At 46.6% G+C, this 51,808-nt stretch overlaps 1 protein-coding gene across 1 annotated transcript; it reads left to right on the forward strand.

The window, feature by feature from the left end:
* Window positions 1–7,860: 7,860 nt before the first annotated feature.
* On the forward strand, window positions 7,861–38,077 carry mrpl23 (mitochondrial ribosomal protein L23). Its single transcript, XM_071895146.2, has 5 exons — window positions 7,861–7,972; window positions 9,803–9,925; window positions 16,543–16,625; window positions 19,514–19,587; window positions 36,936–38,077. The coding sequence occupies exons 1-5, from the start codon at window positions 7,953–7,955 to the stop codon at window positions 37,098–37,100; spliced, it is 465 nt and encodes a 154-aa protein (XP_071751247.1). The 5' UTR covers window positions 7,861–7,952; the 3' UTR covers window positions 37,101–38,077.
* The last annotated feature ends 13,731 nt before the right edge of the window (window positions 38,078–51,808 follow it).

Raw genomic sequence — 51,808 nt, forward strand, 5'->3', positions numbered from 1 at the left:
GAGGAAAGGTAGAGAGAGGAGAGAGGGGGATCGGGAGGGTTTGGCAGAGTCCCGGAGCTGCCCGCCGGGGCGACGAGGCCACGGACAGCGTGGAGGGAGTGACCCCATGCCCGCTAACTCTCCGTGCGCCCTCCGTGCGTAAAGACCGTGGAGACTTGTCGTCCGCTTGTTTGGTAAACGGTAATGGGCGTCAGTTGGGTATAACAAGGTAGGGGCACTCGCCATGCCTCAGTCTAAGCGAGTCCGAAACTGGATCTTGTCGTTTTTATCATTAGAATGGAGAGCGAAGATCAAGCAATATTCCCTGGAATCGATTTGGAAGCCAAATGTACAAAATCACATCAGTGGAGTATCCAGGACAGTGTTCCCTTTAAGCTGCGTGCGTCAGTCTGTGCAAGATAGTTTGATTGGCTACGTCAAATAATTTATGACATTGGCCAAATAATACAAATATCTTATCCGTCATCAGTCATTACTGTATGTGTCCCCAGAAATCAAACAGGCTTTGAAGTGGCAATTGATAGATGCAGGGACTTTGCAATATCTTATAGGGTTTAGTGTATAGATGCTCAAACTGTCTTTGACAACTTCTTACATGAGCGGTCACTTACATATTACTATTTCTTTATTATTGCTCAACCGGACACCAGGTTCAAGCCCCCTGGGTCAAACAGTCCCCCTGCTGAAGTGTCCTTGAGCAAGACACTGAATTCCTACTCTGCAGCTGAGCCTGACCTCTGACCTCCCTGTGGAAGTGGGCAACAGAAAAGAGAGTTTCAATAAAGTATCACTTAGGACTAATTTCAAAAATAATCGTATTACTTTATTACTTACTGGAAACATTTACATTACATCTCCATTACAACTCAAAAATTGACGGCTGCATCCTCTCTTCCCACCAAATATCAGGGAAACTCAGTCCCGTCTCCTGTGGACGATCATGGGAATCAAATTACGTTGATGTCCAATGTTCTTGTCATTGTTTGGCTCGATTAAATCAAAGTAGTGGGAATGCTTCCACACAGAGGAAGTAGCCTAAACCCTTCTGCCATTTCTCATTCAAACTAGATGAATGGAGTTATGATGAAAACTAATTGGGGCACTAGTTTTTGGACAATGCAACATCAACCTGATATTTTGGGGGTGATAACAAAAGAAGTGATTGATTACTTTTTTGTTGGTAACTGTAATACAATAACTGAAAATTAAATAGTGTTATACTAATCATTAACGAAAAGGTCCCACTTGGCCTCACACCAAACATCAACTTATTTCAATAATTTTCTTGGATGAAATGTCATTGTCTTGGTATTAGTGGAGTGATTTGCCTTATTCTGCCTTGTTTCAAGATATTATTGTTTCTAGAATATTCTTGAAACAAGGGAGACTGCATTGGAAACAAATGGAAATATCTCACAACATTGACAGAAAGTTTCACTTATTTTAAGAAAAAAAAAAAAGACTTTACGACTAAGTCACTTTGTTGCAGGGTAACCATTATTTTGGGCTGTTTTAACATGGGAATCATTAGGGTCTGTTCTGCGCATAAAATAAAAAAGAAAACATTTCAACACATTAGAAGTGAAATACTACTTTCAAGAAACACTTCCAAATATGGAATATGGCCTTGATGTGCAGAGATGCATGGGTCTAGCCAAAGGACAAACCCACATAGTTGAAACTTAATGACAAACAGAGATTTTTTTCTGGCTTGTGTCATCTATTTTGGGTGTATTGTAATGGTATAGGGCCCATAAATTTGTTCCACTGATAGACAATTTTTGGGAATGGCTAAGTGCATGTGGTTTAGGAATATCACTGTCATAGACCTGTGCAAAATGCGCATGTGTGTAATAAGCATGGGATGGAAAAATATCAGAATCTACGGTGGATTATGGACGTCTTGCATTTGATACGCGACCCCAAAAATACATTGTAGATCGTGTGCAAGGGTTAATGCGCGGCGTGGCTCATGAGGTATGGAGGAGAGACATTGGAGGGTAGGAATGTTGTTTATGAGCGCTTCAAGGGTAGCGGGTGGCGGTGTGATTGGTGGAAGGTGGCATTGGCACGCATTTGGACTGTCAACATCCATTGTGTCTGGAACCACAAAGTCACCATATAGCTGATGTCACTCTGTTTGACACATACCGGCTCTGGTGACAATCGACTTGTATGCAAAGTCAATGTACGCGCCCTTTTCAGCAGCAGCCGTGCAATATAGTGCACAGACGAAGCCATAATCAAATACCTGATGCTCGACTCTTAGCTACCTCAGAAGAATATCCTTTGTCAGGAGGATTCTACTGTCTGACTGCAACAAGCTTATGCCTCCATCGGTCAGGGAAATCTCTCCAACAACAGCTTCATCCGACCTAAAAATCGGAGGAGAGGTATATTGTGGCTCGGACAGTGTTGTTATGTTTGTAGGTTAAGGCCTGCCCCGGTGCAGTGCACCAGATATCCCGAGAGTGTCGGCTGACATACCTTCAAGATCAGTTGCCCCTGTCCCCGTTTGTGCATGTCAGGCCCCCCTGATGCATCACATAACTCTGGCAGGGGGAGAGACACTGGATAAGGCTGTGGGAACCTGTGTGAGCTCTCCACCTAATCACCCCAACTTCAACTGCAGCCGATTTCAAAATCTATGGAAATCAGTATATGTCTTTCCTCTCCATTTTACACAAACTTTGTAATCCTTTAGACCCACGTTTTCAGGTTAGGATGAGACACAGAGTCTGTAGAGTGAACAGTGTTTCCATGTGCACACCAGCTAGTCAATGTAAAAGAGAAAGAAGCCCTACAGTCTACTTTTTAGTGTCAGTTGTTTTTAGGGCATGGCAAAGTCACTACACTACTTTACCTTACAGTGCAAGGAGTGTCTTTGAATCAGTGAACAAAATTCGATGCATCTTCACCAATATATTTATACAGCTCTTTGCTATGAACAGTTTCACACAGTACATTTTGTTAGTGCGTGTGTGTGCATGCTTATATGTATGTAGTGTACTGTATGTGTGTGTGCGCTCGCATGCGTGTGGCAGTGAACCCCTGAAATTCAAGTTCAACATGGGCCTTGTGGCAGCCAGGCTCCTGGGTCAGAGGTCAGGCTTATGACATCAACGGAACATCCAGGGGGGAGGGTCTAAATTTACACGCCATCCAGATTGCCCCCGACTCCATCCCTCAAGGCTATAAATAGGCAGAGGACTGCTGCGTGGCATGCACCCGCTCCCTCTGAGAGTGTGAACATGGAACATGAAAAAACAGAGGAATCTGACCTGAACTGGCCACTACCTCTGACACACACTTGGTGTTGGTGGCGAGGGGGCAAGGGTTTAATTGGGTGTGGGGTGGAGGGACTAACGGTTTTGTGCTTGGTGTGTCAAGTCAACTGACAGCTTCATTTAAACTGCAGAAGGTTCAAAGTTGCAATTAAGGCAACTAGCTGTGGAAAATTTGCCGGAGCTACTTGTAATCACTCATTTCGGTGATAGCAATGACTCAAGTGCTTCATATCTCTCATGGGCCAAATTTTGTGAAGTTGTTCTTGAACTCTTGTGATGCTTTTGCATTCCTCTTGAAAGTTAAAATACTTTAAAACAAAATTTGCCCACAGGTGTATCTCTTAATACAATTCTAGCACAATAAATATCTTATATTATCAAATATAAATAAAGATTATTATTATGACATCTGATAAATCTCTTGTCTAATAGAACAGGACAGACTCTCTTCATAAAACCACTGTTCTTCTTTTCAGCATCAGTGTGATTTCCATTAAGTCATTAGAGGTCGGATCCTTCGCTCTGTATTAATCAAGCCTCTCAGAGTGGGAGAGCTGGTTTTGGTTTGAACATCTGTCCCATTCACTACGATCTAAAGACATGATCCGAAGACAACTGACTGCAGATCAGCTCTCCTGTTCAGTGACCCTTGATAGATAGGAAGCCACTGAAGCCTACAATCCTCTCTGCCAATGAAACATCTGCTACAGATTGTCAACGGGGGGATTGAAAATGGTTTAATAAACAGCTGCTGCCAAAAATGATAATTGGCTCCCTGGACACATTTCTGCCTCATCCCTGACTGTGCTACATAGCACACATAACATCCCCACTGGGAGTGGAGCCCAAGCCCTACTGTACTGGCCTCGCCTGCGTTCCCAGCACACATCAGTGAACAAGCCACTGCTCAATCTGCCCTGGACCCAAAGTTTGGCTCTGCTGTTCCCGCCCTTATTGCTCTGTCTCTGTCTTTGGTCACGTCCCACCGTTTCTCTGTGTACCTGCTGCTCACCCACCTATCTATCTATCTATCTATCTATCTATCTATCTATCTATCTATCTATTTATCTATCTAGTTGTCATTAGCACATCTTAGTCTTTTAGCCAAGCAGCCATAGGGGGGAAACGATTCAAAGCAAAAGGATGACCCGTTCTTTGTGGAAGGGCGTAATGGCTTCAGACAAAAACACTAAAACACTGGGTCCCTTTACAAGCAAAAGTATTCACTTCAACTGACAAACTTTTCCATCTTCACGTCTGGATCTTCAATTTACCATTTCCCTTTTTTTCTCCTCTAGGATATTCAATACCGACAACTTCTCCCCGGCTGCCTGAGAGTCGGAGGGGGAAAGTTTCCATGCGGCCCCAGCGCCCGCTCTTGGCGGGACAATCCTGCTGTAGACCGAACTGTTTCCGTCTATCCACCTCTCCCATTAGAGCGCTCCCTCTCTCTCTCGCTCTCTCCCTTACTTTCTCCCCGTTTTGTACTGTCACACAAACAGCCACTTTCCACTACCCCAGACCTGACCCCTCATTCCATCTCTCTCTCTCTCTCTCTCTCTCTCTCTCTCTCTCTCTCTCTCTCTCTCTCTCTCTCTCTCTCTCCCTCTCTCTCTCTCTCTCACACACACACACACACACATTCAGAGTGGTGTGAGTAAAATCTATGGACATTTTGGTGTAAGTACACTGAGGGCTTTGTTGAGTTGTCTCACTACAAGAAATAATTCATTTATGATAGAACTTTGCTACTTGCTAAATTGACCTTTGCTGCATGTGCACTTGAGGTGGGTAGTGGTGTTAGTGTAATGTGCCAGTGTGTGCATGCATACGTGTGTGTGTGTGTGTGTCTGTGTGTGTGTCTGTGTGTGTGTGTGTGGTGCGAGCTGAGTTGCTAAAGAGGGCAAGCAAAGGCCAAGCCATTAACCAGAATATGACTTCTGTGAAAATGAACCATAAGCAAAAAAAAAAAGCAACATTTGCACAAGAGCAAATTTAAAAAGTAATGAGAGCAGCAGGGCTCCCTCAGGCTGTTGCCCCGGTCATGTGGAAGGCAACAAAACTTCATTAATCAGGTTCGCATTCACATATGACCCGTGTCACGACCAGTGAAATTAGATAATATGGTTAACTTTTATTTTCCGTCAAAGAGCCCAACTGTGTGCGCTAACAAACAGGCTTGTATCGCATCTATAAATGGCAGAGTTGGACAACAGTGTGAGACCAGACCTTTGGCTGAAGGTTGCTCCGGTTCATGTTGCGGCCCCCCTCCTCTCCCTCTAGACCTGGCCTGGTCTGCCCTGGCTGCAGCCTCACTAAACATTGGCACCTCGACTGAGGTAATCAGGGCTGCTACTGCTACTGCACCCACAGCAGGCTCCGGGTCCTAGGCCAAGGGACAGATGGGGGTCATAAGAATCTGGGAATCAAGCTTACACACATAACACACACACACACACACACACACATACACACAGACACTGCATTACTAACGTGTAAGCATGCACACATGCAAACGGCACACACACCACACCACACCACACACACGCACACACACACACACACACACACACACACACGCCTGTTTGTATCTTTGAACTCCAACGCCTACAGTCATCCCTGTAACTGTAAGCTGTTAATTAATCAGACTACAGATCATTTTGGAAAAGTCAGTATTTACTTAAATTTGGATTTTAGATTATTTTATTATTATAATTTTTTTATCCCAGGAAGGTTGACATAGTGCATCATCTTTTTCGGCCATGCCCTGCTTCACACCCACTCAAGTACGCACACTCACACTAGATATTGTGGGGACAGTAGTTGTTGAGGGAGGGGGGCGCAGTGTATTTTCCTCATCCAGATTTTCCCTGGTGGTCTGGAATTTGAACCGGTGACCTTCCAGTCACAAACCTCTAAGCCACTGCCAACCATGTGATAACACGATAACCCAATAATACAATAACACTATTCAAATTACAGTCTGTATTGCAATAAATTCTCCGTTTGATTTCATTTTTTTAATGGATTTTAGAGCCAACAGAATTGAATAATTTAACTGAATTATAAAGTGTTACTGAGTTTGCATAATGTAACGGTTTATGTTTTAAATAGATACTCAGTAATAAGTAATGGGCATTATACATTATACATTTTGAAAGGAAGCTTCCCAACTTTGCCCCGCCTCTGTATGAATCTCCAGTACACTCTCATATCAGCTGTCAGATGAATCAGATCCAAAGCAACAAACAAGTAAACAACCAATGAACTCGTGGCACCGTAAGGTTTTTCTCTCGAGGCAACAAAAAAAAATGACACAAGCGGTAGACTGTAAGACTGATAAGATATTCTGATATAGAGTGACAAGTACCCATGTCAACTTACAAACATAATGAAGACTCTATGGTAATTGTATCAATTGCCTAACTGCTGTACCCTCAAGCACCCTCCACACACACACACACACACACACACACAGCATGGCATCTTAACTGATGGAAACTTCCCTCCCTGGCATAGCGTGGGCTGTCAGTGTGGGCTGTAAGCTATCCCGCCCCTGCCAGCTCTGAACCAGCTGAGCCAGGGACTCATGTTCCACTCAGGGGGCCCGCAATCATTCTTACCCCCGTGGCAGGCACATCGTAGCGGGTGTGAGGTCAGACGCTGGGGCACGGGGTCTGAAGGAGGGACGGGACCAGTGGGACAAGGTCTCCCTCTGCTGATGTCTCATAATATGTGCCCAGAGAAATACTCGCAGCAGTGACATTCCCAGAAGGGAAATCCACCCTTAAAAAGAATACACCCTCTACTGTAATCTCGGGATGGGACAAGTCCTGCAGCTGCTCCCCTGACTCTGAATGGGTGACTGAGTTTATGGGCAAAATGACAGTATTTAACAGGGATACAGATACAGTCACATTTTCTGGTCCATAACTGCAAAGTGGGTATTGAATTGTGTGTGATAAGGCAGTAATATCTACATCAATCTACAGTACATCTACCTATATCGTTCTGTCTGTAATACACCTATATATAAACACCTATAATATGTATTCATTTATTTATTCTCTGAAATAAACAAGGAAACACACAAACAAACAGAAGGAAAATAGTGTTCTAAATGTATGTGTAAATGCATTTTTGCAGGATGGATACTGAGAGTGTAATCTTGTGAGATACATTGGATGAATATAATATATTGAAGTTAAAAAATCTTAAACAATGTAAACATGTTGTCCCCCATGAGTACTCCCCTCTGGGCCAATCACTGACAAATATATCACCTTTTTTTAGTGAGGGCCTTGGGCAAAACTGTGTAATTTTGAAAAAGTTTACAAACAGGTGGGTCAGTCTGTGAATGAAGCGCTGCACTTTAAACCTGCACAGCAATATGCTGATGTGTATGTTAGCTTTTTAAACTTGAGACTAACTAATTTAGTTGTACCACCTAGGACTGAGAGAGCTGTGCAGAAGAGGCAGAAGTCACACAGGGATGCTTCTGGTAACTTCACTTCAAGGGCATAACCTCTGTGGGTGAAACACGAACGCGCCTGCGCAGTGAGGTTGTTCCCGGAAGTACTCTACACGTGTAGCCTCTGACAGCTAGTCCTTGACAAGACTACAAAACAAGTATCAGCCTATGGTTCACAACAAACCACTACAGCGATGGCAACAAGAAGACTAATGTAAGTGCCATGTTTTGTCCGTACAGTGCTGGGTGTAAATACGTGCAAAAGCATCTCAGCTAGTCACCTATTACTGGCAATTTAGTAAGCTAGCAACCCCTGCTAATGTTACACTGTTAGCTTTGTGAGCCTTCCAGCTGTCCTATGTGTGTGTTTGGTAACATTAGCAATCATCATGTTCATGTCTTTCTGTTACACTGTCATAACGCGTTTAAGTCAATGTCCCGTCTGCTCACTGTGCATCACAAATAAGCACTCAAAAACAAAACATGCATAATGCTAATCAATAAACTTGAATTTTGCAGTTAGCTTTAGCCAGCTAATGCATGCTAAAAACATCCTCCCGTTAACTTACAGCCAACGTTGGTTGTCTGTTTTCAGAGAAGCTCCAACTCTGTGCCACAGACAGTGAACAGTTTAAGTGGTGCAGTAGGTTAACATAACACGGAGCTCACTGACTGTAGTGGTCTGTGGCTGGAAAAGTAACTTACCTGTGTCTATATTGGGTTAATGCATTGTGAATATTGTGTCATCTACGTCAGTCCGAGGACTCCCAGGGTTCCTTGAGGGAGTCTACCAGGGTCCACAGCAAATTCAGTAATAAATTAATTTAACTATTTATTAGATTTCCTAGAAGTTAGCCCAATGCGAGAATGAATGAATTAATGTCTATTTTAATCATTGGCTTCACTCTCTCCACTGTTGTATCCCATATATGTTTTTTACTTCACAGGTTCTATAGGGTCTATATTTATTCACCAATCAGTCCACTTCAGGCTGCTAAGACTTCATTGCTTCATTCATTGCATGTTGCATGTAGTATGAAACATGTTATAATAATAAAGGCTTTTTAAATAAAGGCTTGCGTTATGCAAGCTAGGGTTCAGATATTGGAGCACAATTATTAACAGCCAATAATTACATTTTTTTTTTTTAGATATATTGCATCATCTTTCAGCACAGATAGTGATCAGACAGCCTTCATTGTATAGTGATTCTCAGACAAGAATTGCCAGACCTGATGCCAATAGCCTAGAGGTCCCATTGGCATATTTATAGCAGCATAATGACTCAATTTTAAACTTTTCCATCAGGCCTTACATTAATGTGATGATAATCTGAAAGGAGATTTGAAACCATGACTTGATAATCAGGGTTCTTCATTTGACATAAAAAGTAGCCTGTCAACCCAAACTGTAGTAGTGATGTTTGATTAACTTAAGTTGTATTTCTCCAATGTCAAGTAGTGGCCCTCCAAGCCTGTAATACAGTGAGATGCACTGTGATTGTAGCTCTTTTTCACATGTTTTCCTTGTTAACCAAATGTGAGGAATACTTCTTAAAAATACATACAACCACCAACAAATTCTTAAGCATGCCATTTTTCTTTCAAGTGAGCTCAGTGCTTACATGGAGGGATGTAAAAAGATTTCCTTGATGCCTTGATGTTACAGCCGTAACATCAAGTATGTACTAAAAACAGTGGTCATATCCTGTGGTCTTGAATTACACATACATCTCTTAATAAATATGTGTTATTAATTATGAGTATTAGTCTTGATGATTTTGGCAAAGATTTTTTTTTGTTTGCATTTTTGGCATCTCAACATTTTGACAATCTTCTACTGTAGCAGACATTTTGATCGAAATGTTTTAATTTGCCAATATTCTATGATTATTGTGATAACTACAATGCAGTATGCAGTTATACATGATTAATTGTGCAGCCCCAACACCTACCAAGTTGTTGATGTGATGTAATGAAATGCAGCAGGACATCTAGGAAGGTCACTGTAGATGTTAACAATCTGCCTCCTTTCTTCCTCCCAGATACCCCATCTACCAGCTGGGCAACCCTCAGCTGAGAATCTTCAGGCCCAACTGGGCGCTGACGCTGGTGAGGCCGGGGAGGGAGCAGCCGAAAGACACTGTCCAGTTTCGCGTCCCCATGGAGTAAGTCTCTGGTTAGAGTGACTCTTCCCTGCCATGGTTTAGAGATGCTTTACAGGGAATCTGAAGATCTATTATACAGTGGTTCAAATCATTAAACTACTGATGCCGTAGTTAAAACTGTTCAGTAAGCAATACTTTGATTTGTTTGTACGTTTTAGTCTTTCTGCCAGTACCTTATGGTGTCAGTCAGACACAGTATTACATAGCCTCATGGTGTCCTTAAATACTTATCATTATTATTATCATTATTGCAAGAGTATTGTTTTCAGTAGTGCCATTGCAGTACTGTAATTTAACCCCACAATACTAGTTGTCAGGCCAAGTAGTATCTCAATACCAAGACAACTAGCCTACTTGCCTTCAAAGGTCAAAGTGCAGGCTTAGCTACAGAGCAGCATCCTTCCATAATCACCTCCTTTGGTCCCATATTTCACAATGTTTCTTTAAAGAAATCATATTTAACATCCTACCAACACGCAACAAGCTGATGGCATGTATGCTAAATGTTACTGCTTGTAATACTATGAGAGTACAGAATCTTTGGCATCAAAGTTATTTTACGTTTTTGCTCTTGTGAGACTATGGTAGTATTTTGGTGTAATGCAATCCTATTTTATAATGCACGTCTGTTTTTTTTTTTTTTTAAGGCTGCAATGACTTAATTGTCTTCACTGACACACTAGTAGTCTTGGCGGAGCAGCTGTAGTTGGGCATCATGGCCACCAGGTGGAGTGTCAACCTCAAGAAAAGAAATGAGAGGCACCAGTGCTCAGCGGCATAGACAGTTCTTATTACCCTATGGCTGTCTTTAGTAGGATCAGTGGGACTGATGACTTGTGAAAGGCTGACACATCAGTGGGGTGGGGGGTGAGGTCAAAAGTGTAGTTGTTTGGCGCTACAGTGGAGAGTTGGAGGATGGCATCGACCGCCAGACGTCAAACATTAGTTACTGTGAGGAGCCAGTATTAATATCTTTACAAAAAAAAAATGAAGGCAAAATGTTCTTGATACTTCTCCAAAACTTGAGTTCAAGGGAGTTTGCTACGCATAACACCACTTAACTGCCTGCTAACTTTGCACGGGAGCACTCCCCTGCTATATGTCTTGTTGTTCTTCTTACAACTAGTAGACCCGGCGGTTTTGGATGATATTTCTACTGTCATAAAACGCAACATTAAGCCCATACCAATCACCCCTTAGTAGTGATGAGCTGATTCTGACTCCCTCCTCCAGCCAAGGTCATTGAGGTTAGCAGTCCTCCAGAACCCACACTGGGGAGAAAAATTGAAGTTAGAGGCAGATCATCTATGTGTCTCTGGTGGGGTTTAGACCATAATCTATTCATCCAGGTGCCTGGCCTCCCACTCTGATTCTTGCGTCTCTGCCAAACTCCTAGGGTGCTTATGTAATTGTGTGTGTGCGCTTGTCAGTGTGGGTGAGTCAGTTTGTGAGAAGGGTGTGTGTCTGTGTGTATGCGTGCACGAAAGTGGGTAAGTGCAGGGTGCGTGTGTGTGTGTATATAAGGGTGTGTAAGGGTTTTTTCCTCGCAGCCTTTGATGCCTGGGCCTGGGAGAGGTGCATCGCTGATTGATATGCTGCTGAAGCCTCAGTGTGCGCTTGAGACACTTTGCTATTTTTACTTTTTATACACAGACGTAGTAAATTGACACACACACACACACAGACACAATGACACGCACAAGCAAATATCACTCCCACTCCCAGCTTATTGACGAGTCTGAGTCATTGCGCCAGTGAAAGCTGCCGTAGTCATGACTGGCGAGGGTATGCGGTGTTAGTGTGGGTAGGCGCTGTTGTAGTGCTGAGCAGCTGTTAATGAGAAGCGGTAATGGTGGCGTTCACAGGGGAATAACACAAGGTTCCCTTTGTCTCAGAGACACCTGGGAGCGAGCATGAAGATACGCAGGCCGCCTGTCCTTCTTGTTCTCCGTTGCGTTTTTCTAGTTTTCTCTCGCTTTCGCTCATTTCGCTCAGTATCGCTGCCCGTCTCTTTCTGTGTTGCTATCTCTCTACGCCTGTCTTCGTCTCCTTTTTCTCTCCCCTCTCCCTCTGTCCCACCCTGAGCTGCGCTGTGTATTGTGCTTCTCTTGAACGCTTTGCAACCCGTCCAAAACCGGTCCCTCTTTGGCACCGTCCCTTGTTGTTTAAGACACCTGGGCTGTGTTCCCTCGTAATTCTCTCTCTACCTGTTAGAGGGTAGTATTTGTTTGTCTTTTTTGATTGTTCCTGCGCTCTTTTGTGCTCTGTTGGTATTTCCTCTTCGCTCCAGAAGGAACATCATCAAATTTCTGGGTTTATACCCACACACTTGTGCCTCACCTGGCATGGCCAGAGGCCAGCGCTGACACACACACACACACTACACACACTCGCACACAAAGCAGGGAACACAAAACGCTGTGTTCAGTCTACTACTAACAGTGACATTCATGCTACTGTGCATGCCGAAACCTATGAAACCAGACCATGCACTCGTTTCTCACTGTAATCAGACTTGAACAAAGTGACCCTGTTACACATCAGCCCATCGTCTCTCCGCAGTTTGAAGACTGTTTTGTACCTGTTGGACCAAACAGCGTTACGATCGCCATGGCAATCACTCTGTTTCTGTTCGCCTGTTCCACTCCATAAACACACTGCTCAACTTGGAAACCGGGTCGTTTTTCACGCTAATTAACCTCAGTTTATGTCATAGGAAGTCATTTAGCGAGCCAGTAGTGGAGTGCAGCTAACTGTTGAGTCTTTACTGTTCTGTTTCTGTGTAAGGAGCTAAGCGACTCCTGGTGACCTGCTCTTTGATCTATTTCTGTTCTTTTGTCAGACCAAACCCCGAACAATAAATCTAATCCTTCACACGCTGCTCTTATACTCTCAACTTCTCAATTGTCTCTTCCCTTCCTAGGTCTCAGGTTCCTCAATGTCTTCCCCTCCATACAAAGTCTGTTATTATGATCTTGATATTTGGTGTGGAGCAACTTCTGTGCATGTATTGTCTGGGTAGATGGGAGGGTTAAGGTTGTGAGTGTGCGTATCTCAACCCGAACCTGACAAAAGGGGCAGTCTGACAATGAGGAGCGGCTTTCTTTCACCTTTCATCTGCGCAGAGAACAACTCTCCTGTTTCATTCTCACCGCTAAGCCCCTCCGACACAATGCACTTTGATGTTGTGTGTGTGTGTGTGCGTGTGCGCGTGTATGCGCTGTTCAGTGTGCGTTGGATGTTCACCTGATGCGTGTTGTTAAAGGTTACTGTACATTTAAAACGAGAGAGAGAGAGAGGGGATGACATGGCGCAAAGTCCGAGAGCCTCATTAGACCCCATAACGTTGCGAGCCACTGGGACGATTCAGTGTGTGTTTGAGGAATTTCCCCCTACCGTTAATGGGAAGCTGGATAGACGTCTCACCGGCGTTTGACTCCTATTTAGCTCCCAGTGGTCCGGAGAAAAATTTGTGAAAATATAAATGCATCCTGCAGCTTGTTAGCCTTCGAGATTTCCTGATACTACAAGATTTCTGGTTAATGTACTTTTGGTTTTTCATATCATCAGATATAAGGGGGGTGGCGACACGTAGAACCTCCAGTTAGCCACAAGTTGGTGCATATCAGGCTTTAGTGTGTCAGTGTGTTTGTGTAGCTGTGTATGTGCACCACCCATTCACCTGGCAGAAGGCCTTGAGCACCAGCACAGGGGCGGACAGGTGGCATGCAGTAGTCTTTGGGCTTTTAGAATACTTTCACTCTGCTTATTCTCAACCTCTGTCAAAGCAGCCTCTGTCCTTTCCCATGCACTTCTCTGACTTCAGTGCCCTTTCGCCTACTTCTCTCATGCGCTCTCTTCAACACAGGTGAAAACGGACCGCCTTAAACTGCTGGAACTGATACTCTCAATCCCCTTGGCGTAGTGCGGCGTAGCCCACATCTGAGAATAGGAAACACCTAGGAGCAAGTATTTTCGTTGCAGGGGAGGGGCTACACTTGAGACCATTTGATAGGGGCGTGCGCGTTAATCTGTAGATTGACAAATCTGCTACGTTATCGCACAGAAACGACTATGTCACAGAGGGGCAAGACAAAGGCGCAAAGTTCACCCTGTTCCTTCATCTTCATGTTCCTGCATCCCTCTCAGAGGCCTGTTTTCCTTTTGACCACCGTTTGATATCAGATTTAAGTCCTTGATCTCCCCTCTACTCCTCCCCTTGAACAATGCAGAACAATATAACTTTAATTTGTTTTCATCAGGGTTCAGTGACAAAGATGCCAGCCCGTCTCAAACCTGCTTGGCAACAACGGACCACATGTGAACCTAAACCATCCTCTGCGTCATCTGATGCCCTTCTCCATTTTGCCTTTGTGGAGCTCTTTCATCATCCCGGGCTTGTGTTACTGCGAGGAATGTGCGTAGCGTGTGTGTTTGCGTATAAATATACACCAGTTGCTGAGGGACGATGCCTTTTAGCCTTGGCAGTTGCCGAAGACAGGTTTTGATTCTTCCTGAGAGGCAGGGAGGCAGAATAACAGTGTGAAAGGTTAGCTTCTGGAGTCAGATGGGTGTTTATACTGGGATGATGATCAGATGTTGCCTGCATCACTACTGGAGTCACCACGCCCTTTGTCTAACTTTAGCCTTGTTTATGTACGCACTTAACTTGACATTTTCTCCTCAGCTTTCAGCCCAAGGCTTTCTCTCAGACTTGATGCCAGTTTGTAGTTTGGATGAGAATCGTGCAGCGAATGTAGTTGTTGCCGTTTGTACGTGTGTGGGCATCATGTGCAAAGTAACAAACATGACTGTGCTTGTGCATGTTTGATACATGCTGTGTCTGTGTGTGTGTGTGGTGGCTGGATAATTGGAGTGGCAAAGGCAGTAGGGATTTAGAAAATGTTCTCCTCATTAATCAGGATCAGTGTTCCCTCTCTTAATGATCCAGAAGAGACCTTGTGGTCCCCAAGCCACTTTCCTCTCTTCCTTTCCTCTTCTCCCCCCCTCCCTCTCTGCTTTCTAGGAATCCCCCTCTCTCTGCACAATTGCTCTCTCTTTCTTCTTCCCTTCATCTCAAGTACCCCGGTCACTGCTCTGCTTCACTGCCCCCTGGCACACACGCTGTGAGGCGGGGGTTATGGGGGGAGGAGGGTGCAAATGGAGCGGGGAGGCGCATCTGTGTGTCACGTCTCTTAGGAAACCCATCTCTCTCCTTTCGACCGGGTAAAAAGAGAGAAATAGCAGTGTTTCCTCTGTAATTTCATGCAGCTGTGGCGCTTGGGGGGATAATTCTAGTTTTGTCCCATATCTGCCGCTGCTTGGGTCTAAGTTTTGTTTCAAGCTGAGCTTGTAGTGCTACAAATGTGTTTTAATCATAATAAAATCATTACTTCTTTGGACTACACTTAGTTTTAGATGATAGTAAGACTAAATTACAATGCTGATTTTAATTTCACATTTTCTCTAGCAGTGGTGGTAGTTTCCTTGCTGTGGAGGCGCACCACTGCTAAATGAATACAGAGGAAACACTGAAATAGCCCTAAAGAGGCCTTAACCAGTGTGTTCACACTTTTCCTCACACAGTGGTTCAACCCCACCTCTAAGGCAAAACTCTGGTTAGTGATCGGTCCAATGGAGGTGTTGCAGGACCACATCAGTGCCAGCTTTGCCAAAACTTAGCCTATTATACAGGAAATGGCTATTGTTTGTCGGGCATGGAAACATATTACATCACTCTTACCTACAAAGAGTCTTTGTGTTCACAGATGGGATTTTCTCAAGGAAAATGTTTGCAGCACATGATATTGTTACAACGGATCAAGGTATAGTGCTGTTCCCTTTTGAAAAAGAGGGAATATTACATTATCCTGTAATATCAAAGGAACATATGAGGTGATAGAAGACTCCATATCCGAGGCACTCATGTCAGACCGCAGCGTCGCTATTAGGCACTTTGTCAGACGCATTTGGGAAGTGCTCTCTACTTGGCTAATCCAATTGGCTAGATTGATTAGCAGTTAAAAGCCTTTCTTCCTCTGGCCAGAGCAATCCATCCAAATGCTGCCCAGTGGGCTAGCTGGAGCTGGGCTGGCCCGCCCGATCGGTTGGTGCCAGGCCCACTTCCTGTGTAGGGTTTCACCGGGCGCGATCAATACATCCAGACAGCTAATTGGATGAACACTGACACTCACATTTCTCCTCTCTCCACTTTCTGGTTTGGAGAATAAAGGCTGAATATGGCTTTATAAGGGAGTGTCCTGTCAGTTACAGCGGGTAATATAACAGCAAAGTTTATGGGAATGTGTTGTTTGTCAGTTCGGCCATAGGCTGTATCATTCCTGTGTCAGTGTCAATGAATGTGAATGTGGAGGTATGTGCTGGATAGCGATCCACACCACCCCTCCCTCCACTACCACCACACACACACACACACATACACACAGACACACACACACACACACACACACAAACACACAGACACACGGACCCAAACACTGGATGCTGGATGCCTCCCATAACTCCTGTTTTCCTGTCTCTCTCTTTCGTCTCTCTCTTTCTCTCCCCCTGTCTTTTTGTTTTTCTTTTCTCTGTCTGCTCTGGACATGTCTGGACAGAATGACCAAGTGTGACGTGAGGAACTACCTGGAGAAGATCTACAACGTCCCTGTAGCAGCAGTCCGCACCAGGATACAGTTTGGTGAGTGTCTTGACTGCTGAAGCACATACAGACAGCTGCAGAACCTGCAGTAGCTGAGTCTTCCTTCGGAAAATATCTACCTTCCTCATAGATTTACTAATAGTAAAGATACTTATTGTACTGTGATTAGCTGTCTACTAGGCCTGCCGACTAATTCGGAAGGGTTGGATTAATGAGAGCATGCTGCTAGACTGTTCTGTTTTTGACATTGTTACACAATTCATAATAATCTGTGAGTACTCCATATTGAGACATACACACACAAGTTATCATGAGATTTAAATCCCGGCATTCTGTGAGGCCTACTATAGCCTTGGGCATATTAGCCTAAAGTCACCCCTGCCATAGCCATTTAATCTGCTGACAGTATGACAGTTCTGTTCATGTAATTTTGGTTTTAGCGTGCGGCATTCACAGAAAAGATGGAACAGATTTTCAAGAAGCACAAAGTCGAATTAATTTTGTTTCGGAGGCCGTCAGCGGTGGTTAGCGGCGATTAGCTAATTTAGCCCGCAAGCTAGCAGGTCTTCCCATTGACATGCAGCAGTGGGAGTGTTTTCCAGGGGCTAGCTGCGGTAGCGGTTAGCGTGCCTGGCTCCCCCCCCCCCCGCCCCCCCCAACACACACAGCTGCTTATCTGACAATCTGCTGCTGCAGCACTCCAGCCTCCAGCTGTCCCAGGACACCCCGTCCTCCCTCCACACAAACGCATACTATTCACTTAGAAACTTACAGCTTCAGGGCCTTAAGTGGGCCAAACAGGGTTACACAACGTACCCCCCCTCTCCCCAATCTCTCCCTCCATCTCTTAACAGTTAAGGATGATCATAGAGCCAAGGAGAGCGTTATATCATTGACTAAATGATCCTCTTGGCTTTTTATGGGGGGAGGAAACGGCTGGGGTTAGCGCGGACTGTTTTGGGGGATCTTTTACGAGGCTAAGAATTTGCAAGTTCATGGAAGAACAGAAGGAGAGGACGGACGGGGAACTCGAAGGAGGAAAAAGACTGAGGGATGAGCTGACGAGACGAGGCACAAGCCCCCTCTGCACTGGGCCTGAAGGGCCACCAGGAGCCCCCTCTACCTCTGGAGGAGAGACGGAGAGCGAGACACGGAGGAAGGGAGGAGAGAGGCGCCTAGCCCCGCTACAGTGTAGAGGACCCATTAAGGCTGTGTTTATTAGGGTTGTGCCATTAAAAGCTTGGGGAAAAGGAAAGCCCCTCGGGAGGGAGGGTGGGATGAAAGCAGTGAGCGACGGGGGGAGAGAGAGCGAGAGAAGAAAGCGAGGCTCCGGGCCCCTGGTGATCCCGAGGTGCGTCAGAGAAGGTATCCCTGCCTGCGTCAGGAGTTCCACTCCATTGGCAGCGTAAAGACGGGAACGGGGAGAAGAGAGGGAGAGAGAGAGGGGCGCAAACGACCCTTTCTTCCCTCCATGGGCGGCGGGGGTATTTTGGAAGGCGTTGCCATGGCTACCCCTCCGGCCTGGGATTTGTAACGTGATAGCTGGCTGCCAAACCGCAATCCCAAAGCGGGAGAATTTGTGCTTGCGTTTGCGAGTGTTGTATGAAAGTTCTGTGTGTGTGTGTGTGTGTGTGTGTGTGTGTGTGTGTGAAGGGCACAAGAGTTGGGAAGGGCTACATGAATTAAAAGCAACTGACATTTTACCTGCTTAAGGTGTGTGTGTGTGTGTGTGTGTGTGTGTGTCTCCTCTGTGTTTAGTATTTCTTTGTGGTGATGGGGGGTAATAACTTACCTGTTTACCTAGCTCTTACAAAGGTTGGAGCATTTCCCAGTGGATTTCCTCACCAACCTAGTCACACACACACACACGCACCCTGTTACCTCTGTCTCCCACCCACACAGGGGCCTCCAGTTAGGCAGGGGGGTGTGAGGGGGGCGTTTTACGACCCTGCTTAGGGCTTTCCCTGAGCAGTGGGCTGCCTGGCTGGTGATTATTACCTACACGTACCGCGCACGCACACACACACACACACAAATGACTCATTACAGCGGAATGTTTCCCTCGTTTTTCATGTCATAAACCGTTCCCATGGCAATGGCAGTTACCGAGAGGGCCTGTTGGCTCGACCACCAGGGTCTCGTTGAGATCTTGAGTTCTAAGGCGGAGATGAACCGTTTGATGCTCTGGTCATTTTCCATCATCGATAGTAGAATTCCTTTCCTGTTATTGCTTTAGATTTAGACAGCTGCGTGAAGTGATGCTTACTTTGGTGAAATCACCTTTTTATTGATTTGAACTTGTAGCTTTGATCAAGCCTAGCCTCCCCCCACACACACTCACACACACACACACACACACACACACACACACACACACACACACACACACAGCTCCCCGAATCCCCTCTCTCCCAGACAGTGGTGGAGAGGTCTGACAGGAGAGAGAATGATGTCATCATCGTCTCCAGCTGGGGGAGAGGTTAACCTGCATTCCCCAGTCAACAAGATCAGGCTGCTCTGCTTTACTGCACACACACACGCACGCACACACACACACACGCAGACTTTTCTTCTACGGCGAAATGAACCAAAACTCAAAGTTAGATGTCTGAGTGGAATGAAACGTAATGTGATAATTGCTGTACAAGTAAATGGCCAGGATATGATCTGTATCTTTATGTATTTATTATTTTGATGGTATTAATACTTTCACCATGGTATATTGTTAAAACTCATCACCATCACACTGTTTGCAGCTTTGCCACCTTCAGTATAATCTCTGTTTTTATCATGATTTGCTGTTGTTTTAGTTTTACACTAAACTCAAAACTCTTGTTTCTCTAATCTGTTATTGTTGTTTTGTCATTGCTGAATGCAAATGAATAGATTGCCAATGCAATACATGCCGATCTCTCTGTGTGTCTCAGGCTCCAACAAGAAGAGGAATCACCTGAACCAGAAGGTTAAGGAGCCTGATTATAAAGTGGCCTATGTTCAGCTGGTGAGAAGACACACACACACACACACACACACACACCCTCATCCTCCTACTCCCAGTCTGTTCTAGTTAGTGTGTTGTTTGAGTAGCATTTAGCTCATTGACTCCTGTCCAGTACACAGTGGGAGGTGGAGACCTCTCCACAATAACCTCCTCCTACACCTCTCTTTCTCTCTCTCTTCCTCTCCCTCTCTCCCTCTCTCTCTGTAACACCCGGCCCACTGTTTTTTCTTTTTTTTATTGTGGGGGCTGCATTATTAAACACAACACCCAGGAGGATAGGGCATTTTGGGGGCCCTGAGCCTTCAGCTTTTGTCTTGTGGGCTATTTTTGAAGGGGGGAGTTGACGGGCGAGGGAGGTGAGAGGGTAGTTTATGTCCCCCCATGGAGCCCTGAGGGGCAGGTAGCCTTTGAAGGTGAGCTCTCAAACTCCCTCACCTTATTGTGGCTCAGTCCCCTCGGTCCCCTGGCCTGCCTGTTTATCTTTGCTCTCTCTCTCTCTCTCTCTCTCTCTCTCGCTCTCTCTCTCTCTCTCTCTCCCTCTCTCTCACACACACACACACACACGCACACAAACAGACACATGCACGCACGCACAGCTTCTCCCAACACAGGCTTAGACTCGTTGCCCCTTTGAGGAAAAATGAAAAGCATACTGTAGTTATTTTACCTGCCGTTTCAAATGCTCTCCATGTTCTTCTTAGAGAGTCTGTCACACACACACACAACACACACACACACAGCCCTAACTTGCATCTCCCTCCTGTGTGGTTCACACACTCTGGCTGCCCTCTTGAGAAAGCAGCAGTCTAGGTTCTAGCCGGGCCTGAGGGCAAAAGGTCGTCTTTGGTTACATGCCAGACTTATTACAGGAAATATTGAGGTTTGGTTATCATCTGGTACAGCTCTGCCCTCTGTGTGTTTGTGTGTGTGTGTTGTGCCATTGGTGGAATGTGAGCAATCATGTGTGTCTTGTGCCCTGTGTCTGGTTGTATGTGTGTTTGTGTGTGTGTGTGTGTGTGTGTGGGTTCGAAGGGACACTCCCAACGGTGGCGTGTCAGCCAGACACCCTCGTTGCATCACGGCCGTCGCCTTCACACCTGTGTTTGAGGTGAGCTTTGGGTCAGGAAGGTCCGTTCCCTGCGTGTCCCGCCGCCGTTTGAAGTCTGCCCGTCTTTGAAATCAAACAAAACCCCCCCAAAATGTAAAAACAAACGTCACTGTTTTAATCTGCCTTTGATGCGGACGTGAAAAGCAAGGGGCCTTTGTTTTGTGCCTGCCGTTTTGATCTTGCCCAGATAAATCAACAGCGGTGTAGACGCTTGTTTACGCCGCGCCGCCCACCCGACTGGGAGCCATCAATCTTGAAACGGATGAATAATGAAAATTGTCTAAACATGACAATTTGAAAGAGGATACATAATTGAAGCAGCCATGAATCTTTTAAAGGAGAGACTTCCTCTTGTCTGACACCGAGGAAGTGGCCTGTGATTTTCTGCATGTGTGTGTGTGTGTCTGGAATTCCCAACTGACTCGGTAGTGATGCTTCTGTCTCACCAGTCGCACACAACAATGAGAGGTGTGAGGATGCAGAACGACGCACACACACACACACGCACTTATCTGTGACATGTGTGCATCGTTCACGCTGAGCCCTAGAGTGCTGATGTTTTTCCTGAGTGTCATTCGCTCTGTAGTCGCAATCACGCCGCGGTTTTCTGAAGTCATGCTCGTTTGATTGTGAACAGCGGGTAGGAATGCTGAGACGCAGGCTCTTTGTGCTTAAAACGGCTTGATATAAAACCGAATATCCGGCCTATTTCTCTGGCAGGTTTGCAGAAAAACATGCTCTCTCGCTCCCTTTTCTACCTCATTCTCTCTCTCTCACACTCACACACACACACACAGACACACACACACACACACAGAGCCCCAGAAAAACCCTCCTTTCTTTTGCAGCGGTGGGTAGAAAACAAGATTGTTCCTAATTGACTCCACATGTGGGTGAGTGTTCTGTGGGTTGATGCTCACAGCGCGGTCCCCCCACTCTGCCCTCCTCCTTCCCTCACCCCATCCCTCCTTCCCCCTGCTCCCTCCATCAGCTAATATTGCAGCAGCAATATGTTGGGTCTCTCTCCCTCCCTCTCTCTCTCTCTCTCATTCTGTTCTCCTGGTCTGTGGTTGAGGGGAGGCCTCACCGTTAGCGGGGTTCCGTGACGGCCATTTTCCTCGGGCTTAGGGGGACCCCGCTGTGGGGGGAAGAGATAGCGTCTGTGTGTGTGAAATATGCACTGTGTGTGGGAAAGTGTCTATGTGTGTGCGAGGGGCTGCGAGGGGTGAGCAGGGGAGGTGACTAAGGGCATGATGGAGTCATGCCAGAGCAGGGAGGTCCAGAGACGGGGCAAGGGGATCAGGGGGAGCGGGAGGAGGCGGGTGTGTGTGTGTGTGTGTGTGTGTGTGTGTGTGTGTGTGTTAGTTGGGGGGGGGGGGGGGGAAGAAGGGGGGAGGTGGGTTGAAACAGCAGTACAAAATGAAAAATCTTGAGTCTATCAGACTGCTTTTCGGTCTGGCTTCACTTCAATGGGCCTGGTGTGTTTGGAGTCAGACTGCTTTCACGCTCCGCTAGGGCTAGCTGATTCTAAAAGGGCTAACTCTAGCCGGCTTGCTCTGGGTAACACTTGTTTCCGATTTTCGCAATCATCTCATACTCTGCCAGCGGTTTGATGTTGGAAAAGGTTGATGAAGGAAAATCAGATTCTGTATTGTACTTTTTGACCCCCGTTGTAGGCGCTCCTTCCGATACGTGCATGATTAGATTTCTTGTCTGGTTCACTATACCTTTGTGTAATAACATTGGCCTGGGGTTGATGAAAATGTCCTCGTCATATAGCATTGATTGCCGCAAGTGCCTGTAGCACTGTTGTTATGAATGCTTTCGTAAAGTTGACTTTCAGCTAAATCGGAATGCAGCCGACCATGTCCATAATGCCTGTCAACCCCGCGGTTTACCTCATTCAATCCTCTTAGCCCATCCCGCCGCTAAAGTGCATCATGCCACCATTTCCAGTTAAACCTTGTTTCCAGTTAAACCTTTGTAAACCCAACATGGTGCTTTGCATAAAAGAGAAAGCACTCCACTTCTGAAATTATAGGCATTTTTGAATGTTGTCAGTCATTGTTAGTCGAAGTTATTGCCAGTCAAACATTTACGATAATACACCCTCTGCCTAGCATGTAAATGAAAAGGCTGTGGTGTTTTGGTCTGAGGAAGAGTTATTTTCACTGTTTGGAGTGGCAGCTAGCTTGCAAGCGAACTTTGCCGGTTAGTGCCAGCTGCTCCACTTCTGTGGGTTGAGTGCTCAGAGTGCACTCTGAAAGCTCCCGGAGGGTGACGCTCTGAATATATGAATGGGAATTCTGACCGTTCTCAATGAATGGTCCAGTTCAGTACCATATTGTGCTGGGAATGTCAATTTATAAATGCACCCGACTTTTGAATCCTTTGCAAAATCGGGGTGCATGGAATAAAAGTAATAATGCCCAATCAGCAAATTGTCCACAACTAGTCAGATCATCCATCAGACAACAAGCAGTATTTTGTCAATATTGCTTACAGGATTTTGGAAAACAAGATTTTTTTGATGGTATTGATTTGTAATCTGCCGTTGTAATTCTGTGTTTGGATGTGGTTCCCTAGGCGCTACTCTTCAATGGTCAGACGAACCAATGACACATTTTTGATCCTTGAATTTTTGAAAGGGAGGGAGTTTGAAGTTTCAGTAAATGCCTGTATCAAAAAATGCTTAGCCTTAGCTGGTTCCCTGTGTGGCTAGCTGGTGCTTTGTGGGACTTCTCCATCGTCCACATCAAAGGCTCTGATGAAATTGGTGGAAGGGAAGGAATCTCAGACATTTTCACCCAATTGTTTTCAGAAGAGAACAGAAGGGAGGAACAGCAGTTCTCAATTCATACGCCTCAGTGTGTGGGGCACCGGGTGGCACGTCTGGGCACCTTTTGGGATGCTAGTATTTAGCATTAAAAAACGTACGGAACTGTTGCTTGACAGTTGATGTGGTTATCATCACGTAAAATTGAATAGGTATAGAATAGAATTAGGTGTCCAGATGCATCGGCAATCTAAAAATCGATGCTTCCCGGGAGTCTGTAAGCGTGGTAAGAAATCTATCCTTCGCGGGGTGTGGTTCTCTAAATCCCACCCAAGCCCCATTCAGCCGTGTTTATCTGTAGACAATAGCTCACTTCATACAGTCAGAGGAGAGTCTGCATGAGGGCTAAAGTAGTGAAAGTAGATGATGAGTGAAAACTTTGCAGCAGACGGGAGAGCAGGCGCACAGATGGCCCAAGGTGTTGTCACGATGCTGGACGTTGGTTGTCATGAAGTTAGCAGCTAGTTATGCATACACAATCATAAACCAATGATGTCACTATTTCGATAGTAAACACGGTAGTCACGATCTGAGTCTCGACATCTGAGGACAGCCTACGCACACATCCAACACACTTTAAATGCTTTTAATTGAACATTAGTATAATAGTAATAGTATTTTGTTTTTGTTTTTTTTGGCCAATCTTCAGGTCTGCAGTCTGTAAGTCAAACACACTCATGCATCCTTGTACCCTTTTACATCTGAGGACTTTCTGTTTACTTACTTTTATTCTCTAACCCTCACCACTACATACCAACTTTAACGCTAACCCAAATCCTAAATGTAATCCTTTTCCTAATGGGATCCGGAAAACGGTCCTCGCATCTCACCAATTTTATGGGTTTTCTATTTTTGTGGGGACATTTACACATACTAAAAGCAGAGATCTCACACATACACACACACACACACACACACACACACACACACACACACAAAACAGCTAGTCTGGCCGCTAATGGCTCTGTATCATTGTTTGTGTGCCTGGTTGCCAAGTTTCCATAAAAGAAGTAAATAAGGTGTCAAGGTTCTGTCTGGGGCTCTGGTCACCGACGGCAACGCAGCAGACCAGATGCACCAATCGGATCGCTCCATGCCCAAAAGCAATGTCTACCCGACGACCACAGAACAAAACAAGATATGGGGTTGGACCAACAGTTGTAGAATAAGTGGTAGCTTCATTCAAATTGCTCATTTCCCGTGTTTCTTTCTCTTGCTTTCTCCACCCCCACTCCATCCACAGGCAAATCATCACCAAGACAAAAGTGAAAGAGAAGGGTGGAGTAGGGTTGTCAAGATCCTAGAATTTTCGATACCACGGGGGAAAAAAAATAATTTTCAATCTTTTTTTTTTAAAATATTGTTTTCATGTTAAAATTATATTTTAACATGAAAACAATATTTTAAAGTTGTCTGAGATCAAACGACACATTTTTGATCGACAGGTGTCGATCGCCGTCATGATTTGCTCTTTTTTTATTGAGGGGGAGTGAGCTTATACTGCACAAGCATGTGAAACATCATATTGCCTCCTGGCCTCTGCAGCATAGACTGTAAGCAACTAAGCAAAAAAACACAGACACAGAGACCCAAACTAGTCCCTTAATATCCGACAACGCAGGGGGAAATCCCGGTGCAAACGAGACAGATGGACGGACAGACAGACAGACAGACAGACAGACAGACAGACGCTTCTCCATAACGTAGGCCCGATAAAACTCATTCAAAACTTTGCATTTACACAGCAGATTACCCTGCTCTAGTCATCAGCCTATCGGAACACTTTTAGCTTGTTGAAGCAACAGATACCCACCAATGATAGGGAAAAATCAGCAGGGCTAGAGTTAGTGGATTATTATTGACAGAATGATTTTAAACCGACATTTCAACGTCCGGTCGAGCCTTCTGACCGGGCCCGGACAATGCATCTGAAAACCGGACAGTCCGGTCGAAAACCGGCATCTGTCAAACCTATTTGATAACGTTAGCTAGCTCTGTAGCTAACGTTTGGTTTGCTAGCTAAACTAAAACGGATGATGTGCAGGGTCCGTTAACGTTTATGATAAATGTTTATTGCTTCAGTGATGTTGAAACGGGAACTTTCGCTAACTTCTCGAAATTCTTTATATAGACTGGCGTGTCGGTCCTTAAGGTGCTTCGCCAAGTTTGACGTGTTACCCCCCTTCGTCGGCACCTCTCTGTAGCATTGTTTGCTGACTGAGGCAACGACCCAGCTGACTTCTACTAGTGAGAGGAGGGGCTGTGGGCAGCGGTGCAGTGTGTGTGTGTGTGTGTGGCTAGTGGAGGCGGAGAAATAATATGTTTGATTTTTCATTAAGAGAAAGCACTGCTGGTATCGATACTGTTGCAAATGAGTATTGTATCCGTTTCAAATATACTTTTGACAACCCTAGGGTGGAGGGAGGGAGAGACAAACAGAAAGAGGGAGAGGGAGAGACTGGGTGACAAACATGGAGGAGTTGTGACACAGCAAGGCTGAGAAGGGGAGAGAGAGACAGCTGTACTGAGGGTGATTATGAGAGGGAACTTGTGGCCAAGTCTGGCTCTCCCCTCTGTTTGACTGACACTAGATGGCAACGTTTTGCTGTACAGCTTCACCCTCTGCTTCTCTCTCTCTCACTCCCTCTCTCTCACTCCCTCTCTCTCTCTGTCTCTCTCTCTCTCTCTCTCTCTCTCTCTCTCTCTCTCTCTCTCTCTCTGTCTGTCTCTCTCCCTCTCCTTCTCCCTCTCTCTCTCTCTCTCTCTCTCTCTCTCTCTCTGTCTGTCTCTCTCCCTCTCCTTCTCCCTCTCCCTCTCTCTCTCTGTCTGTCTGTCTCTCTCCCTCTCTCTCACTACCCTCCCTTCATCTCCTATCTGTTATTGACTCCTTGTTGCTTAACAATAGACCCTCTAGGGGTGTGTGTGTTACTGTGAATGTGTATCTGGCTGGGCTGGGGGGTGGAGAGGGGTGCAGGATGGGGCTGCGTACCCCCTACCCCCCACCCCACGTACCCCCACCTCCTGCTCCTCTTCTGCGCTCCTAGCGGAGCCCCTGCTCTCTGGAACTGGAGGTGCTGAATCAGGCAGTTAGGCCGAGGGGGGAAATCCTGCTTATCGGTGTGGAATTTTATTATTTTCAACTATTTGGATCATGATGGCTCCCTCTCTCCTTCCCTCCCTCTTCCTCCTTTTCACCTTGTCACGCAAACGCAGGCTTTTCTCATACAGCCTTGTCTCTGTCTGTCTGTCTGTCTGTCTCCCTCTCTGTCGCTCCGCTTCCTTCCCTTCACTGTGCTGCCTCACCCCTACTTATCACACTAATTAACATTTTCAACTTCTCCCCTCTACTCTCTTTCCTTCTCTTTTTTTTTTTCTCGCACGCTTATTATGTATCTGTCAGCATTCTAGGCGTATAAATCTTCGGAAGGAAGGAATGGGCTGATACACTAATTGGTGTGTGTATATATACGTGTGTGTGTGTGTGTGTGCGCACAAACACGGCCACATATGTTTGCAGTGAGCCTAATAAAAGGAGAATCTTTCCTCACAATCTGGCGATAAGCATCACTGAAAGGCCCCTCATGTGTCTCCTGATTTGGAAAATTCAGTGCTAAGTAAAATCCTGTGTGTGTGTGTGTGTGTGTGTGTGTAGGTTTCATAAGAGCTCAGTGGAGAGAGAACATGAATTATAGAGAACAGAGCAGGGTCTTAACCATCTGGTTTGGAATCTCACACGCAAACCTTTTTTTGAATGGCTTCAGTTGAGGCTCTCTCTGTCGTTTCTCTCTCTCTTCTCTCACCGTCTCTCTCTACCTATTCTCTCTCTTTCTCTCTCTCTCCCCCTCTCTCTCACCTACCTATTCTCTCTCTCTCTCTCTCTCTCTCTCTCTCTCTCTCTCTCTCTCTCTCTCTCTCTCTCTCTCTCAGACCCGATCGATCCTCCCTCCATCACTCTCATCGGAACCTTCCCTCTCCTCCCTCATTTCCTTCCACATTTCCTCCAGGTTCCCCTCATTTAGATAGCCATGGCAACACACACACACACACAACAACAACAACACACAGACACACACACACATACACACGAGCGTGCATGCTCGTAAACCCCCTTGATTACTCCTGACCCCCTGACCTGTAATGACACGGCTGCCACTTTGATCAGCCAATCAGCATGCGCCGCCACCCAGGTTCTCAGCGGGGCTGCCACTGGCCTGATAAAGCCCTCTGATAGGCCCCTGCTGATGCATTTCCTGTTTTGGTATGCTTCTTCGTTTTTTATTTTCTCCACCAGCTGGTCCCCGCATTCCTCGGAGTCGGGGAGGGGGCAGGGGCATTGCCTGGATGTTTATGTTGCATGTGCGTGTAGGGGTGAGTGTGTGTGTGTGTGTGTTTTTGTGTAAGGGTGAGAGTGTGTGTGTGTTGGGTTAGCCTAGATAGTTGGGTTTGGGGGCAGGGGGAGATGCTTGAAATGGGGGGGGAGGGGTGAGGGTATGCGATGGTTGTTTACATGCGCTCACGAGAGAGAAATGGGGTACATCGTGGGGGTTGGGGGGTGAATGACATAGATGGAGGGGATAATGATTGTGGACAGCTGTTTACGTGTGTGTGTGTGTGTGTATAATGGGGGTAGATGGTTGAGATGGGGGGGGTTTAGTTTGGTATGATTGGACTTTAAGGTATGGAGGTTGAGTGGGTGTCTAAGACCAACCAAGGCCAATATGATGCGCTAAATGCACAATATGATGCAATAAAATGCCTTTTTGTCATTGATTTCTGCTAGTATTGACAGTATTCAGTAACAGTAGTGTTATTGTTGATCATTTCTGTTATTGTTGTTGTCCAGTGCTAGACCAGATGGGTGTAAACGTCTTTGTGGGTGGGTGTGTATTTAGATAGTGATGATCTTTTCCTGAGAGCTCTGTTACCAGGGTCCGATGTCTCCAGTAGCAGGCTGGGAGCAGACATGCCCAGACATGACCACGAGCACACACAAACACACACACACACACTCTCTCTTTCTCTCTCTCTCTCTCTCTCACACTCACACCCTCTCTTTGTCGGTCTCTGGGCAGAAGTGTGTGTGTATGTAAGACTGGCTGCCCTACAGTAGTACATCAGAGGGTCCCTGTGTTAGATCTTAAAGTATTTTCAGTTGACACCAGAGCCAGGGTTCGCCCACCAGCCTGCCTCCTGCTCCTGCTCTTTGTTCCACTTAGAGCGCGCACACACACACACACACACACACACACACCCACACACACACACACACACCCACATTGAGCCAACTCAGGCCAATACTGTGCAAACCTTTGCCCTATTTCCGTAAGAGTCATGTGGTCTCTGTCATATGGAACATATGTCACGATTATAAGGACCATTAATATGAATGACATGGAGACACCCACACATACACAAACACAAACACACACACACATGTACATAATGGTGCTGGCCAATGCTGACCAAGTTATTTGGCTGTTGGCAGGCTGTGGAGGAGATGTCATTGTAATTGAGAGTGTAATTGGTGCAGGGAGGGCCGGGGTCATGACCCTGAATGAACCCACAGCAGGATGCTGTTGGTTAGTGGTCTGCTCTCACTGCCACTTATCTCTCTTTCTTTCTCTCTCAGAAAGAGATGATTTCACTTCTCCCTTTCTCTCATCCCTTCATTCCCCTATGTTTTTCATTTCAGGCTTTTCAGGCTCGGCCCTTTGATCCTACTCAACTGCTATTTGGCTACTGCCTTTTGAGCTCTTATATAAAGAATTTGACTTTGATTTTAACTCCTATTTGTTTTGTGATTTCTAATTTTATTTTTATAATACAATGCTGCTTTCTTTGACAGTTCTCTCCCAAAATAGATTCAGTTTAATTTAATTTCAGTGGGAATACCTAGTTGAATAAAAATTAAATAAAATGTAAAGATTAGTGCCTTAGTGCCTTCTCTTCCCATTTAATCATTTCTCATCTCACCATCTTTCCCTGAGAGATCAAAAGTCCAGTTTTATCTATCCTCTGGCATGTTCTTCTTTACTCTCCCTCCTTCCCTCTCTATCTCCCTCTCTGTCTCTCTCTCTCCTGTTCCTGGAATGGTTTGTACCAGGAGTCTGGACAGAGGCACATCAGGGCAGAGTATTGGCTGTGTGTGTGTGTGTGTGTGTGTGTGTGTGTGTGTGTGTCGGTGAGATAGAGTGAGAGTGAATGTGTGGCCCACCCAGAGGCCTGGCAACAGGAGCTGTTTACAATCATCAGCCTCCATCTCCACTCCTCTCCTCTCCTCTGCCCTCCTCTCCCTTCCTTTCCTCCTCTCCCTCTTTTCTTCCACTCCTCTCTTCCCTCTGAGTGTAAATGAAAATGACCTTCCAAATAATCCCAATACTAGGTGAACAGGCCTACCTAATAAGCCCTGGCACCTTTGTTGGTGGCAGTGGCCTCGAGGTTAAAGAAGTGGGCATGTGACCGGAAGGTCGACAGACGGGGTGTGTTCACACCAAGCTTATTTTGAGCGGTTCAGTCAAACTCTGTGGCATTTACTCCTTAAGTTTGGTTAATTTGGCCAGGTGGCGAGGCCGCCTGAAAATGTTGGTCTCAGTCCTCTTCCAAGCGGACTGTGGTGCGGTTTGCTCATTTTCTTGAGTGTTGTTCGTCCGTTTCTTCATACGGTTTCATGGGTATAAGGAGATGGATGTTGACATGGGTGGCTGTTGACACTTGATAGCCAGGGATTACTCCAGCAAGTTGTTTGGAAAGCCTGGCATAACAAAATGAGCCGAGGGCAAACTCCAGCCTGAACTGAAGCCAAATATTGTGATATTTCGTCATGTGATCTTACCTGGTATGAAGACCAGAGAAGGTAAATTACGGCAAAGAGCGCAGACAAGTCCATCGTGCTTACTTAAAGTTACAGGGACTGGAATCAAATTTGTTTTGACTCCCCTGCTTTCTGGCTGCCAAAATCTCTAATCTCTGGAGATGACAGGTTGCCAAAGCTCTGTCCAATAACAAGCTACTTGTGAGTCCATGTGACTTTTGTTTACAAGCCCTGGTTCACTTGTAATTGGGCAATGTGAACCTAAACGAATCAAAAACAAAAAAGCAGCAAAGTAAAACTTTTCTATTATGGTTCGGACCAAAGAAAACAAACTGTAGGTGTGATCGCACTCTTAGAGTCCCTGGACAGGCTGGCACAACCTGATTGGGTAGAGTGTGTAGAAATGCCCTTGAGCAAGGCACTTAACCCCCTCCAGCTGGTCAGGTGGAGCGGATCAGTGGCCAGCTGTAGGAAATGGTGGTTTTACTGGTCAGCAACTCGCAGCTCCAGGTGTGAATGTGTGCAACTGTATGAGTGTTGCTGAAAAAGAGCATGCATTCTCAGTCAACTTTCCCTGGATAAATAGGGTTTATACACACACACACACACACACACACCCACCCACACACACACTGGTCCCACACACTCAGCGGGGGGTTTCCCTCAGCTCTAATCCTGGTAACCTCACCGCTGTGGTCTCTCCCTCTGTAGTCTGCCAGGCTGCTACCCTGTGGTCAGAATGGATTCTACCGCAATGTGAACACCTCTCTGTCTCTCTACCGCTCACACACACATGCGCACGCCCCACCAGGACTCAAGATGGCTCTCTGCTTTACTCTGGTTTACTCCACCACACCACCACACTGCCACCGCAGCCGCATGAGCCACGGCCTTATGGGATTTCTGACCGCGTCGTCAACACCTCTCTCTTTCAGTGTGCGGTCCAGAGGAGATTTGGCCACACTCTCAGTTCTAACAGCAACCGCCAACATCTGGTTGATTTTTATTGACTGCTTTGTTGATGTCTCTATCTTCTGATGCCTGCTGGATTGTCCCTCCTCAAACGGGATAAGTCACATGTCTGACAGTCACTTAGGCCTGGTGTGAATGGATTGCATTCGCATTTTAGGACCACTTAAAGTCTTGTCAGGCATTCAGTATGTGACCGCAGTGTGAGTTCTTCTTTTCTTTAATACGGTCAAGTGTGATCATCCAGGAAGTCAGTGCAGTTGCCCCCCACTGATGCAAAGTCAGATCTTATTTAGCTCCTCAGTAACTCCAGGAGCTCAATTTTGAGTGGGTTAGCGCAAAACAACGGCTGATCTGAGGTCCTAAAAGGGTGGATTAGGATGTATTTTCCAGTGTTTTCTATTTGTTTGAAGTCGTCTTGATTATCTGAATGGAAGTTGCCTTTTGACCTGGAGAGATTTACAACTGTTGAACGGCCTCGAGAGTAATTAAATGTTCCTCCAAACTTCTCTCATTCCAGTGAGCATAAAATTTGATACCATGAAGGCTATTCTGTTGATTGAGGATGCTGGAAAAAATATACTGCCAAATGTAAAATCAAGTCAGACTTACTACAATGGGGTTGAGTAATCTGCTTACTGGGTCTTAAATAGTCTGCTTTAGTTTTTGGCAGTCTGTCGGAATCGTCCGATATCAGCTTTAAAAAATATCGGTATTGATCTGATATTATTTTTACTGCTGATATTTGGCCAATTGTAGAATTTTTTGTAGGAGTGTGTCACTTAATACAACTGTCAAGTTAGCAACAGAATAAAACTTAGTATATGCTGAATTGTACTTCATGCCAACAAAGCAAACAAAAGTAACATCTTCTGTTTAAAAAACACTTAATTATCTTAAGATAGGCATATCTGAAAAGCTTTACCTGTTTAGCACCTGCATCTGTACTAAGATTCTTACAAAATGCATATCTGTTTCGGCTGATATAGGTGGGAAAAAATCGGATATCGGTATGAACCATCGGTGCATCCCTAGTGTTTGTGGTCCCTAGTGTGGCTCTTATTCTGTGCTCACTGTCTAACCCAGTCAGAGACAGTTGGATGATGATGTGTATCTCGCTATCTGTCACATGTCCATGTCTGGTCCTGTTCTGCAGTTGGACCCGGTCCAGTCCGGTCATGTCCCGTAAGTGTAACTCTCCGAGCGGCAGGTTGAATCAGTCTTTTGTGTCCTCAGCTGGCGGCTGCGCCATAATGTTCTATTCAGCTCCGGGTCCGTGGAAAAGCACCGTGCACTGGCACCTTCCTGTTTTCATCAAAGACATTTTAACACATCAAGCCAGAACAACTATGTCTTTCATATTTGATACTTAAATCCGAGCTTATGAATAATAAAAAAAAAAAAAGAAAAAAAAAAAAGAAAGTCGCCCCCTTCACATTTTCCCTGTATTGATTTCACATGCATTCCAAGCTTGCTGGACACACATTTGTCCAAACAACATTCTTTTGCCGTTCAATAAGGAAGACCCCCCCCACACACACACACACACACACCCACCCACCCACCCCTCCCCTCATGTCTTTTTTTTTTCTTCCTGCTGCTGTTTTTGAGTAGCGGCTGCATGCTCAGTTTGTCACAGATCAGAAGCAAAGGTCAATCAGATAGAATACAGTTGTCCTTTGTCTCCGTCTCTTTCCATCTCTTGCCTGTCCTCTCGCTTTTCTCTCTCCTCCTCTAATTTTCCCTTCTCTGGTTCTACAAACAGGGTTACTTCTGGGTTCATGTATTATTCTGTCATATCCACATGATCGCACGCACACACACACACACACACACACTAAATGCACACTTCCTGGAACAGAACAAGTCATTGAATTAGAGCTTAATAAGGAAACATACACATACACACAGATGGGGAAAGTGAGAAGGGTTGGTACTGAGTCAATGACAACATTTGCCTTCCCTTCTTGACCCCCCCCCCTCCCCCATCTCTCCCCTTCTTTTCCCATTGAGAAGGAAACTGTGGGTGTAATGGGTTGTTCATGTGCGTAAGAGGCGTATGTTTACATCGCTAGCAGCATGGGGCCTTGTCCCAATATTCCTGGATGGCAGTTCCATTTAATTGAGAGTTCGGCGAAGATGATGCCAAAGTGAGGGGAAATTATCCAGTCCTTTCATTTGTCATTTAGGAAGCAGGCTAGCTTGACAGAAAGAAACCCTTGGAGGTACATAATGCCTGACTCTGTCTTTCTCTGCTTTTGTCCTTTTTGGCCGGTCCTCTGTCTTCTCCATAAATCACTCAATATGCACTCATACACACTCTCACTCGGTCTGTCTCCCTCTCTCACACACAAATACACAAGCAGAGAGAGACGGACGGACACACAGGAAAGATCGTTTTGGCTCGGAGCACTTTGAGGCCGAGGGGACATGGGCTTTGCTTCTGCTGTGGTGCGATGTATATATTACGAACAAAAATATGAATACTCTCTGCCAGCACTCTCTCTGACTGCGGAAATGTGTCCAGCAGACGCTAGACACACACAGGCACACACACACACACACAACACACACACACACACACACACAGGGTGCGGCTTGCTGCCAACAATAAGACTTGTTTAACGAGTCTCAGCGCTTTGTTGATTCCAATCTCAGGGCTTTGTTGTTTTTGTGAATCGCACTCTCTGAGGCCAGTATTAATCTTCGCCGTGTGTTTACGCGAGGTGTCCAGCGCTGTGCTGCATAACTGGGAATTGTCATGCGACAATGTTGGGTTCACGCTGGTTGAAGTCTTGTTTGGCTCGTCGCTCCTCCTGTTGCCAGGCCCGGTGTTTATAGTGCAGCGGCGGCCACTTCCTCCCCTCCTCCCTTCCTCCCTCACCCTTTTCTCCTCTTCCTCTTCCTCAGGCACTTCCTCGTTTCCTCTTCCCCTCGTCCTGCCGCCTCTTGCCCCCGTCCCCGTCTCCCCCTCCGCCGACTCCTGCAGCGAACTTCCCTTGGCCTGGTCCAGTGTTTGTGTTCTGGATTCTGCGTTCCTCGATGGCGGTGTGTGTGAGTGCAGAGAGACACTGAGGGCCTTGGCAGAGTCGTTGGTTTCTAGGTGCTTCTCTGGGGTTTGGCTGCTCTCTCACTGTGCCTGGCTAAGCTTTCTCCTCCCGACTGGGGTTACATTCTGCTCCTGCATTACCATACTCACTAGAAAACCTCCTGCAGTTTGCAGCGCAGGCGTCGCCACAAGACAAGAACAGTAGGGTGGCTTTTCTGTTGATTGAAGGTTGCGCGTGTTTTGCTCTAGCTGCTCCTGAAAGCTGGTATCAGAGAGTTTAGACCCAAATGGCCAGGTTTAGAGAGTAACATGAATTCAGGTGTGTGTAAAGACTCATACCCACAATAGTAGTTTCCATAATAGTTGTGTTTTGGATGGATGGAGTTAGATGCCTGGTCCTGCCTGTATGGTTTTGAGAAGCCAGATTGGACATCTCAGCCTTGATTACAGTTCACATGCCTAAAGATTGGGTAGTGGTTAATAACTTAATACCTCGACCTCTGGAACTGCGTGGGCTATAACCCAGCCGGCCAAACACTAAAATCCCACCAGGGTATCTTTTTGTTTTTCACTGACACTGTAAATTATAAAGGGAAAAAAATAGGATTAGTCAATAAAGAAAGAAATACTGGTGGAGGGCAGATTGGTTGCTTTCCAAAACAAGGGAGGAAGAAGATGACAGACGCTACTTTATTTAAAGCGGTTCTGTTTAGGCTAGCTCCACGTTTGTTGTTGATGTGTGCCACTGCCAAATTTGGTTAATGTCCTGGTACAGACAATCTATGTGGCTGTGTTGGTACATTAGTACACTCTAGGTGCTTATTGGTTGTATTTGTAGTCCATCCAATCAGAGACATTTACTAGTTGAGGTCCAGCTAATGGCCAGCCACCTTCCCTGTTCTGTTCTGGGTGGTGGTGTTCTTCTTTGGTTGTTTATTGATGTTGCCGGGCTCTTGTTTGGTCTAAACCTATTGTTTCACTGGACAACACACACACAAAGATGTACATACACCTGAGCGCACATTTGCATACATGCACAAGCACACCCGAAATCCGAAACACTAGAGACTCCTGCTGTGGGTTTGTTCCAGTCGAGCACGTTTTGGAGTAACAAGGCAAACTCCATTCTGCATCTTTGGTTTAGTGAACTTGATGTTGTCTCCCCCTTTGGGAATTAAACCATGCTATGTGGTAATTTTATGCATGTTTCTCTTGGTATTTTGGGGGTTGGAGACAGACAAAGTAACATTCACAGCAGAGCCAGACCATTCCTTACGCCTACACACTGACCCCAACCAAAATATTTCACATATCTAAGCAGAACAGTTGATGGACAATTGTGTTCGTAGAAGCCCTACATTCACTTCACTGATGGTTATAGGCTCAGATATAATGCTAGCATAACTGATAAGTTTATCAATCATGCAGTGCGATTTCAGTATCGGTAACTGAAATGGAAGCTGTTGTTTGGTATAAACTACAAAATTAGCTTAATAATCACAGTGGGGAAAATCTTGTGGTTAAGCAGGTAACACAGAAGTTAACACACTTATACTATTTAGACTGGAATGGTAAGTATGTTGGATGTGTTTGACATGTGTGGAGAGAGGAAGATGGTGTGAGAAGATGTGAAGGTATGCTATTCTGGTTTATGGCTTTAAAGAACCTATGAAAGTGACTGTTTCCCCATCCAAATGAGAGGCACTCCACGTAAAGTGTCTGTGTGTCAAGCTGTGTGTGTGTGTGTGTGTGCGTGTGTGTGTGTGTGTGTGGGTGTACACACACACACACACAGACACGCACGCGTCCATGTCCACATGCATGTACAATTATATCATCTGAAGTTATGATGAGGCATTACATTAAGTTGAGTCATTCAAATGATTTGGCACCGGATATGATGGATAATAGTAAATTCCTGTTACCGGGTGTCCATGGGAGAGGCTGAGTGGGATAGTCTACGGATGTGTGCATGCCTGCACCCATTGACCTGTTATTTCTGTGTGTGTGTGTGTGTGTGTGTGTGTGTGTGTATGTGCGAGCGAGCATGTGTGTAGTGTACTGTACTCTATGGCAGGCTGACACAGACTACGGTGGGCCAGTGATGCATTAGACATGGCCAGAGATGGGCTGGTATGGAATAAATAATGGATACCATCCTCTCCCTCTGAATAAATCAAGACCAGAGAAATGGAGAGAGATGAGAGATTAAATGTGGGAGAGAGTTGGAGAAATTGAATGCCAGAGAGAGAGAGAGAGAGAACATTTGTGTAACTGGAAGAGAGATATAGAGGGAGAGACAGTGGTGTCCTGAATTCCAAATCAACATCTTACTCCTGCTCTCTCCAAAGAAGAAAATGGAATGGTTTAAGGATAATGCAATTCACCGTATTTCAATAACACATAAAATTGATTTCTCAAAAGCTTTTTTGAATAGAAAATCAAATGCTGGCATACACCCAGTTCCTCTCTTAGCAGGTAAGAACCCAGAGGCTTCTCTGCTCATTTCTCTCTCTCTCTCTCCTCATCTTTCCACCCCCCCTCGCCCCCCCCCTCCCCCGCCCACCCCCTCTAGGCCCAGGGCCAGACGTTCACCTTCCCTGACATCTTCCCGGAGAAGAAACTGACGCCAGCGGAAGGCTCCATGGAGGAGATGCAGGAGAAGTTCATGGAGGACGAGAAGCAGAGGCAGAAACCTGACCCCAGGAGAGGCGGGGTCACCGAGTGGTTCGGACTCTGAGACAACCCACTGACCTGGAACTCTTTGTGTGTGTGCGTGTGTGTTTTGTCAGGGCAAATGATGTATTGATTTATAATGTGACTGTGCTGATATCATTTGCGAATGCTATTTCTGTAAGAAACAGAAGTGTGTAGGAGAGAAGAATGAGCATGTGTGCGGGAGACTGGAGACATGTGTTTTGTGTGTGTATGTGTGTGTGTGAGTGTGTGTGAGGCTGCAGTCCAGTAGCCCGAGCCAGAACAGAACCACAGGAGGAGGAGAGTGGCCTGGCTCCATCTTTCTAGAAACCAGCCCACCGTACAGAATCTCCATCACCTCAGATGACCTCCTCTCCTTCCTCCTCCTACTCCTGTTCCACCTCCTTCCCTTTTTTTTTTTACCCCCCTTTCACTCCTCTTCCTCCTCCTTCTCCTTACTCCTCCTCCTTGGCACTCTACCTCCTCAACACCTCCTCCTCCTTTGTCCCTCCTCTTCCTCTGTTTTTTTTTTTTTTTTTTTTTACTTTCCTCCTCGTCCCCCTCCTCTTGTCCCCCTGCTGTCCTTCTTTCTCCTCCTTCTCCTCTTCCTCCTCCCGCTCCTCCTTTTCCTCCGTGAGCTCGCTTCCCTTCCTCTGCCACGCTGGGGAGTGGTATAGTGTGGTATCCCTAGTAGCCCTGACTCGCAGCCAGCTGGATCGGACAACCTGGACAACCCACAGCCTTTCCTCTTTTATGAGTTTGCCTTGGATTAATTGACCACTTTAGGTAAACAACAATTGAGATGTTGTTTCAATAAAGCAACGACATGGAATTTGTTGGAGCGTTTGCGGTAGCACCTCTTGCCGTAACTCTGGAAGACTGAGAAGATTGTACCCAGGGTGTGTGTGTGTGCGTGTGTGTCGGTGTGTGTGTGTCGGTGTGTGGGACTTGCCAGTGAATCTGTCTCACTGTAAGTGCTGTTGTAGGAAGAACTAATAAATGGTCACTTGTCCAAAAGTACTCTGCTTACTTTTGCATGTATTCTCCTCGCCTCATCTCCCATGGCTGCTGCGTTCAAGAACTGCCACTTGGAGACGCTACTCGCCACACAAGCTCGTCTAAAGCGCGCGCCAACGCGGTCTGGTAGCTGTTTTGACAAAGTAATGATCTGTGTTTGAATCGGGCCACTGGATGACTGAGCTCTCTTACGGTAACAGGGCCCGTACAGGGGAGGGAGCTCTCCTGGGCTCGCTCAGACCCTCCATTGTGTTGAGAGGCCAAGGTTACAGTAAGTGTCCCCCAGCCGTGACCACTAATGCTGGCCGGCTAATCCGAGGGTCCAGTGCCTGACCTCACCCAGCCAACTCGGCTATCACTAAGGAGAATGTCAATATTGATCCTGTTGGCCCATTGTCTGCTGCCTGGAACCACTCGCCCCCTGCGTAGCTATAAAACAATTTGATTTAGAACAAAACAAGCCTCCTGTTACACAGCCACTCTATTTTCCCTCCTCTCTCCCACTTTCTCACTTTCTTATTTCCTTCTCTCTCTGCTCCTTCACTCTGTCGCCCGGTCTGGACCTCCAGAAAAACAGCTGCTGAACCAACAGAGAGGGAGACCAAATTCCTGTCCGCTCTCCTCACGGCCTGAACAGACCCCACATGAAAGTTGGGAAATCTAGCGCTGGTGTTTGCCAAGCAATAATCTGTCCCTATCCTCCTCCTCCTCCTCCTCTCCCCATGCCTCTCCCTTCTCCTCATACCCAATAAAAAGCTGTAAGCACAATGCGTCCCCCCCCCCCCCCCCCCTGTCCGGCCCTGTCCATGCAGCTGGCAGCCATTTCCCTGTTTGTTCACACAGTGTTCTCCCTGCCTGTCAGAAGATGCTGGCTGGCTGCGAGTGCGAGGGGAACGGGAGGATGGAGGTTTGCAGAGAAAACGCAGCGAGCCCCGCACATCCTATTTCAGCTGAACTCAGATGACTGTAGCCCCCCCCCCCCCCCCCCTACAGATGTATAGGGATCTATCTGTACTCTACGAGATGCACATCGTGTATCGTAATGCATCGCGCGTCGCAAGAGTAGAGGGAGGGGTGAGCGAGCGTGCGAGCGTGTGCATGCGAGACGGAGAAAGCGCTGGAAGCACGGTGAGAGCGCGAGGAGAGCAGATGGAGGTGAGGGAGAAAGTGAAGAGGGTGAAGTGAGAGAGTGAGAAAGATGACATCACTGAGAAAATGCTGAGCTGGATTTAAGGCTGCAGGATGAAAGAGGTCTACTCCCACAGTGCACCATCTCTCTCTCTCTCTCTCTCTCTCTCTCTCTCTCTCTCTCTCTCTCTCTCTCTCTCTCTCTCTCTCTCTCTCTCTCTCTCTCCTCTCCCATGAGATGTACAGTGCAGGTCATGTTCCCATCCCTACACAGTTGGTTAATGGAAGGGAGGTTGAATATTTTAAACAGCCCTTCACTCTCCTCCTTTTCCCTTCTTACTCCTCTCTCCCTCCCTCTGCTCTCCCGTCCGGCCGTGCATTAGTCAAGTGCACACATGACCCTGTTTCTGCTACTGCAGTCCAAGTTTGGAATCTGCATGACATCATGCTGTATTTTTGGGATCAGCGGGATGAGTGGAGGTATAGTGAGTCTCCTCCCTGACTCCCCATCGCCTCTCTCCAGGGGGCAGATCCTCCTCCTTGATCTCTGTTGTAGCTGCTCTGTCTCAGGGAACTCTTGACCTACAGTGTAGTAGAGTCTCACTGCACCTCGATATTGTTAAGACATTATATCTAGGCTGTCATTTATCAAGCAGTAAGACCGCTGATAGGATTGCCTTTTACTTTTTCCATCATAATCATGAGAGAGAGAGGTATTTCCTCATCAAAAGCGTAGTTTGCAGGCTTCAGTTTCCTCTTGGCATCGACTCACCTTGACTAATTAACCAATGGAGGCTTTAACTGAAGGCTGTGGATTTGTTTTTTAGTCTGATGTGTTGTATGTAGATGGCAGGACAAAATAAGCCCTCCGGGGATTCTTAGCGGAGACCCGGAGCGCGCAGTACAGTAAACCTGTAACTTTTAGCATTTCATTGACGGAAATACAGTGGAGGCCATTGACAAAGTGTCGCTCTTTTTTCATGCCAACCATGTTCTCCATTGTCGTTCTCCCGCTCCAGCTGAGTCCGCCTGCAGATCAGTGTCTTGGCGATGGGTCTGCGCCATGGCTGGTGTGAGGGACCGTGGGTGGGGGGTGGGTGCTGATGGTACCGGCAGGGTGGGAGCCTGGCAGCCAGTGCAGCGAGGAGGCGACAGCCCCGGCTGGACACCCATTCTGCTTGGGTCAAGGCCAGCCGTGGAAGCTCCGCAGACAACCCTACTATTAATAGCTATTAGCAGCGTGGCAAATCTTGAGAAAGATCTGGGCCTCACACACTCACATACACAATCAAGCCTACTTGGAGGATTCACAGATGCGCTCACTTCACACAAAGGCCGAATTATACAGCGCATACACATACATTCACACAGTCCATCGCCAACTGTCTGTAAAATTACACACGCTCATACAGTTACACAATTACTACCCCCACCAGCCTCTCTGTTGTGTGCGCGGACGCACACACTCCCACACACTCGCACTAATGTTCACTAAGACAACCGGGGTTGCCTGCTGAGGATTCTGACGGCCTCTCTTGGACCAGCGCCATACACATTCCTCCTTCCCCAGGTTGCCATTGGTTCATCTGAGCTCAGCCAGTGCACTCTGTCACCCCGTAAGTGTGTATATGTGTGTGTGTGTGTGTCTGTTTTAGTGTGAGACCATGTACCGTATGCACCCATACATAAAAAAGTTAACATTTTCCGTTTTTCCAAGAATTGTAACTACACACACACACACACACACACACACACACACACACACACACACACACACACACACACACACACACGATGCTCATGTTCATGGTTGGTTGTGCTTGTCCGGCAAACTCAAAGCACCACTCACACGTTAAATGTACCCTGATGTGGCCCCACAACTTATATACACACACATACTGTACTTACAACCACACACACACGCTGGCTGAAGGCCAGGAGCAACAACTGAAGGAGGACACCGTGGAAAACACAAGAGAGCTGTTTTCTGTCGCTTAGAAAATGGAGACTCTCATATACTTTAACTTTAAAAAAGTATTTACTGTTGTTCAGAAGGAATGTCTGATTCATTAAAGTCAATATGTATAATGTCAAAGCACACAGAGTGGTTTTTGTCTATTTTGCATTGGTTTTGTGAGTAAAAATTAAATCCATTCTTTACATTGCTGCTGTCGCATAACTGAGCCGACCGTCACTCAAAAAACAACAGCTGATTTCCACAGCTCAACAAGAAGTGGTTTCATTTGACAACACTATAATCCATTTTGAGAAATCTTTTTTTCCTGAAAATGTTGTAAATTCATTAACAAAAGTCAAGCCAATAGCTTCAGTAATATTCCAAAGTGAGTTTTGTTTTCATAGAAGTAATTACTTGATAAGAGTAGGTGACATCTTCAAGGAATGAAGCTCTTCCGCTCCTCTGACACATGGCGGCCATCGGCATTTCGTGCAACATGTAAAACGCTTAACATATCAACATCTGTCTATCCTATTTGTTAACATGTGTCTTGTCCTGGCTCAGTTTCCCCAAAGTGTCTTGACGCTCCCTTATCTGTCTGTCGGCTTACAATGGAACACAAGGGAGCTCATCACTAACATGCTTTAAACCCAGCCATGTCTTGTTAGGGTTAGGGTTAGGGTTAGGTTAAGGTTTTTTTTTTTTTTTTCCAGCAGTTCTCCACTGAACTCCACTGGATTGCAATGTTGGCCCCAAGACCACTACATCACTAATGGCTTGACCCCAACCCAGAGGCTAAACAGCTGAACCCTGTTTTCCCACTTTGTTCCCCTCCAGAGATCCTTCCCTTCGCTCATTGTCCCAGCATCAATTAGGATCAATTAGAACGCTTGACAATAGAAGATGGCTTATGCCAGCCTCCGTCTTCAAACGGGCTGTTGCAGGGTTTTTGATCTGTGTGTCTGTATTGAGAGATTTGTTTGTGGTGACCAAGAGGGGGAGGAGCTATAGGGTATTGTTTTTTTGCGGCAGCATAGTGTTTGTGAGGCTTACGCATAGCCGTCCGTCTGAAAGGGGGCAAGAATTTCCCCTGACACTCCATTACAGCTTATCTGCAATCAACACAATGCTTTCTACCAGCTGGGTGGTCCCTGTCCCCGCCAGCTGCTCAATACATACATTTGCATTTTAAACAAGCTAATAATAATAATGATACTTAAGAAGAGCAAGGGAGGAGAGGGGAGTTGGTTTGATCTGTATGTGTGTGTTTTAGAGAGAGAGAGGTAGAGAGAGAGGGAGAAAGAAAAGGATTCAGTGGTTCAAATGGGTTCAATTGTCATAACAGAAATCAACTGGGGCCTGGCCACCCATCTGGACTACAGAGCATAGAGCACTGGTCTGGATAGAATACGGAGCAGCTGATGGGAACACACACACACACACACACACACACACAACCGTGCGCTTGTACAGTCAGTGAGCCCCTCACTGGTGGAAACGTACTGGCTGGAGGCTTTGCCAAGTCAATAACACAGACTGATCCCTGATGCTGAACTTCCAGGAAGTCCCAGTCTCAGAGCTTTGTGTACCTGCTCGCCGCTCCTGCTGCCGCCTGGCTGTGTGGTGGGCCTGAGAGGGATCAGCGGGTCCACCGCCGCTCTGCGTCTGCCTGCAGGTCCCTCCGACCTGAACCAGGGTTCAGAGAGGAGAGGAGAGACCATGGGAACAATGCGGCTCAGAGATTTGGGTGAATTCATTTCTTCCGAGTAATGAGATCTTATGTGCTTTAACACGAGTCTCTTCCATTCAGTGAGTCTACTCTCATCATGCACAATCAAACCAGGGTCACTAATCTCTTTATATCACCCGGGGAGCAGAGCCATGAGGTTAATTGTCCGACATCCCGATGGAGACAGAGCGTGACGTGGTGGGTGTGGTGACTGGTGGTGGTAGTGGTGGTGATGGTATGTACTGTATGCCTGTGTCTGTGTGTGTGTGTGTGTGTGTGTGTGTGTGTGTGTGTGGAAGGGGTAACACAGTACATGCTAATAGGACATCCCAACAGGGAGATTCTTTAAGGTCTGAGAATGCTGTGGTTTACAGTATAATACAGATCTGAGGCCCCGCCTTGACTCTCATAGTCAAACAGGCATTGCTGGGAGAGCAGCAAAAAAATCCTGCCTCGGTTTTAGAACCCCTATTGTTTACACACACACACACACACACACACACACAAAAACACACACACACACACAAACATTCTCAGACCTGAATACATTCATTTCTTTGATCCTGGTCATTCAGATGGGACGTGTAAATGACTGATGTATGAGGGGGCTGCGAGAGAGGAGTGAAAGTGAACTAAAGAGCATTGAGCTAAATGACGAAGAGTGGTTAGGAAAATATTAGAGAAGGTGAGTTGGCGAGAGAGAAATGGACAGAGAAAAATAGAGTGAGATTAAAGAGTTATAGGTCGCGGTTTTCGGGATTAGGAAGCATACTGAATGGATGGTGTAAGACGACTTGTCCAACTAGTCTCTGGTCTAGAGGGCTGTAGCCCACTGGCTCTTATTTAAGAGCTGCTTCTCTCCTGTGTTACATCTCATTTCACTGCCAGCCCTCAGCTGTGCGCTGCTTACGTCAGAGAAGCCCACTGTTAGCCAACACTTAGCCAACGTAATGACAGAACCGCTCACCGAGCCAAGACGGATCAGCCTCGTCTGGCTGGATGTCAACGAGCGCGGCTGAACTTGTGTGGCCCGGATTCAGCGGACGGGGTTCGACTAGCCTGGCCTGGGTTTGACCATCAGGGCTTGATTAGAGCGGCCTGGGCTCGGCACACACCGAGCTTGAGTCGTACGGCCTCGCTGGCCTTGTTTCAACAAAGGGTACTCAACTAGTGCGACCTGGATTTGACAGTCTGGCTGCCACTAATGTGGCCTGAGTTCAGTAGACAGAGCTTGACTCGTATGGCCTGAGTTCATCAGATGGAGTCCAACTTCTCTGGCCTGAGTTCGTCAGACGGGGCTCAACTAGTGTGGCCTTGGCGGATAGAGGGCCTCTGGGTGATTAAGGATGTGTTTGTTTCCCAGGCAGCAAGCAGGCAAGGTGGCGGCATTGCTTCTCCACAGCCAAGGACTTGGTGTGGGGGTGAGAGAGCCAAAACAAACGACTTTGATTGCCTCCCATATGCCCTTCTGACCTCTGCCTTTCAAATGCCAGGCAGAGAGGAGGAAAAAGGGGAGAGGGGAGAGGTGGGTTAGAGGAGTGGGGAGAGCAGGATGGGGGTACGAGGGGTTGTGGTTGAGGTTCGGGGCTTGGAGGGGGCGGGGGTGGGTGGGTGGGGTGGGGGGGGGGGGTAGTGGCAGGAGAGGTCACTTGAGTACTTCAACAGAGAGCTGGCTCATGACCCTTAGCCTGATTAAGATGTGTGTGTGTGTGTGTGTGTGTGTGTGTGTGTGTGCAAGCGGACACATTCTTGGTCACATTAAATGTGCTCCATATATCTTTGTCCGTTGCTGACTCTGGGTAGACATGGGTGTATAGTACGTATGTATATACTATATATATATACTGTATATACACCATATATATGTATATATATGTGTCAAAGTCCTCTCTAATCAAGAATCTCTGTCCTTTGTAGTGCCATGCTTTCGTTTTTCATTTTCATTGTTGAGGATACAATTAGAATCGGTGGTAGTAGGGTGAGAGAGAGAGAGGCAAAAAAGAAAAAGAAAGAAAGAAGGAGAGGAAGAAAGGAAGGAATAAAGGGGGGAAATGGACAGGGAGTGAGAGAAAGGGAGTCTTGTCGTCTGAGAGGTGGTGTGGTTCGGGTTAGGTTGTGGTTGAAGCCTTGAGAGAGCGAGAGGGGAGAGAGAGGGAGGCGCAGGGGGCGAGCGAGGCAGCACATACCCGCAGCATTCAAATGGAGCTCCCATTGGGAGGTTTTACGCTTCAAAATGGTTTCCTGTGACGTGGATTGTGTGTTTGATTTGAGCTTTGAGGGGTTTGTGTTATTCTCGGGAGGGGAGAATCTAGCACGCTCTCATTTCCGCACTACCAACAGCCAGCAGAAAGTTGGCAAGCCGAAGCAGGGGGATTGTAAAGACAGATTTTTCTCTCCCTCCTCGTAAGAACCACATTTTTTCTGCTTTCGCTTTTTTTGCCGTGTTTTTCTGCTGAGCCTGCTCCAAGACTTGCTCTGCATATTGACGGATTGTTCCTAATAATTGGACCTGTTCAAACCCGTGTCTTTTCATGGTTTTCCCAGGCTGCCTGATTTTCTGCTGATATAGTGCGCAAAAACAACTGTTTTGGATGCTCACGTGCACGCGCGCATTTGCACCCGCTGACACACGCGTGCACGGCTGCGAATGCACACAAGCAAGTATGCACGTATACATGCTGTCACACACATGCCTTGGTACTAATTGCAAACAATGGATGCCAGCTGGGCAGTAGGTGTAGCAGGCAGCACAACTGGGCCCAGGTTGAGTTGTTGTTTCAGCTGGGTTGGAGAGGAGAGAGAGAGAGAGAGAGAGAGGAGAAATGGCAGACAGAGAGCGAATGAAGTAGAAGTACGGAGGAGAGACAGAGGAGAGAGTAGGTAGAGGAGAGACTAGCGACACCAGGCAGGGAGGGGAAAGGGCACACGCTGAGGCAGCGGGAAGCCACCTCTCAGACCATGACAGCCAGTCATACAAGCCATCAGAGAGCTTACTGTGCTGCCAACTACTGTACTTCACAGAGCCAAGAAAATGACAAAAATCAACACTGGATGTGTTTGTGTTGGGGGAATATCCGTGGAACCCCACACTCTTTCCTGATCAGCACTTCTCTCTCTCTCTCTCTCTCTCTCTCTCTCTCTCCCCTTCTTTCTCTCTCCCTCTCTCTCCCTTTTTCCCCTCTCCATCTCGCCATCCCTCCCGTCTTTATTTTCTTACTGTAAATACTGTACTGTATATGCCCTCCGCTCGTGTAAAAGGACGATTATCGTAACAGCGTCTCTACTGTGTGGCGCACATGGAAAAGCTAACTGCTACGGGCCAATTTTCTCCATGGAGTTATGTAAATAGTTGTGATGGAATGAGTGGGCTTTCCCCAGTATGTGGGGGCATCGCGGGGTCTGAGGGGTTCCACTGGCGTCCTAATCCCCACCCTCGGCATCACTAACCCCTTTGTTAACCCTGTTAGCAGGGAGCTCACGGTTATTGTAGTTATCCTAACAGTTATGTATCAACATAATGACATGTTACAGTACAAGGCCATCAATTAGATGCCTGCGGGATCCTAACCATCTTCAAGGGCTTCTTTTTGCCTGTGGTTCTGGGGATGTACATGTGTGTGTGTGTGTGTGTGTGTGTGTGTGTGTGTGCATGTGTTTATGTGTGCGTATGTGTGTGGTGGGTGCAGAGGTTGTATGTCCCTCCCCATCCCCCACTTTTCACTTTTGTGTGTGTAGTGTGTGTCATAGTATGTGTCTGTTTGGTCTGTCTGTACTGTATGTGTGTCTTGTGTGTGCCCCCCACCCCAAATTTGTGTGTTTACAACTGCGATAGGCCACAATGTTCTGGCACACATTTCAGATAGCCTCTAACATCTCCGTGTGGCCCCTTGCGGTGGTAGGCGACACACTAGAGGAAGTGAGCAAAGATGGTTGTCTACCAGTGACAGAGAGCCGCAGCCCGGGGAAAGACAAAGGAAAAGAACAGTCCCTGGCTGAACTCCCATCCCGCCCCTTAGCAAATTGGTTGTTGATTGTCCACAGACATAGTTGTTGGTGCTCCCCTGCACCAATAAAGCCCAGCGCGGAGCAGAGCAGGGGCCCTCCAGGTCTTGTTATTGTAACAGGAGTACGTTTTGGCCGGGACTCCTGTTCTCAGCACGAAAAACAACAATAACAACATCAGTCCACAGCCCTGGGAGCTGGACCTGAGTCAGAGGCGGTCCGAGGGTGGGGATGGGGGTGGGTTGAGGCGGCGGGGGGGGCGCGGCGCTGATGCCCCGTTCCTGTTGCACACCTCCGGGTTCCAGTCCGGCACTTCGTCCGCGGCTCTCAAGTGAATTGAAATTGAAAATCGGAATTGGAATAGCAGTCCAATGCACTTCTCTGACGCTGTGCGGAGAGCGTACGGTTAGTATATCATCATGACACACACTCCTCCCCCTTCCTTCCCCCCATTTAACGCAGAGTGCACCAGTTTAGGATGCATGTGGATGCAGGCCTAAGCGTTGGCCTACCCTCTCTCTCTCTCTCTCCCTCTCTCTCCCTCTCTCTCTCCCACTCTCGCTCTCTCTCCTGTACACAAACATCGGCCCCGCGGCCCTCATGGCAGAGAGATTCCTGGGTCTCCTGAAGACAAACAAAGGGAAGGAATCCACGCAAGTCTCAAAACAAAATCTTGAGGGAGTTTACAGAGAGACCACACAACAACATCACAGTGGGCTAATCTATTTGTAATTAAGAAGTTTTCTCTGCGATGTCCTCTTCCAGACAACAACAGATCCATCTTGCCTCGGCCTTGTTGTGATCGTGGCCTGCTTTCTTTTTTTTGTTTTTTCTCCCTCCCCCCTCTGTTCTCCGTTGTTGTTCCTGTAACATAATATCTGTTTGTGTTTGTGAGAGAAAGATCCCTCTGTTGTGTTGATGACATCTTGAGAAGGAAACCCATGGCCCACTAAGTGACTCATATAAGAGGATTCCATTATATTTCTTTGACTGTCCTCTGTCATTGTCTCTTACCATCTTTTTACATAACAGCACTGTAAAGGCAAAATTACAATAGAGCCCGGCTCAGATTTCAATGTATCTATCCACTGTATACATTACTGGCCCACTTAGTGGCAATACAGTATGTGAAAGCAGATTCTCCTCTGGGTTACATTATGGATCCATTACAGTGAGTACATTTGGAATAAAAATGTCTTCTTGTTTTCATTTTTTTGGCCCGGGGTTTCTGTGCGCTGTGGTTAACTCTGCGAGAGAGGAAGAGAGGAAGAGAGAGACCGAGAAAGAGAGAGAGAGAGAGAGAGAGAGAGAGAGATGGAGAGATAGACGGAGGGAGCCAGGGGAGGAGAGGAGAGGAGAGGAGTGGAGTGGAGTGGAGAGGCGGGCTCAGGTGACTCAGCTTTCCCCCTGGAAGCAGATTGAGGGGAGCTGTGGGTTTGAACCCCCCAAAGTTTTACTAGAACACAGGCTCTTTAACAGGAGGGAAAAACAATGTTATAGCTGCTTCCTGCACCACCGAGTGTTCCCCACCAGTAAATATAACAGGGAACGGGTCATAATGTTATGGTCTGGCATCAGGTGAATACGGTGTTTTTCTCATTCAAACACCACCCAACCCCCCCCCCCCCCCCCCCCCCCCCTCCACCCCTCCCCCCCTCCTCCCCTCTTCTCTTTTCCATGTGGAGGAACAGGCTCCGGTGTTAAAGAAATATCAGTCATCAGCGTTGTTATTACGCACTCACTCGCTCCATCTGCAACGCTGGCGCTCAAACACACTCTTTGTGTGAGTGGACACGGTGGCTGCTCTCTCTCTCTCTCTCTCTCTCTCTCTCTCTCTCTCTCTCTCCATCTTGCTTTCTCTCTCTGTCTCTCTCTCTCTTTCTGCCTGTTAAATGCCACTTATTATTTCCTGACAAGGGGGCTGCTGCAGGAAACTCTGATGTAAAGGAACTAGGCTACCTTCTTACCGTCAGGGCTACGTATGATGTGTGTGTGTGAGTGTGTGTGTTTGAGGAGAGGTCTTTGTTATCTGTCGTTAATGCATGAAAACATGCATGTTCAAAAGTTCAGGCAAAAGACTCCTGTGTGTGTGTGTGTGTATGTGTGTGTATGTGTGTGTGTGAAGAATGTACTATGCAGTGTGTGTGCCAGTTTTCTGATACAAAGGAGCTGTGTCAGATTCGGCAGTATGAATCAGGTTGCAGGGCAGCTGAACGTGTGACAGTAGCAGTAAAAACAAACAGAGGCTCTCCGCTCTGGAAAGCCTGGAAAAATCTAAGGCTATGAAAATGGCAACTATGGCAATGACGGGAACGAGTCCATGTTGATTTTCCAAACTGTGTTGCGCTTGGCCAGGGAGGAAAATGACTGGGCAAAGGGCTAAAGTAACGCGGATAGATCGGTAATGGGATATATGTATACGGAGGGTTTATAGGTGTGTGTGATTTAGGAAATAAGGGGAGAGTGTTTGAGCTTGTGTGTAGGCTTTTATGTCTGATTGACTATGTTGTTGTAGTGTGTGTATGTGTGTGTGTGTGCATGCATGCATTATCTATTTCTGAGATCTCAGCAGCAGCAGTGGACTGAGGCAGGTCACTGAACAGCACAGCATTCCAGCCCACTCACTGACACCCAAACACACACACACACACACACACACACACACACACAGAGAATACCTGGATATACATGTTCTCATGCATTAATTACAGATATACCCCTTCGTACAGCCTCCAGTCTTGTGTACATGAAACTATACCACAGTGCAGCAGATCCTCCACATAGATCAAGATTTCCCTAGAAAAGTGCTGTTTATGGGTTCCACTTAGATATGCCTTTCCCATTTTAAACTCCTCCATTCATACATACATAAATCCATTGAAGCAGACATTAAACATTACACAATACCGTGCTAGACCATTAGCCTGCAGATATATGACTTGTTTTGCAAGTGGTGACAGGATGTAGTGCTCTGATTAATCATAGATAAACAGCTAAGTAAATGAATGGATGGCGTGTGTAAATTTCCTCTCAGCCATATGCAGCGGATCACCCGCACACTGCCTCATGTGATTGTTTGGGATTAGATGATGGGCTATACCATAGAGCTGGCTGGGGGTTGTTTGTGTGCTGCTGTGTTTGTGTCAGCTGTGTGTGTGCATGTGTGTGTGTGTGTGTCTGTGTGGGTAACTGGGCTCAGACAGCCCAGGGGGTCGTTTTACTTCAGTCAGGCAGACAGTCAGCATTGGATCCATCTTATCTCATGTCTGGAGCTTCCAGATGAGAGCTGAGCAGGCAGCAAACACATTCTACAGGCCTGAGTCATACTGCGTGTGTGTGTGTGTGTGTGTCTGTGTGTGTGTGTGTGTGTCTGTGTGTGTAGGAATGTGTGAGTGAGTGAGTGAGTGAGTGAGAGTTGTCTGTGTGCATGTTTTCCGTGTGTATACTTGTGCATGTCTGTGGTAACTTGTGTGTGTGTGTGTGTGTGTGTGTATGTTTCAGAGTTACTGAAATACCCAACATATCACTTGCCTTAAACACGCTGACCTCATCCATGCAGGGGTCTCATAAATTCACTGCAGGTGATGAGTCCAGAACCGGGCTCTAAAACAGCAAAAACAACTTTGCCATTTGGTTTCACTGCATTGGCATGTTGTTAAGACTGGCACGCCGACTGGTTGATTTTGTATTTAAGGGTAATCTCCTACTGAGGAACCTTATAGGACGATTTAATCTCAAAGGCTCCTGATCATTTTTTCCCCCCTCTAATCTTAAGCAAGATACAATTAACTTCCACGGCTACAGAACATGTAGTAATGATTCAGTACTTGCATAATGCGTCTGAGCCACCTCAGCAAAATGACACCCATCGTCTGCCATGGATGAAGCGCTCAGTGCCGGGACAGAGGTGTGGACATTGAGGAATTAGCGGAATAATCGGTTTTGAAGAACAGCAGGCTCCTGTCTCGATCGTATCATTCCAGAGAGGAACACAACCTTCCCACAGCTCTCTCACAAAGTGATCTCATCTCCCTCTATCTCCACTAGCCCTGTTATTCAGAGCAGATTGTCTTATCGATAGTGACGTGGCCAGCTCCTGATACATTACAAGAGGAGCGCTACAATAGTGAATGAGAGAGAACTGTGTTACAGGACACTATTGAGGGCACACACAGACCTCCAGCCACACACAAAGACTGTCCAAACGCCTGTCCCGTTTCCTTTTTACTGGACTCCTTTGAGTCTTCGTGGCTGTTTCATGGCAGGTGAGAAGAACTGGCTGGCTTGGCCTACATTGCTCGGCCCGATATGACACAGCCCGATGTATTCCCCGAGGTTGTGTATTCCTGAAAAATGGCTCCAGAGACCAAAACGGCAAGTCGAGAAGGCATCAAAGGCGGGACAGTCAACCTCCCTTGTCCTGGTTTGCCCTTTAGTGCCAATAAGTGCCCTGTTTATAGCACTTCTCAAGGACTCAAAGAGGCTCAGACTTAATAGAGACGCATAAAAAAACCTATATTGTCTAAAGACCTGGGTCAGATAGTATTTCCAAATAATTCTTTGTTATGTTGAAAGGCAATCAGTGGCAATAAGTTTAGAGTATTTGAAAGTTAATCCTAGATGTTTTTCTCGGATTGACAGCTTATCTGACGCTATCGCTGACCAGATGTGGTAACGCCCGCTCGTCTGGTGTTCCAAGAGGGTTAAAGTAAATGCTATTTGACCCGGGCCGTTGCCCACGGTTAGTCCCTGGGGGACGGAGCGGAGCGGAGCTGTGTGCCAATGGTCCAGACTAAGGAAACAATGACAGCACATACAGTCACAGTTTAAATAACTTCTGTTCACCCAGGGCACCGCACAATCAGACCAACCACTATTTATAGACCGATGTCTGGGCTCCTCCAGGCCTCCTACACTA

The sequence above is a fragment of the Centroberyx gerrardi genome, chromosome 4, assembly GCF_048128805.1.
Source record: "Centroberyx gerrardi isolate f3 chromosome 4, fCenGer3.hap1.cur.20231027, whole genome shotgun sequence".
NCBI classification, from domain to species: Eukaryota; Metazoa; Chordata; class Actinopteri; order Beryciformes; family Berycidae; genus Centroberyx; species Centroberyx gerrardi.

Bases quoted from the DNA above. Each gene is read 5' to 3' on its own strand.
- mrpl23 (XM_071895146.2), top strand. From the start codon at position 7,953: ATGGCAACAAGAAGACTAAT. The intron at 7,973-9,802 runs GTAAGTGCCATG...TCTTCCTCCCAG, and splicing joins ATGGCAACAAGAAGACTAAT to ATACCCCATCTACCAGCTGG. The intron at 19,588-36,935 runs GTGAGAAGACAC...CACCCCCTCTAG, and splicing joins AAGTGGCCTATGTTCAGCTG to GCCCAGGGCCAGACGTTCAC.